At 52.8% G+C, this 70,321-nt stretch overlaps 2 protein-coding genes across 4 annotated transcripts in view; both read left to right on the forward strand.

Moving 5' to 3' along the window:
- Positions 1 to 34,739: 34,739 nt before the first annotated feature.
- Positions 34,740 to 46,624, forward strand: SERPINA12 (serpin family A member 12). Of its 2 annotated transcripts, none has more exons than XM_066341938.1 (5): positions 34,740 to 34,872; positions 40,890 to 41,540; positions 43,180 to 43,450; positions 44,318 to 44,465; positions 46,138 to 46,624. In XM_066341938.1, exons 2-5 carry the CDS (start codon positions 40,907 to 40,909, stop codon positions 46,327 to 46,329), a joined length of 1,245 nt encoding a protein of 414 aa, XP_066198035.1. In that variant the 5' UTR covers positions 34,740 to 34,872; positions 40,890 to 40,906; the 3' UTR covers positions 46,330 to 46,624. The 2 variants fall into 2 exon arrangements, with proteins under 2 accessions (XP_066198035.1, XP_066198034.1); XM_066341937.1 differs by lacking the exon at positions 34,740 to 34,872 and adding an exon at positions 36,039 to 36,196.
- Positions 46,625 to 64,354: 17,730 nt separating this feature from the next.
- SERPINA9 (serpin family A member 9) overlaps positions 64,355 to 70,321 on the forward strand; it is a 9,630-nt gene continuing 3,663 nt past the window's right edge. The window contains exons 1-3 of one of the 2 annotated variants that reach the window (XM_066342779.1): positions 64,355 to 64,596; positions 64,891 to 65,000; positions 70,031 to 70,301. In XM_066342779.1, the coding sequence (XP_066198876.1) occupies positions 64,370 to 64,596; positions 64,891 to 65,000; positions 70,031 to 70,301 (608 nt within the window). In that variant the 5' untranslated portion in view covers positions 64,355 to 64,369. Of the gene's footprint in view, positions 65,001 to 70,030; positions 70,302 to 70,321 lie in introns of both variants that reach the window. The other variant, XM_066342778.1, reaches the window with a different exon arrangement.

Genomic DNA, 70,321 nt, shown 5'->3' on the forward strand with positions numbered 1-70,321 from the left:
GAGTAAGGATTGGTTACAGTAAGGGTGATATAAGAGTCAGTTAGTCTATTGTAGTATTCCAGATGGTTCGCACACTATTCATGGATCCCAAAATATGTAAATATAACTAAACCAGTGTTTTCGGACTTCTTTGAATTGTGGTCCCTATAGAGTCTCAAGAAGCTTTGGACTTTCCTCGCAATGTGCACACAGTGTCCAACTTAGGGAGCTCTGAACCCCACCAAGCCCATGGGACCCGGTGCCATTTTTCTCTCCAACAGAGAGGTCCATATAATAGAAAGATGGCAGTGACCTCCAGCTCTCTAAAGGGAGTCACTGCGTGAGAGTGTGGTGGAATGGGGCTGGTGGCCGCCAGCGCGGGAGGCAGGCTGGGCTCAGCCACTGCTCGGAGCTCCCTCTGCTCCAGCACCTGGCTGCTCCTTATCCCAAGGCCTCTGGGAGGGCGTAAGGATTATGAAAGCCTTGCACATTACAATGGCACGTCTTGACATGCCACGAGTTTTTCATGAATCACCTGTGAAGTCCAAGCGGGCAACAGACCACACGGCAGTCCTGTCTGTCTCTCCGCGCCAGCACAGGCTGGCCTAGAGGAGATGCTGAATAAGAGTCGGCAAACGAGTGAATGAATGAATGGACCCAGAGGCTCTGCTCAGAGCAGAAAACAGCGGTGATCTCGACCAGCACCGAGTGAATGAATGAATGGACCCAGAGGCTCTGCTCAAAGCAGAAAACAGCGGTGATCTCGACCAGCACCGAGTGAATGAATGAATGGACCCAGAGGCTCTGCTCAGAGCAGAAAACAGCGGTGATCTCGACCAGCACCGAGTGAATGAATGAATGGACCCAGAGGCTCTGCTCAGAGCAGAAAACAGCGGTGATCTCGACCAGCACCGAGTGAATGAATGAATGGACCCAGAGGCTCTGCTCAGAGCAGAAAACAGCGGTGATCTCGACCAGCACCGAGTGAATGAATGAATGGACCCAGAGGCTCTGCTCAAAGCAGAAAACAGCGGTGATCTCAACCAGCACCGAGTGAATGAATGAATGGACCCAGAGGCTCTGCTCAGAGCAGAAAACAGCGGTGATCTCAACCAGCACCGAGTGAATGAATGAATGGACACCAGAGGCTCTGCTCAGAGCAGAAAACAGCGGTGATCTCGACCAGCACCGAGTGAATGAATGAATGGACCCCAGAGGCTCTGCTCAGAGCAGAAAACAGCGGTGATCTCGACCAGCACCGAGTGAATGAATGAATGGACCCAGAGGCTCTGCTCAGAGCAGAAAACAGCGGTGATCTCGACCAGCACCGGTTTTCACGACAGAGGAAAAGATGTCTGAGCTGGAAGTCCGCGCTGAAAGTGGGACTGTGGAACTTGAGTGTCTTTGTGTCGCCCTCCAACCCAAGTGCCCGTGGAAACTGCTGCTCCCAGTGGGGCTAGTGCAGAGGCAGGATTGAGGTCCCCAGGGTGGGGGCTGCTTCCCCGGCATCTGAGGAGAACCTCACTCATCACAGTCAAGAACCTCACTCCCTTGGGACCCTCTCTCTGTCACTTCGCAGCTCGAGGCCCAGTCCTTCCCTGTGACCCTCTGGCCGCCAAAGCCAGCACACCTGCTCTGCTTAGCTCAGCTACCTTCTACCTGGCCACTCCCAACCCCCTTACATTCCCTGGACCCCGGGTGGAGCCAGGACATTGCCCTTCAAAACGCTGCTTTTAATTGTTTTTAATTCCATTGTCAACAGAATGATGGGTGCGATGAAAAATTTGGGAAGACACAGTCTAAAGAAGAAAATAAAATCATTTGCAAACCTGTGGCTCAGAGGTAACTAGATTTATTTCCTTCCAGTCTTTAAACAAAATGGGTCCATACACATACAAAATACCAACAAGGAGGCCTTTCCAGTCTCGAGGTCGGCAATAGAGGTCACAGGCCAGAGACTCCCACGCAAACACGCCAGGGCAGGCGGCCGGACACCGGCTCCTGACTCTGCGCGCTCTACTCCACCGGGAGTCTCTGCTTCCAAGGTCTACGTCCACAGCCTCCACTTTTGACCATTATGATTGGAAAGGGGGTGATTTAACCTCAGTCTGTTGGCTGGCCAGCCAGAGGTCACAACAACCCACACTGACCCCTCAAAAAGGACTGATCTTTAAAAAGACAAAGAAACTGGTTCATGCTGGTAGACCAAGAGCCCCTGGTGGAGGGACAGTGTGTGACTCTGACCTTGCTGTTCCCAAGGCTATACTCAGGTCACAGGACTGAGATGACGTGGCCCAGAAGACCACAGAGGCAGCTGGGAAACGGAAGGATTCTGCTGCCCTTTTGTCCAAGAGACTAACATTCCTCAAAATGTGGTCCTGGGGTCCTTCATGAGCTAGGGGCTTACTAAAAGCGAAGAATCACAGACTTTTCCCCACACTTCAGATGGGTCCGGGAATCTGCGCTTTGATGAGATCTGCAATGAGTCTTGAGAGTCACCGGCAGTATACCGTTTCACCAGCAGAGGGCGAGCCACCACCTTTTATCTGCACAGACACCTCCTACACTGACAGTTGTTCCTAAAACCTTTGCCCTGGGACTTGGGGCGGAAAACAGCGGTTTTGTGTTTGGGAAAGCGCGCCTGTCTCTCTGCTATTCTGAAAGGGTGTTAAAGACAGGGCATCTAGCCAAACACCTCTTACAGAGAGGGACAGAACTTGCCCAAGGCCAGTAATGGCAGAACTGGTCTCAGAAGGATGGTGGCACGGCTCTGTCCGCACTTATAGGCCCTCGTTCCCCTTGAGCTCAGACTCAGCTACGAACTGGAGGGAAACTGACACTCATGGTGGCTCGGGGAGAAGACTTACGCTGGTCCCTGCATTCATTCATCCATCCGTTCATTCACTCAATCATCCCAGCTGTTTGCTGAGCCCTGTGGTGTGAGCAACACTGTCACATTCTCATTGGTGGAGGCAGGGGCAGTAAGCACATACCCACCTGTAACCACGCTCGGTAGTACATAGTTCTGAAGGGCGTAGTTCAGGAGTCAGGACTGACTGACTGGGGACTTGCTCTGACCAGGGGCAGGAATGGGGCATTCGGAAGGATTTACCAAAGGACTCAAGCTGAGCGAGATGAGACAAGTTAAAGGAGAGGAGTTGGACCAGGGAACAGTGTCCCAGATAGGGGAACAGCATCTGTGATGCCTTGCAGAAGAATGAATGATGGAATGGTGATGGGTGCAAAGATGCCAGTCAAGGTGTAAAGCAGTGGTCCCCAACCTTTCTTGGATCACGGACCGGTTTAATGTCAGAAAATATTTTCATGGACCGGCCTTTAGGGTGGGGACAGATAAATGTATCGTGTGAGCGAGACAAGTATCAAGAGTGAGTCTTAGATGGATGTAACAGAGGGAATCTGGTCATTTAAAAAAAATGAAACATCGTTCAGACTTAAATATAAATAAAACGAAAATAATGTAAGTTATTTATTCTTTCTCTGCAGACTGGTACCAAATGGCCCATGGACTGGTACTGGTCCGCGACCCAGGGGTTGAGGACCACTGGTGTAAAGGGCAGGGTGCTGGGAAGGATAAAGAGAGGCTGATTTGGGGACCCACAAGTGCACAGGACAAAACCCTAACCTTAGGGAGCAGGAGACAAGTTTTGACCACAAGGGGGCAACAACACGAGAAAGCCCCAGCAAGGCCATACACCAAAGAACAAGGGTTCGGAAAGGGGAGACAGGGCAGGCTTCATGGAGGAGGTGGCATTTAGGTTGATTCCAGCTTGGTTTGATTCAAGGGTATCAGCTTCCTCTCCCTGACTTTGCAGAATGTCATCTTAGCCGTATGGGTTTTCTATCTGATCCTCAGCAGACTGCTCTAGAAGGTAAAAACCATTCTGACCAGAGAAGGGGTGAGGATGTCTGCTCTTCAAAGCCCAGCTCGGCCCCCCAAACTCTGTCTCTCCCCTGCCATGGCTCCAGCCTACCCCCAGCTCTTCTGTGTGCATGGCTGGCCCCGTGCAGCCCCAACCAAAGCAGGCAGACCCTCAGTCTAGGCTCCGAGCAGGCAGACCCTCAGTCTAGGCTCCGAGGCCCCTTTCCAGGACCCTCTGCACCCCTCAGCCCACAGCCACTGGGATCTCAACCCTGCAGAGACCCTCAGTCTAGGCTCCGAGGCCCCTTTCCAGGACCCCCTGCACCCCTCAGCCCACAGCCACTGGGATCTCAACCCTGCAGAGCTGTTGGGGACTCCGGGACACAGGGAGGGACAGGTTGTATAAGTGTGCAGACACAGGGGATTTAGAGCAGGGCCTGGTAACAGAGTCCGACTCCTTTCTTTGATGTTTCACTGCTGGCAGCTTTATAGCCTTGTCCTCCTCCCCCCTTTCGGCCCCACGTGCGAGGGAATCCTCACTCCTCCTCATCCTCACCCACCAGAAAAACCCCAGACCACCTTCAGCCCTTGCTCTCTGGGCCATCTTGGGAGCCCGCCCTGCTCTCCTTACGCGAGCAGTAACCCCTTCTATGCCCTCTGGACTCCTGTGAGGTGTCATCAGCCTTGACATCCCAGCCGAATTTTAAGTGGGGGTCTGATACGGGCCGAATGGTGTGCCCCCCAAAGTTATATATTAAAGTCTTGCCCCCCACCAGTGCCTGAGAATGTGACCATATTTGGAGATAGGGTCTTGAAAGAGGCAATCAAGTTAGTACGATGTCATTGGGTGGTCCCTAACCCAATAGGGCTGGTGTCCCTTTAGAAACACACGCACACTGGGAGAATCCATGTGGAGACGCAGGGAGAAGATGGCCACCGACACGCCAGAGAGAGAGGACTGGAGCAAACCCACCCCTCACAGCCCGCAGAAGGAACCAACCCACCCACACCTTGGTCTTGGACTTCTGTCTTCCGGAAGCAGGAGACACAGACGCCTGCTGTTTCAGCCGCCTAGTCCATGGTATTTGGCTGTGGCGGTCTGAGCAGACAGGACAGAGTTCGCCCTGACTTTCTTCTCAATAACTGCCCTTCTCAGGGATCTCTGCCCGACACACGGGGCGGTCCCCAAGGCTATGCCAGGCCTGTGCCTCTGTCCCCTTCTGTAACTGGTGCTAAAACTGAACAACGGGCCGATGGGTCCCCATCCTGGAAGTGGAGAAACAGGGACAGAGTCTGTAATGCGGAGGGGCGGCTGTGACTGAGCCTAGGACAGCGGTCACCACCCCGAGGCCTGGGCTTGTCCCTCCCACGGCCCAGTTGTTCCACATTCCCTTGAATTCCATGACGTTCTCCGATGGCCTCACAGCCCTTCCAGTAAATTCTCTCTCTTTGCGTCTGGTTAAGCAATCCAAAGTGTCCTAAGACTCTTTGCAACCAGAAGGAGTGTGACTAGCACAGTGATTGAAGTCTTTCACAAATAACAAGATCATGCTCTCTTACATTGGGCTGATACTCTTCTTCAATTTCGTCCCTAGTACGAGTTTGGTCAGTACACCCACCCTTTCTCGCTTAGCCCATCATTCGGCTTAGTCTCCGTGTGAATAATTACAATCCTCATGTCAGTGGCGCTGGGTGAGACCCTGCCCGTGTGCCTGGAATGTATCTGCATGCCTTTATCCAGGTCCTTTAAGCGGGACCTGCGGGGGAATGGTCACTGTGGTGGCTTACACGTGGCTGCCAAGTCTGGGCTGCTCCTCCCAGTAAGAGGGGACACTAGTCCACCAAGGCCACGCCCCCGGTGTGCTTCCCACCCCTCCCAGCAGCTGCTCTGCCCCTCGCGGGGACATCCTTCCGCTGGCTACCCCGTCCTGGGGAGCACACTTGCCCACACACTTCTGCACACGCTGCTGCCTCCCTGCCCTTCCTGCACCTGCTAGGCCCTCAACCTCCGAAGGTGAGTGACTACTGTGCGCCATTGAGTTTCCTCCCGTGACTTCCGATGACTGGACCGGGCATGGGCACCCCACCCACAGCCTGTCCCCCTCTCCTAAGGCCTAAATGTCCGTGCAGTGCCACCAGAAGCCCCCTCCCCTGGCTAGTGACCGCTGACCAGTCAGATCCCATCTGAAGGAGGCACAGAGGACAGTGAGGCCCAGGAGCCAGGAGCCGGAGAGGAGCTGGGCAGGTGGAGGCAGGAACAGGGGCCACAGCGGAGGGTGTGCGTCTCCTCCTGAGAGCGCTGGGCTGGGCCGAGGTCCCCCACGGCCGTTCCCGTTCTGCACGTGAGATGGTGGTGAGGCTGCAGAGCCCCTCTTCCTTCCTTCGTTGTCCCCATCCGGTAACCCTCCTTGTCTGAGGTGTCCTCTGGTCTTCATTCTTTGCCAATCACACACTATGAGAGTCTCAGAAGGCCGTCTGGAGCCCCTGCCGCAGAGTGGCGTGGTGAGGGCGCGAGGGGCGATGGCGGAGAAGGGGCTTCGCGGAAGGCGACACCGCGCATGGGCTGCAGCGTCGGCCATAGCGACTGAGCGCTTACCTGGCAAACGTGAAACTCTTCTAATAGGCCGAACTGTCCCATAAGCTTATTCTACTGGCTTTCCGGCCATTTCATGGAGGAGGAAGCGAAGGCCTCCAGGGGGCAGCTCACTCTCTCCAGGTCACCCAGTGAGGAAGTGGCAGAACCCGTGTTCAGGTGTCTTTCTAACCCCAGATTCCGGCTCTGCATCCCTGGCTGCCCCAGTGACCAACCTGCCTGTCCACCCAGCACAGGGCTGCCTGGGAAATCCTCATGCACGGTTCTGCCACAGGCTGGTTGCAGGGTGGATGGCTCCCAGAGGATAAGGCTTCAGGTCGCCAGCAGATGGCACAGGAATGCCTCTGAGGTCTCCGAGGACTGACTTCTCTGTGTGTTCTGATTTCCTCTGAGAACTGGATAATGTTGGGGCTGGGTAAAGGGGTGGCTTTAGTGTCCTCATGCTGAACTGGGGGGGGGGTGACTTTGCCTCCCAGGGGACATTTGGCAATGTCTGGAGACATTTTGAGTTTCACAATCTGGGGTGTGAGTGCTCCTGGTATTTACTGAGTCCAGGCCAGCAATGGTGCTTAACAGCCTTCAGTCCCCAGGAAGCCCCCACCAGGAAGAATGACCCAGCCCAGAAGGTCATTTGTGTCAGGGTTGGGAAACCCTGGTTACAGGGGGGTGAGCAGGAGTAGGTCACCTATGTGGTGGCGTCCTGCCATGGTCATGTGTTGTAGTGTGTGATGAAGATTTGCAAGTACCTTTGCTGGAGGGCTAAGGATCTGATTTCTTTGTTTGTTTGTTTGGTTTTCCCCAGATCTAGCAAAAGTACTCAGGGAAAGTTGATGGAACCGGGTTGACTTGGCCCCTAAATTACTGGAGATGCACGGCAGCTCTAGGTGCCCTTGGGCACTGACTCCTGATCTGCGGTTATAAGCTGCCTGGAGTGCTGGGCTCAGTAGGTGAGTTCTAGGATCGACTAGTCATGTCTGCTGTGGGTGCTGGACGAGATAGGAAGTTCAGCCTTCTCACTGAGTTTAGAATAGACAATCAGAACACTGGGAGGAAAAGATTCCACTAGAGACTCTTTTCCTCATACACCATCAGCCCTCTGAAGAGATTCACTATAAAACAGATAAACACCCAAATGAGTGTCGAAGGTCACAGACAACAATGGCAACGGCACAGAGGAGTGTTGTGGTTTCACCTTCTGCTGTGGTTACAGGATGGAGAACGGTGTGCGCGCCAGAATTGCTCCTATAGAAAACTCTGTCTTTGAGGCGTGGCTGGGCAGCTGTCTTGGACACTGGTCCAGGTTGGTGTGTGCAGGTGCGCCGTCTCCGTGGGTGCTGCCTCCTCACTCACCGCTCTGTCTGGTGCACGTTTGAAGCCAGGCTCTCGCTATTCTGACGTCAGTCTCTGCCTCTGCTCAGGGTGGCCAAGTCCCGCCACCACCTCAGCTTCTGGTGGCTTCTTTGCAAAGTGGGCGTCAATCACACTGCCCGTGTAGGACTGACTGCTGGGCGTGTTTGCTGAGATAGAGGATGGGATGTGGTTCCTAACTTGTGAAGAGCTGACCACCCGCCAGGACTCACGAACGACGTGGGCAGCAGATTGGGCGATGCCGGCGCCAGTCCATTCTGCCTGTGAAGAACTACTTACAAGGGCTCTGCGGTTTGTTTGTCCTTGTTTCCTCCTCCCGTGAGGCCCTGAGGCTGATAACCCTTTGGAACTTCGGCCTCAGCCCCCTGCTGTGCTCATTTGAAGCCTCGGTTTGTGTTTGCGTGATGGAGTCGGCCTTGGCCAGGCAACGCTATTGCAAAAACAGTCAACATGGGTTTTCAGGGTTTTCCACCTTTACTCCTCAGCCTGGCCTGCACCCTCACCCCCTCCTGGAGCCTCTCTGGGTCTGGGTCACTGAGCAGGAGGCAGCCCCACGTCAGCTCCCACAGGCCCACCTGGGGCTCCTTTAATTACACCGTGATCTGAAGAAAGGACTCTTGGCCCTCACCACACTCTCCGACGGGCCAGGAACCCAACATGGAGAACAGCTGACCAATTCCAGCTCTTTGGAGAAACCGATGCCTGACAAGGTGTGAATCTCAGCTCTGTTTAGAAATGACTGACAGTTCAAGTCACTCAGCTCTCTGAGCTTCGGAGACCTCATTTATAAGCGAGGACACCCACCCCATAGGCTGTTGTTAAGAGTAAATTAAATAATGCACATGACCAGCTGGCACATAATAGATGCTCAGTTAACGTTACCTTCCCTGGGTCATACCCGTAAGTTGCGTTAAAAGCAGACTAAAACCGCCCTGGTCGGTTGGCTCACTGGTAGAGTGTTGGCCTGGCGTGCAGGAGTCCCAGGTTTGATTCCCGGCCAGAGCACACAGGAGAAGTGCCCATCTGCTTCTCCACCCTTCCCCCTCTCCTTCCTCTCTGTCTCTCTCTTCCCCTCCTGCAGTGAAGGCTCCATTGGAGCAAAGTTGGCCCGGACGCTGAGGATGGCTCTATGGCCTCTGCCTCAGGTGCTAGAATGGCTCTGGTTGCAAGAGAGCAATGCCCCAGATGGGCAGAGCATCTCCCCCTGGTGGGCATGCCGGGTGGATCCCAGTAGGGAGCATGCGGGAGTCTGTCTGACTGCCTCCCCGTTTCCAGCTTCGGAAAATTACAAAAAAAAAGCAGACTAGAACCTGAAAAGGGAAGTCTGTTTCTGACTTTCCCTGGGCTATATGGTCCCATCGACAGTGCCCCATCAATGGTGTCCCCTCCTGTGGGCATATACAGGGATGGTGAGCACTCTTGAGGCTGTGTTTTGAAGCCTGGCAGAAGAGAAGGTGGCATTTATCATATGTCCTCATGTAGAAGACACACCAAAAATTTGGAGTCTAAAAACTGGGTGGGTCTTATACAGTGGTTGCAGGTTTTTTTTTTATTTGCATTTCCCACTTTTCTTTTTTTCGCAGATAAGCAGTTGTATGAATTTTATAATGAATAAAACTTGAGTTTGGTAACTTTATGTAATTTTTTTTTTCAAATTTCGGGCCCCAAAATTAAGGTGCATCTTATACATGGGAAATACGGTACAATGGACCAGAGCTGATAGAGGCACAGCTGAGGAGAATCCTGAGATGCCTGAGGGCCAGTCAGCCCTGCATTCGCCCAGCAGTCACTCAGCGCGTCTGCCAGCAACGGCGTGGGGGTCCTCGGACGCAAGGCCAAGCGCCGTGCTTGCTCGCAGGGAGCTTGCAGACTTCGCAGACTTTCCAATGTTTGGGAAGGAGTAGGGTGTGTCCCACCAATGCCAAGGGATCTCTTCAGAGGGTCTGCAGAGTCCCTACGAGGACCAGTGGGCATCAAACAGCGGCCCTCTACTTACTTTCTTATTTCACCCCCTACACCCTCCCCTCTATTTGTAGCACTCTAGCCTCCCTACCCTTCTTTTTGTGCCTCTAACATGCTACACTTGGTCATACCTCAGGGCCTTTGCACCTCCCCTTGCTGGGAGAACACTGCCCAAGTGGATTCTTCTTCTCATGCAAGTCCCTGCTCAAAGGCGACCTCCTTAGACAAGCCTTCAATGACACCCTATGGAAAGAGCTTTGCCCTCCGTCTGCCCATAGTCACTCCAAATGACATTGTCCCGTTTAGTCCTTGCAAAGCAATACCCGACACCGTTGTGCCCAGTTACCTGTTTGCTGTCTGTCTTGCCCCACGAGGCTGTAACATCATAAGAGCAGACACCTGCCTGGACAGGGGTCTCAGGGTCTCTAAAGAAAAGCAGGCAAGATGATTCACGGGGAAGTCAGAGGAAATGATCAAAATTCGTGTAGCCTTCATTGTTTTAACAACAAAGAGAAAGATTTTAAGCTCTACTCGTATGTAATAAATGGGTTCACACTGGCTCCTGCCTCAGTCACATGCCACCTGGGCACACACCATGGGCACACTCTGAGGTTTGTTGATGGGGGTCACCCCCACAGAACGGGGGCAATGTTGTCCTTAGTTCTTGGTTCAACTTCTGAGTATTGTTTGCATTGCACTTTCTGGGTGCCTGGCTAGGTGCCTTTACAGAATACTTTACCCAGGAGCGCTTAAACTGTTATACAGTGCAGAATTCACTTAAGAGATTCCCACACAGAAGCCATGGATAATAAAGGTAATTATGCAAAGAGAGCCGCACAACAGAACATGCAGAAAGGACACGTCTCGCACTGGCAGGCTGCCACGTGCCGCTGTGCGGGTGGGAATGGCACGGGGGCACCCAGGCAGGGGCGTGGGGCTGACACCCTGTCTCCCGCCCCCCGCCAGTCCCCCTCCGCCATGCCCGCTGTGTCCACCCGCACAGAACGCCTTTCCCCCGTCTGCACAAAGGCTGCCCTGGGCTCCCTGTGGCCGGCTCCTACTCCTGGAACTGGCTCTCCATCAGCCCCAGCCAGGGGCTCCGATGATCAAACCACATCTCACAGGGAATCAAGTACTCAAGAGGCCCCAAAGACAATTTGAAATATGGATTCAGACCCATGATTGTAACTGCTCCAGCGCCCCCTTGGCGACCCTCATCCATGCCTGTGCATGAGCCAACCTCTCCTTTCACGTTGGCAGAGCCTTGGTTTTGCAGGAGTAGCCATGTGCCTAGCAAATGCTGTATTTCCTACTTTCTCTTGCTACTAAAGGTGATTATTGCGCAGAAAGCTGGCTAGTGAAAAATTATGGAAACTTACTAAGGATTTTTGGAAAAATTTCTTTTTTGGACATAGCCAGTACCTCTGCTCCTTATGGCTTCTTCCTTCTTCCTTTCTGGAATGCAGGTGAGACGACGAGGGCTGTGGCAGCTGGATTGCGATCTTGAGAGAAAGGGCAAGGCAGTGGCTGGGACTTGTGCTGACCTTTCTGAGCTGGGGGAGCAATGCCAGGAACTATCATCCTTCCGCCACATGAGAAAAAAACGATCTTCTAAGCTGCTGTTTGGTGAGGTTTTGAGTTCCTTGTCATGAACACAATTCTAGTGATTCACTCCTGAGTAGAGAAGGTCATTCCATGAAATACCATCTCCGATACTGTGGAATTACCACAATTCACCAGCTGTTTAAGAACTAAGACCAGCTTCTGCAAATTTCTTCAACCATGTTGAAAATCACGTACTATTCAATCTGTCACATCATGAAATGGTGTTCATTTAAATAACACGTGTTAGAGATCTTTTAAAGTATTTTTACTGCAGTGCAACGCAGAGCAGAAACAAGCACATATCACACCTGTACAGCTCATTAGTTATTCACAAGCTGACCACCTCCAAATAGCCCCCATCAGGAAATGTGACCACCTTCCCCGGAGACAACTTGTTTTGGAGGGGAGAGAAGTAAGCCTTTATTTCCTTGTTTCACAAATAAATCTGGCTGAGCGGGCTGCTTTTTGAGAAGCCTCTTTTGAGATTTCTTTCTTCACAGTGAAAACAAAAAGCTACATAGTGCCGGTCACAGTAAAAGTGACTGCAATAACGCATGGGAAATAATAATACGGCCGCAAACGAAAATGTACTCATCTGTCAGCAGATACTGCGGAAGGCACCAGAGACGACATTGCCGAAGGTCCAAAGCAGGGATCTGAGCAGAACACGTCCTTCACGTGGGTGCCCTGCCCTGTGGCTGGTGGACGGCACTGAGGTGACGCGTCCCCAGTGGGCATGCTTGCTAGACTCTCAGATTCTGTTCCGGCCGTGACCTACACCGTTCCTGGTGAAATGCTACAGAAAAGACATACTGAAGGATATATATTTTTTCAACACTAGGTTCTTTCTTAAGTCAAAACAGCATTTTATGTGAAGACAGTGTAGGCATAGATGGAGGGTTTGTTGAGACCAGAGGCGACAGGCACCCTGGCGGGCGATGTTGGCAGAAGCAGCAGCAGGTCTGAAACACCTCCTCGTCTCACCTGGGAGGGAGCCTAGCAGTATTATCAATGTGCTGGATTCTGTTTTTAAACCTTGACAGTTTTTTTATGACATGGAAAATCCTTTAGAATATCTTCATTTGAGAAGTATTGTAATGAGTTTTCTAAAAAAATATTCTCTTTGAATATCTCTAAGAGAATCTTTACAAGCTGAGGAATTATGTTGTAAGTTTTGATGTCGCAGATGTCCTCTGCTTATCTTGTGAAAAGTACTTGATTCTCAGAGATAAGTGGCATAGATTTTCTTTCACATAGAACAGGTGTTTCCAATTTGTTGACTTTTTATTTTTGCAGTAGAAAGTGGATCTCATTTTCAAGTATTTATTTATAACCCCCCTAATCGTCCCTTCAGTATAAAACAAGTTTGAATTATGAGTCAGACAGCAAGGATTTTCAAAAGACAAACAAAATCCAGCCTCAAGCTCTGGAAATCTTTTGAAAACGGATGTATGGAAACACTGTTGTTAGGTAACACTGTTGTTGGAAGCCGTGTCAGTGCGTCTCCTATCAGCCTGACCAGGCGGTGGCGCAGTGGATACAGCATGGGACTGGAATGCGGAGGACCCAGGTTCAAGACCCCGAGGTCGCCAGCTTGAGTGCGGGCTCATCTGGTTTGAGCAAAAGCTCACCAGCTTGGACCCAAGGTCGCTGGCTCAAGCAAGGGGTTACTTGGTCTGCTGAAGGCCCATGGTCAAGGCACATATGAGAAAGCAATCAATGAACAACTAAGGTGTCTCAACAAAATACTGATGATTGATGCTTCTCATCTCTCTCTGTTTTTGTCTGTCTGTCCCTCTCTCTGACTCTCTCTCTGTTAAAAAAAAAAATTCTCCTATCGGTAAACTTGAAAACACGTGATGATAGATTTTTTTAGTCTATTTAAAATGTTTTCCAAACAAAGACTTCTGAGGATGTTGCCCCTGGGTAGACTGGCATGTCTGCTGTCCCTCTCTGGGGAAGGACGCTCTGCTGACCCCGGACAACCGCAGATGTGCAGCAGCGATACTGGTCCTTTCTGAGAACACACGTTAGGAGGCAGACACACTCCCATCCCCTCGCCCACGGCGAACGCAGTGCCTGGGAAGGAGCCGGGTCCCGGAGTGAAGAGGACGTGGGCTGAACAGCAGCCAGCATGACTGACATGCCACAGGCAGCCCTGTAAACAAGCACCCAGTGGGCAGTGATGGTTTTGACTGAACCAGACGGTAGAAACGGGAGAAAAGTGAGAGATGTGGTAGGAAAGCAGATTGGGGCCGTATTGAAAAGGGCTGGGAATCCGACTTGGGGGTAGATTGGGATGGGAGGCCCCAGGGAGTCAGCGTCAGGCTGTGAGGCAGGGAGACCGGCCAGCTCAGAGGGGTGACTGGCACATTGCCCCCTTCCCTGCAGTGCGCCTCTGAAGGGGGCATGCAGCGGGGGGTGGTGAGGAGGGCTCGGAACTGCGAGTTCCTGCAGCTGTCTATCTGGAGCTGTAAAAACAATAGTTGTGACCCCCTTTACCGAGTCCTGGACTCTGAATGCTACTTCTCATGCATTTACTGAGTGCCCTTAAAAGTCTCATTTTTGGCCCTGGCCGGATGGCTCAGCGGTAGAGCGTCGGCCTAGCGTGCGGAGGACCCGGGTTCAATTCCCGGCCAGGGCACACAGGAGAAGCGCCCATTTACTTCTCCACCCCTCCGCCGCGCTTTCCTCTCTGTCTCTCTCTTCCCCTCCCGCAGCCAAGGCTCCATTGGAGCAAAGATGGCCCAGGCGCTGGGGATGGCTCTGTGGCCTCTGCCTCAGGCGCTAGAGTGGCTCTGGTCGCAACAGAGCGACGCCCAGGATGGGCAGAGCATCGCCCCCTGGTGGGCGTGCCGGTTGGATCCCGGTCGGGCGCATGCGGGAGTCTGTCTGACTGTCTCTCCCTGTTTCCAGCTTCAGAAAAATGAAAAAATAAATAAATAAATAAAAGCCTCATTTTTGTCCATGTTCGTGATCTCAGTTATGCACCCATGCTGCAGACTGCAAACATAGCCCAATTCCCTGCATGCATGCCCTTTGCACATGAATCTGCAGGACCCTTTCGCTCTGATTCCGAGCCTGGCCATGAGACTCACTCTGGCCAACAAACCGAGCTGGAAGTTACGGTGCAATAGCTCTCAGTCTGGGCCTGTGTGAGTCCATCTGAGTTCTGTCGCCCTGTCATCACCCGGAGAAGATGCTCGGGCTAGCTTACTGGACAATGAGAGCCACGTGGCTGGAGCTGAGTCACTTGGGCATCCTGGGGGAAGCCAGCTGAGATCAGGTGGCAGTCAGACAACTTCCAGACATGGGAGTCCAGAAAAGAAGATAGCAGCATCACCCCGTCACTGAGCTGACGCCATGTGCAGGTAGCATCATACATCATACCTACCATACACCACTCAAGCTGTTGTGGTCTGTTGTCAGGTGACATTGCTAGACAACAGATAATGGATACAACCGCCACAGCCATTGCCACATACCGTGAAGGCGGGAGCTGAGAGTGGGAATTGGGTCCCCTGGCTCCATGGGGCTCTGGCTGGACCGTGTGGGGTTCCGCCTCAGGGGGAGAATCCCCAGGAAACCGGCGGCAATGACGTCCTCTGCTGTCAGAGCCCTCTCCCCTCAGCCCACCCCCTTCTCTCTAGAATCTCCACCCCACCCCACCTGCTCTAAAACAGCAAACGGGCTTCAGGTTGGTATCGTTTTATCCCTGAGTTGTTGACATTTCATATGGGCTCTGGGCAAATGAAGTTTTGCTTAAAACATTTCCCCCCAGTTTTGTTTGCATGCCCGCTGCCTGAGGATATAAAATGCGGCGTGGGATTTTCTGATCTCCAGCTTCCCCCTCACTGCACCTCAGCACGGGGCCGGACCACCAGGAGGCAGCACCAGCGCCCACCTAGTCCAGCCACGCTGTTCCTTCCCGTTGCCCACCTACCGGTCTTGTCCTGACCCCAAAGAGCCAAAGAGAACGTTCCAAATCCAATCCCGTTTCTTCTGTCTTAAGCCCCAGGTGCTGCACTTCCATGAAGTCCAAATTCCCTAGCCTGCCTTCCAGGGTCCATCTGGACCACCCCACCCGCCCCGGACTTCTTCACTCTCCGGCCTCATCCACCTTCACTCCGGTCACACGCAACACCTCACAGCTTCTTGAAGTAAACGTGCCCATTTCTCTCCGTCCTCTGCACATCTGCACGTGCTGGCTCCCCAGCCTGGAGCCTCCTTCCTCTCCTCACCCCTCTTCTCTGCAGTGTTCCCCATCTAAGTGCAGGCGACTTCTGGAAAGACCCACCGGAGCCACTTCCTGCGGGACAGATGTTCTCCGTACTGTTCTGTGTCAGCCTGGGTGAGGAACCCCCCCTTGGTCTCCCACCATTTGGACTGCCCACCTACCTGCCTGCTCTGGCGTTGACAGCAGTTTCTCTTCTGTCTCTCCTACGAGCCTGGGAGATCCCAGAGGGCATGGATGTGTCTCAGTTACCTTTTCAGTTCCGGAGTTCAGCCCAAGATGACACAAGTAGTCACCACATTAAACGTTTGGCGAATGAATGACTTTGTGCAAAGACGACCACTTCCTGGATCAGCTGTCCGCATCCTTCATAATTCATTTTATTTTCATTGGCATTTACTGGGCATTTGTACCAGGAAGGAACGCGGGAGGTGGTATGGATGGGAAGGTCAGGAGACAGGGTTAGTGGCTGGTGTTAATATTTATTGATTGTGGCTGTGCGATCTTGGAGGCGTGGCCTCACCTATCCCGTTCTCCCCATCTGTAAGGTGGGGGCCTATCCATTCTACAGAGTTGTTGAGGTGACAGAATTAGATGACATGGTCTAAGGACTTTGTGACTCGCCACATGAATGTTCTCATTATACCACCTCCTAATCGCTGTTGAGAGCATCCTGGATGTCTCTTGCTGACGTTGGTCTGCGTTGTCGCTTCTGGAAAGAAGAGCAAGAGCTGGTATAGGAGCTTGTAACTTAAACAAAATAAATGAGAAAAAACGACTGTTTCCCCCCAGCTTCTGTTTAGCTAAATGATATCACTGAACTTAGTAATGCACCTCTTCCTTCTGATTGCCACCCCCAATCAGCCCCGATCTCTGCTCTGTCCTGGGGGTGGAACTGTTCCCTGCAGCTCTCCACCCCCCACCAACCCACCCCCACCCCGCTGCTGCTAAGACAGACTGTTCTCACAGGGCGTCTTAATTCAAAGGCTTTGCTAGTTCAAGTTCCCTCCAAGGGCTGGGTCACAGGGTGAGGAGGAGACAGACCCCTGTGGTTCAAAACTCTGTGCCTGAGCTATTTTTTCACTGTAGCGGAGGAGACAATTTAATCTCCAAATGCATCAAGGAAATGAACTCTTTTAAAAGCCGGATGTGCAAAGCAGACAGCTCTGTCGATGCGGGGGACCGGGCCCAGGAGAAACCCGAGGCAGGGGTCTGAGTTTGGGTCCTGCTTTCGTGTTTTATCAGCCTCACGACCTTGGGCAAGTCACTTCATCTCTGAGCCTCAGTGCCCGTCTCTATAAAATGGGTCAAACTACCCACCTCCTGGTGGAAAGGAGAATTAGTTAAGGTAATGTGCCCATCAGCGTCCGGCACCCAGACCTGGCAGGTACTCAGCAGATACGGGTCCTCTCTTCCTTACACCCAGAGGAGGTCACAGCTGCTTGTATCTGTATCCTTATAAATTCCCGTAGTTTGGGGTTTTTTATTTTTCTCAAATAGAAACATTTTTTTTTTTTTGTATTTTTCTGAAGCTGGAAACGGGGAGAGACAGTCAGACAGACTCCCACATGCGCCCGACCGGGATCCACCCAGCACACCCACCAGGGGGCGACGCTCTGCCCACCAGGGGGTGATGCTCTGCCCCTCTGGGGCGTCGCTCTGTTGCGACCAGAGCCACTCTAGCGCCTGAGGCAGAGGCCAAGGAGCCATCCCCAGCGCCCGGGTCATCCTTGCTCCAATGGAGCCTCGCTGAGGGAGGAGAAGAGAGAGACAGAGAGGAAGGAGAGGGGGAGGGGTGGAGAAGCAGATGGGCGCTTCTCCTGTGTGCCCTGGCAGGAAATCAAACCCAGGACTTCTGCACGCCAGGCCGACGCTCTACCACTGAGCCAACCGGCCAGGGCCTTAGAAACATATTTTGAACTGCCGAGTTCTGTATGAGGACAATACATTAGCCTGCAAACCATTTCATCCTGCTGGCTCGGGGTCACATGAGAGAATGCTGGTAGAGGTCACATGACGGGATTTCCCAGAGGCCTTAGGAAGTTCCAGTTGGCCAAGGCCAAGGTTTAGCCCAGGGCCTTACCGTCCAGCCAGTGTCTCTTCACTGTGGCCCACAGCCCCCCAGACTTCCCCAGAGGCCAGCCAGTGGAGGTGCCATGGCGGGGGACATCACCTCCAACCCCCGCCACCCTCCCATTTGATCAGAAAGCCCCTCCACTTCATTCTTGTTATGTCAAGGTAGCATCTAAAATTATTTTTAAAAAATTAATGTTCTTCAAAATCAAAGAAGGTTGCAAACCATTGACCTGGAAAGCAGATGGGAAAGAGAGTAGTCCCATCGCCAGGACGTAAGGTTTGAGGCGTGACAGGTGTCATGGGTTGAAAAAGACATGTTGAAGTCTTAACCTCCTGGGGCATCGGAATGTAATCTTTGGAGACAGGGTCTTCACAGAGGTAGTCAAGTTAAAATGACATCATCAGAGTGGGTCCTAATCCAGAGTGACTGGTGTCCTTCCAAAAGGGGAGATCTGAGCACAGAGACAGGCAGACACAGGAGAGCATCGTGTGATGACCGGCGGAGATTAGACTGACGCAGCTGTCAGCCAAGGGACCCCAAGGTTCCCTGCCATCAGTTGCGGGAAGAGGCAGGAAGGACTCTCTACAGAGTCTCAGGGGGAGTGGAGCTCTGCTGACATGAATCTCAGACTTCCGGCCTCCAGAACTGGGAGAGAGAGACTGCTGATGTCTAAGCCGCCCCATCTGTGGTTCTCGGAGGGCCCCATCCTGAAACACCGGGTGATGTGTGATCCCCGGGGTTGGGAGTGCTTGGCTCTGTGGGGCAGTGAGGGTGGGGTCGGCGGAGGTTTGTGTAGGAGGGTCCATGCACCTGGCTCTCCCTCCGTCGGTGAGGAGGGTGCTGAGAGACGGAGAAGGCCGACCAGTCGGGTGGGTATTGCAACAGCTGATGGCAGGTGCCCGTGGTCTGCAGTCGGCTTGGGGGGGGGGTGGCCACCCCAGAAGACTGGCGGCCTCGAGAGCTGGTGATGGTGGGTGGAGAGGTGACTGGAAGGACCTGGGTTGAGGGCTGGTGGACCGGGGTGACGTTCCCTGGATCATGAGCACAGGCAGAGGGGCTTGGTAAGGACTGGGGATGGGAGCGCCACTTGGAGCCACTGAGAGCCTGGGAGCCTTTGGTGAAATGTCCAGGAGGCAGCTGGACCAACGTTCCCAGACAGGACAGCGTTTCCCGTGGCCGGCTCCTTCCCTGCCGTCAGCACGCAGATCAGACGTCTCCATCCAGGGCAGTTACCTCCAAGTCACTCTCTGACCCATTATTACCCTGTGCGCTTTCTCAGCATCTACAACATCCTCCATTTGTTTGCTTGTTCCTGGCGTGTCAGCCCCACCCACCTGCTACGTCCCGTCCCGTGCTGAGTGCCGGAGGATTTCAGTTGCCCAGAATGGAGTCTGCCCCTGGTCGGGGCTCGCCCGAGACTGCTGAATGAAGGAAAGAACAGAGCGGCCGGGAGGCAGCCCAGAGCTGCTGGCTGGGTTCTCCGGGGGTGGAGGTTGTGCCAGAGTTCAGGGTACGGGGTGCTCGGTGGGATCAGCACCCGGGAACAGAAGCAAGAGAAAAGCGGGTGGGGTAGATGGGACCGAGAAGCGGCATGGCGCCTACAAACTCTGGCCAAACCCTGAGCTCCAGAGGGAACACCGCCCCCTAGAGTTGTTCCGTCTTGGGTTGAAATGTTGGGGCCTTTAAATCCCCCTCTTGAGCCCTGGCTGGTTGGCTCAGTGATAGAGCATCGGCCTGATGTGCGGGAGTCGTGGGTTCGATTCCCGGCCAGGGCACACAGGAGAAGCGCCCATCTGTTTCTCCACCCCTCCCCCTCCTTCCTCTCTGTCTCTCTCTTCCCCTCCCGCAGCCAAGGCTCCATTGGAGCAAAGTTGGCCCGGGCGCTGAGGATGGCTCTGTGGCCTCTGCCTCAGGTGCTAGAATGGCTCTGGTTGCAACAGAGCAACACCCCAGATGGACAGAGCATCGTCCCCTGGTGGGCATGCCGGGTGGATCCCGGTCGGGCGCAAGCGGGAGTCTGTCTGACTGCCTCCCCATTTCTAGCTTCGGAAAAAAAAAATCCCCCTCTTGCTTAGTTACTGGATGTCACCTGCTCGTAAACACAGACCACGAAGGGCCTGTCTGCCGACCACACTCCCCGGGGCTGAAGGCAGCCCGTCTCCTCCTCCGCCAGACACACGCTGGACAGACGGGTTCACGGAATCACAGCAGCGGGTGGGGGTGGGGTGGGAGTGTTGAAACCAGGGCAGCGAGCCGATGGCGAGCACCCAACAGCTTGGGTTCCAGGCCACAGGCGACGTGTGGGTCGGGCACACAGAGAAGAGGAAGCTGTGGCCCCTTCTAGCTGGGAGGAATCGGTTGCTTGGAGGGAGGTGGTAGAATTTGACTTGAGCATCTATCTGTGTGCAGCTGCTGGGAGCTGGGGTGGAGGGTTTCCAAGGGAACAGACAACCCCAGAGTGGGCGCCCCTGGATGTTTATGAGAAGGGACGTGCCCAGTGTAGCTGTGGGGAGACTTGTGAAGAGTTAGCAAGAATGTTTCTAGAAGGGTGGGTGGAGGCACACGTAGCAGGGGGTGTGAGGAAGAAAAGCACTTACCCAGCAAGAAAAGACGCCTTTGCTTTCTCTGAAGACCCAGCAGCTCGGCCGGGAGCCAGGCTCCTGGGGGCTGCATGGGGCGGGGCAGGCTGGTCAGCCAGGTGGGCATCCAGGTGGAGACGGCTGCGCTTCTACGGAAAGTCGGGTTATGCAACTGCTCCAGCGTCGAAGGTCCATCGGAAGAAAAGAGAAGTTCAAGGGAATGCTGGCATAGGACGTCTCTTTACAAACTGCTGGGAAGGACAGAAAAAGAACAGGATCACAAGGAACCCCAGAGGTGACAGAAAAAAAAATGTATTTTGTACCATAATCTCCCAGAGGCAGATTAAAGCTTTCATCTTGCAAAGAAATCCCTACGGCTGTCCTGGTCAAACTCCGGGGAGGGGACGAGAGCTGCTGACACACTTTATCCCTTCGACTGGAGACAGAGTGGCAGGAAAGGCTCTCAGGGTGGCACTCGCCAGCCTGGAGACCAAAGGGTCGTGCTAATGCCTCCTGTCCCTTGTGCTGGCCGTGGGCTCATGCCAGGTGGCATTTCAGGCCCCAAAGGAGCTTTGGCCCACCAGGTCCCCAGGGCTACACCTGCCTGCTTTTCCTCTCTCGTCTCCTCCCAGGCCCAAGTCTGAAGAGGCAATGATTTCCAAGACATTGACACCCTGGGATTATCACCTCAATTCCTTTGCCAACTCAAACAAAAGGAGTTTAGCTGAGGAATTATGTGCTTGCCCCCCCCCCCCCCGCCCGCCCCCTTTATGACATTTCTGAGCTTAGGGACTTAATTATCTAGATCAGCAGACTGTTTGGTATAACAGAACTAGAGATGAATTATAAATATAGGCATTTCGCTGGATTCTTAATGTGAGGAGGTGGGGCTGTTGGGCTTTCTCTTTAAGAACCAAGAATTTGTGAGAGCCCAAGGGAATTCTGAGTACCCGGACTTTGCCCAGGCCTACCACAGTGCCAGGCATAGAGACAGACAGTCAGGAATGAATGAATGAATGAATGAGTGAATAAATAAATGGGAGTGGAGGGCAGGCTAAGGGAAGGAATTCCGTTTTCTATTCCTAGTCCCAATCTAAGAATCCTCTGCCGTTTCTCCCACCTGTCTACCGGGCCGTCCTCAGAACTGTCATTCCCACTCAGGGACAGGTGCCAAGAACAGCTCAAAGCTCAGGGCCCTGAAGATTGGCATATATTTTAATGCTAAGAGGACAAAAGGGAATATAGCAGCGCTTTTTCTGTCGGCCTCATCACAATTATAAGTAAATATTTATTAAAACTTGGAAATTCAATGACTTCTCTACCCTGAGATAATTAGTGGCTGTCATAAGATCAAGTCTTAGGGCCATGGGCCCAGTTATAGGGGGGGCAGCCTTGGGAGTGATCAGCTCTATTGGAGGAAAGGGGTTCAGAAAAGGCCTCCCGGAGGAAATGGCATCTAAAACCGAAGTTTAAAAATGGATAAGAACAGGGTGGACAAGAACAGAGATTGCACACCTGAGTCCTGACGTGTGGCAAGTCAGGAAGGGCTTTGAGAGAGTAGGAAGGTTAAGGATGTGGCCCTTCCAGAATATAAAGGCAGGAGAAGAGGCGGAACTGTAGGTCAAGGGCATGGGGACCTGTACGTGTTGATATCACAGCAACAACATATCTTAGCTGTTGCTGTTGCTGTTTTTAAATTTTGGATTTTCTCTCATAAGCAAGGCAGTTCTGATGAGGAAATTAACAGTTATTCATTCATTCGTGTGTTTATTATATTTAACATTTATTTATTGAGTGCCTTTCATGTGCAAGGTTCAAGGGACAACACAACGAATAAAACCACCAAATCTGTTTAAATGATCTCATTGGTCCTCACGAGAAATGTAGGAGGCGGTGACTGGATATCTATTTTGTTATTATTGGTCAAGATAGCTTCCAAACCCTGAGCTCAATGCAGTATTTCCATACTTATTCTTCGTGATAACCCTGTGTGGGGAGCATAATGGCCACTCTCAGGAGAGACGGAAGCGTGGCGAGGTTGGTTCTCCTGTCCAGACACAACAGGTAACAAGGACTGTTGCCGGAATCTGAAGCCAGGCTGGTCCGACATCAGAACATCCTCTTCCCTTTTCGAAATGCGCCTGCGTGGTGGCCGAAGCCGGTGCTGGAACTACAGACCTCGGCCATCAGGTGGGCTACAGACATCGTGATAATTTTGACACTGAATTTGAGGTACTCGCTGTGGACAATGCTTGCAGCCTCCCTCCCCTCTTCACTCCTGTGCTTAAATAGAATGACGTGTTATCTCTTGCCGGTATCTTAGAAGACCCTGGGCTCCCTCGGGCCTTTGCTGAACGTACCTGTCCATCAGCTTGTCCCAGCCAGGGCCACTGCGGCTCAGACCCCACTGCGGGGTTTGCAGTCCCACCCATTCCCACGCTGCATTCCAGCCTGAACTGTCCCTGTGGGACTTGGGGTGTCACAAGCTGGGAGGACTCCGGCGTCTGGGCAGACGGTACTTACCTGTCTCCTGGCTGATGTCTCTCTGGCGTCTGAAAGGACGGAAGGTCTCATCACAGCATCAAAACCTGTTCTCCTTCATCCGAAACTGAGAAGACGCCACGCCAGACTCAGCCCACACGCCCGGTCTGCTGGGCGTTCTTCTTAAGTCCGGAAACCCACTCAGCCCCAGGAGGAAAAAGCAAAACTTCCAAGACTGAGGTGCTGAGATGGGGGCGGGGGCACAAAATCAATCCGGTAAATAGAAAAAAGAATCAACTGACTGACCACAAGGTAAATGGACGTGTAAACATGGAGCTGCACGGGGACAGCGATGGTCAACATCTCTCCCTGACTCTGGGGTCAGTTGCACAAGGATGCAGCTCGTGTTTGCCATGCCCACGGGTTTGTCCTAACGCTCCGTATGCCGTGGATGCCAAATACATGTTTGCGAATGAGTGAAGTGAGTGGAGGCTGGAGAAGGATTTGATCAGGAAGCTGGCGATGTCCCCCTGCTGGAGAGACACCAGGGACAGCTGTGCTGAGGGCTGTGCGGGGACGGCCAGTGAGCAGTGGTGAGACAGGGGCGGGCTACACCCGGACTTCTCTGCCGTGCTTCCTGCCCCGACAGGTACCACCTGCGGTGCCGAGGGCATCAGACATTGTCCCGTGCTCTGATGCCATGGCAGAGTGACACACACACAAGCACACACGCACACACACAGCACACACGCACACACACACACACACACGCACACAAGCACACACACAGCACACACGCACACCCTGGGAACTGTGGAACCACTGTGGTCAATTTTCCTTCCTCATCACGTCCTTGGCCTGTCTCCAGCCATCAACTGCCACCACCTCAGAAGCCCCTTGGCCTTGCACTCCCCACAGGCCCACTCAAGACCTGCACTGGCCCAGATTAGTTCCCTGGGATCAGGCCCGCTAGCCCACGAGGACATCTGGGCCCACCTCCCTGGACACCCACACAGATACAGATCACATTTCACCCCAGCCCCAGCCCCAGGTTCCCAGCCATGCCCGAACCAGCCTGTGGAGCCACCTCCCGGGACCCACCCAGCCCCTCCCCCACCCGGCACTGAGCTCTGAACCTTGTTCTCCCACTGTCACCAGCCATCACCGAGAGGTGAGTCACAGGCACCGGCGGCTGGCTGGCTGAGAGCGCCTACCTGGTAGCTCTGGCCTCCAGCTCTGCCCACATGCCTATGACACATGACGCCTGCCCAGCCTGGCATGTCCAGGGCCGCCGGCATCTGCCAGGTGGGAACAGCTGTGCTGGGAGGTGGGGCGGGTGTGGCGGGGTGATGTGGACATATCTGCCTCCCGTGGCTCTATCTCCATCACCAGTGCCACCATAAAATAATAATTAAAGTGATGCACAGTAATGATAATGACAATAAAACAACAGGAGCAGCCCCCATGAGGTGTTCCGCGCCAGGGGCGGTGAAGCACTTTCCCCGCGTCGCCTCTCTTAGCCTTTCAACAGCGGGGAGGCGGGTGGGGCCGCGCCCATTTTACAGGTAAACAAGTTGAGGTGCAGGAACACGATGAGATTTGAGGTGGCACCTCAGATCCACACCCCTTGTCAGGCTGTCAGTCTCCCAAGGAGCCACCAGGACAATGTGGCTGGTCATTTGCGGAGAGGAATTATTTCTGGTCGTGAGACCGCACAGAGACTGACGAAGTCCCCACTGGTCACGTTACTCTGGCATTCTGGTAGCTGATCGGAGGACGCTGGCGGTTGTGTGGTGCTGAGGTTTTAATCCAGGGGTCCCCAAACTTTTTACACAGGGGGCCAGTTCACTGTCCCTCAGACCATTGGAGGGCCGGACTATAAAAAAAAAAACTATGAACAAATCCCTATGCACACTGCACATATCTTTTTTTTTTTTTTTGTATTTTTCTGAAGCTGGAAACGGGGAGAGACAGTCAGACAGACTCCCGCATGCGCCCGACCGGGATCCACCCGGCATGCCCACCAGGGGCGACACTCTGCCCACCAGAGGGCGATGTTCTGCCCCTCCGGGGCATAATTCTGCCGTGACCAGAGCCACTCTAGCGCCTGGGGCAGAGGCCAAGGAGCCATCCCCAGCGCCCGGGCCATCTTTGCTCCAATGGAGCCTTGGCTGCGGGAGGGGAAGAGAGAGACAGAGAGGAAGGAGGGGGGGTGGAGAAGCAAATGGGCGCTTCTCCTATGTGCCCTGGCCGGGAATCGAACCCGGGTCCCCCGCACGCCAGGCCGACGCTACCGCTGAGCCAACCAGCCAGGGCGCACATATCTTTTTTTAAAGTAAAAAAACAAAATGGGAACAAATACAATATTTAAAATAAAGAACAAGTAAATTTAAATCAACAAACTGACCAGTATTTCAATGGGAACTATGGGCCTGCTTTTGGCTAATAAGATAGTCAATGTCCAGTTCCATATTTGTCACTGCTAGCCGTAACAAGTGATATGATGCGCTTCCAGAACCGTGACGCTTGCACCCTGCATCACTGGAAGTAGTACTGTATGTGAGCGACACAGCGCTTTGCAGCGCTGCCACATACAGAGCTCCTGTCACTGACCACCAATGAAAGAGGTGCCCCTTCGGGAAGTGCGGCGGGGGCAGATAAATGGCCTCAGGGGGCTGCATGCGGCCCGCGGGCCATAGTTTGGGGACCCCTGTTTTAATCTTTACACCACACAGATTTTTTTTTTACTTCATCCCTTAAAGGAGGACTATGAAAGCTACTGGTGCGGCCCTAAGGGGCCCCTGCAAATCCCAACGTTACGGAGCAGGCTGTGCGTGGGCGGTCATGGTTCCCACGGCCTCTTCCAGTCACCCGTGTAGCGGATGTTCCCGGTGGACTTGTCAGGCATCTCCGCAGTCCGATGGGTGAGGAAATCCAGACGCTGAGCGATGAAGGGGGTTGAGGAGGGTCGAGCAGCTGGGAAGTACAGATGAGGCGCCCGCACCCAGGTTTGCTGACTCCAGGTCGAATCCTCGGTCCTCACCCTCCGATGCCCTGCTTTGTAATCTGCCCCCACTCTGCCATCTTCCCGTTGGCTTCAGATCCCAGGGTCTCTACTGTTTCTTTCCTTGTCCTCATGGAAGACATCTGATACCAGTCATTGACATCTTAGTGTGAATAAGTTTCGATCAATCTGTTCGTTCTCCCCTTCCTAAAGTAATTGTCTTTCATTTTGCCTTGAATTGTAGAGATGTCCTCTGTAAAAAGTCTGTCCGGCATCAGATAGCAGAAGTCCTGGCTCAGACTAGACCCTCGCAGACAGAGGATCTGCTCACCAGCCCTGACGCGGTTTGCAGCAACCAGCGTGCTTCTTCACATCCTGCGATGAGTGCTAGGTTCGTGGATAAATGAAGGGACGCTTCCCTTCCACATTCCTGCTGTGCCCTGTAGGGGGAGCCCGTGTCACCCCCTGTTCCTGCTCCCTGAGGCTTGCAACTGGGGTGGGACCCCTGTGGGATTGCATGGACCGTCCCTGAAGAATGGCCACTCTTTTTTTTTTTTTTTTTACAGAGACACAGAGAAAGAGAGTCGGAGAGAGGGATAGATAGGGACAGACAGACAGGAACGGAGAGAGATGAGAAGCATCAATTATCAGTTTTTTGTTGCGACACCTTAGTTGTCTATTGATTGCTTTCTCATATGTGCCTTGACTGTGGGCCCTCAGCAGACCGAGTAACCCCTTGCTCGAGCCAGCGACCTTGGGTCCAAGCTGGTGAGCTTTGCTCAAACCAGCTGAGCCCGCTTGGGGTCTTGAACCCAAGTCCTCCGCATCCCAGTCCGATGTTCTATCCACTGCGCCACCGCCCGGTCAGGCCACTCTGTCTTCTTGAGGATATTTCTCACCTCTTCTTCGCCCATGTGGCTCCGCTTCCCCAGCCCTGTGACTTGACCCTTCCCTTGGTCTTGGGTGGACAGTCTTTCTGTTTTCCTGAATTTCTGAAAACCCATCCATCTGTAACTGCACTACAGCACAGAAAACATCCAGTCACTACCCACGTAGGGGCATCTTTCCTTGTGCTGACTACATTGTTTACAGACTGACTCAGCCTCACTTAAATTTCACTTCTTGCTGTCTGGTCCATTACTTATACACAACCTCCATTCAATGGGAAAGAACCCCCCTCCCCGCCCCAGCCTCTGGCAGTGTTAGGCACCCAGCACTCTCTCTAGATGCGGTTGATGAAAGCAGGTACTCTGGTATTCCCATTGAACAGATGGAAACACTGATGCACAGAGAGGCACAGTGAACTGTGTGAGCTGGCCCAGCTGACTCATGACTGGCACAGGACTAGAGCCAGCTTTCTGTGACTTTAGGACCTGTGCTCCCCCTCAACATCACCGTGCCCCTCAGAGAATGGGGACTGGGACTGGATGGGAGGAGCCAGGCACTGCCTTCCTCTGGAGGCGTTGCCTTAACTTCCTGTGCACCTCTGATGGCCACAGGTCACCTTGAGCCCATCCCGCCCCACGGCCTCGGCCTGGCTTGCCCGCCCTCCTTCCCTTCTCCTAGTCTGCTAACCCGACTCTGTCCCCAAACCCGACTCCTGTCCCCAAGGCCGGCGTGATGGGACAGTCTGATAGAATGCAGGGGAGGGGGTCTAGTCAGGTCAGCGGGAATCACTCCTCTTCTCCATCCTTCTCACCTCCCTGGTTGGTGTCTGACAGGTGGAAGGGCCCTTCTTGCTCCAGGGCCCGGTCTCCAGGCGGCTGGGAGATGTATTACACACTGTGCAGAGGAGCCCGCTGAGGCTCAGTGGGGAGGAGATGGGAGTGAGGCTCTCCCTGGCCTGCCCCGGGCACCTTGGAGAAGGAGGACTTCTCAAGGGCAACCTTCGCCCATGCACGGCCCACCACTTCCGGTGGCTTTGTTATGGCCACACTTTTTTTCAGCTGCAAAATGAAACAGAAAAGCCTCAGAGATCACTTTAGCAAGCCAGACACCACCTATTCCAAGAAGCCTTCCTTGCTCTCTTAGGTGGCTAAGGAACATCTCGCCCCTGGGAATTCTCTAGGGTTTGCTCAGGCCTCTGTCACGGAACTGGCTCCGGTGTCTGTCCCACTCCTGACCTGTGAGCTCAGGAGGGAAGACTGGGGTTACTTCTCCCTGCTCGGCGCCCGGCTTGCCGCCTGCCATGTTAGACACTCAGTCTGTGCTTCTGCCCAAACTCTGCCGGTCAGCGGTCAGCGGTCAGCGACGGACAGGGGACGGCTCTGGGAGAGAGCAGGAAGGAGGACAAGGAGAAGGAAGGTGAGCCACACCTGAATGGCTCAGAGCTTGAAGGTGGCGCCAGCCTCCTGCTCCCCGCCGGGCTAGGCCGAACCTGGCGAACCAGAGGATCCAGAGGAACCACTGGGAGAAGACTGCGGGCTTTCTGTGGCGCAGCAGAGACAACCCCACCGTTTCTCAGTTCCTCCCATTTACTCCACTGACAAGATCCACATTCGGTTTTGTTCTTTTGTATTAAGATATTCTTTTGAGGATGCACATCTACTTAATAACCAGATAATATTCAACATATTATCTGCTATCTTGAACCTCAGTTTCCTAATTACAATAGTTCTTCCCCTCACAGGTTTATAAGAATTAAATTTCAATGAGTGTGTGTGTGTGTGTTTGTGTGTGTGTGTGTGTGTGTGTGTACACGTGTATACGTGTGTGTGTGCACAAACTGCTGAAATCAAATTGCTGGGCTTGTCCCAAAGTGTAGTAAAACACTAAATTAGAAACTTTTTTTTTCAGTTTGCAATTGCTGTCCGGTAAAGAGCTTTCTGAACTGCCCTCTGTTACTCTGCTGCGAACCAGCCTCTCATCCTGGCTAGACGGGCACGAAGCACGGGCGTGGGTCTGTATTGTTTTAAGTGGAATTGATTCACAGCGTAACTTCTAAGAGACTGGCCCTCTCAGGCAACCACAGGTGCAGCACATCCCTCTGTCCCCACTGAAACACCGGGTACACTGAGAACCACGGCAAGGGATGGCTTCCCTAGGCACCTGGTGCATTAGGGGTCACCTCTGTCTGGACCCCAGAACACAGGTGCAGGCCACTGTGCTCCAGACCGCCCAGAGCTGGGGTGTGGGGCAGGAGCCTGTGGCCATCTGTGCCGCATGCCTGGTATTCTACGGCGGAGCCCGGACACCCACACCCACCCCTCTCCTGTCCCAGGGAGGGAATCTGGGGTGGATGATTCTATTCACAGATGTTACCGAGGTCAGGGCTGCGGAACCAGGGACTAGAAGGGAGTGTGTCACCCTGTTTCTGAGCAGCGTGTCCTCACCGTTCTCTGAGTTTTGCTTGAAGCCGAACATTGAGGTCCTAGCAAGCCAAGTAGATTGATCTACGGCTCTCGTGGTGTGCCTAGCACAGTGCTAGGTGCTATTGGGAGTCAGGGAGGAGAAGTAGGCCTGAGTTTTCCAGGGGTGAAGCGGGAACTCCCGGACATGTTGCTATGTGGGTGTGGACCCCAGCGGGGCTACTGGCCAGGTTGACCTTAGGGGAAAGGAGGAGATGGAGGACATCGGTTTGGAAGGTTCTGGGTGGCAGCCCACAGAGTTTGTAGATGAGGCTGGAGGGGCTAGGGAGTCTAGGGGGCCATACTTGAAAACTGGAGGCTGCAGGAGGACCAGGACAGGAAGAGGACTGGGAGGCCAGAAACAGCAAGACCTGGAGAAAGCCAAAGAAGACTGACCAAGGGCAAGGAGGGGACAGACAGGCCAATCCAGGAGAGAGAGAGAGAGAGAGAGAGAGAGAGAGAACGTGCATGTGTGTGTTCATGTGTCTTAGCGGTGAAAACCAAAGGCCCAAGTAACCACTCAAGTAAACATTCTGTCTCCTTCCCCATGCCTGGTTGTAGAGGCTAGAGTCCTAGTCTGGGCAGGGGCTCCAGAGGTCACTGCTGGCTGTCCAAACACTGTGGCCACCGATTTCATTTACGGTCTTTCAGAGCTGTGGATAGAATAGGGATTAGGAACCAGAAGGCCTGATTTTTTATTCCTGGGTCTACTAGTTATCCGGCTACAGGAACCTCAATTTTCTCATACATAAAATGGGTCGAAGAGCACTAATTTACAAAGTTGATTAGTTGTACTAATTTACAAAATATTTATCAAAAAATGTACCTAGAAAAAAATGTGTATAAAAGTGTTGTGTTCTGCAGAGGTGAGGATGAAGAAGAAAATAAGATAAAGAGAATAAGATAAGAGGAAACTCTCATTTCATCATCTGTCTATTTAGGAACATCTGTGGTTATCACTGATGTACACGAGTTCTTGTTGTAAAGAACATTAGCCCCTCACAATGCACACACATTTCAGGTTGTGATTGGTCCTCTCTGTGTGCGCCGTTGGGTCTTAACACATTATATTACAATATATCCATATTTTAATTTATTATTATATATTTTATTCTGGCTCTTATATGTGTTATGTTTATAAAGTTGTTCTTACTCTAATATTGTAAAAGGATACTCCTCTAAAATTTTTTATTTTAATTTTCTAAAATTTAAACGTTTAAAATTTTATTTTCAAAGTGGCTTTTTTGTTTCCCAATAACGTTCATAGAATTGTTTACCTCTTCTCCGTGGTTTTGAAATGTTACCTTGGATGCAATAATTTTTTTTGTTGTTATTTACAGAATGCTTTCTAAAGTTTTTATGACTCACATTTCTTTTCTTTCTTGTTTCCTTAGATTTTTATATAGAAAGGCTTTCAAAATTTTGTATTGAAACCTCTTTGGGGTAACCTAGGATCTTGCTGGAGATTGCTTGAAAAATGTTGGTGTTCTTTGAAAGACATTGATAATGCTCTAACTGGAGCTAATTTAGTGGATGAAGTTCCATTTTCATTCAGTCAACCTTTACCTTATCGCTTGGAGGTGTGGTTTAATTTGTTCTGGTGTGATCTGGGCTCCACAGTGTTTCACACTGTCAGCCGTTGGCTCCCACGGCTGCCTGTTTTGAGCGCTAATGAGATCCTGTGAAAGAGAGAATTGTGGGGTTGTCCATGGAAATGGAAATTGGGACCTGGAATGTTGGTTTTGTTTTTGTTTGTATTTTCATTCTACTATTAATGAACATTCGAGTTGTCACATAAAGCTGCCATGGACATCCCAGTACCTGTCTTTTGTGAACCCCAAAACACTCATTTCTGGGTCTATTCTCAGGGATACAACTTATACTTCAAAGGGTCAGCATAAGTTTAGCTTTGCCTGCCAAGAATTTGCCACAGTGTGTGTGCCAGGTTACACACCCACCAGCCGTGTAAGAGAGTTCCATGTATTCTATACCTTGGAATTATCAATCAGCCCTTTTTAATTATAGCTCATCTATCATCAGGAAAATACGAGTCAAAACCACAACAATCTACCATCTCACACCTGTCAGAATGGCTATTATCAACGAGACAACAAAGAACAGACGTTGGCGAGAGGGTGGAGAAAGAAGAACCCTTGTGCACTATCGGTGGGAATGTGAGTTGGTGCAGCCACTGTGGAAAACAGTGTGAGAGTGCCTCGAAAAATTAAAAATAGATCTACCGTTCAACCCAGCAATTCCACTCCTAGATATGTACCCAAAGGAAACAAAAACAACAAGTCAGAAATATGACACGCGTCCCTGTGTTCATTGCAACATTGTTGACAGTAGTCAGAGTAGGAAGGACCTCGGTCCCCATCCGCAGATGAATAAAGAAGACCTGGTACTTTCATACAATGGAGTGTCACTCAGTCATAAACAGAACGAAATCTTGCCCTTTGTGACAACATAGATGGACCCAGAGAGTATTATACTAAACAAAATTAGTCACACACAAAAAGACAGATATCAAATGATTTTACTTATATCTGGACTAAGAGAAAGGCAACAAAAATCAAAATAAACGAACAAACAGAATGAAACAGGAAAAAACCTCAAATACAGAGAACAAACTGATGATTGTCAGAGGGGGAGGGGAGGGGAGGTGGACAAAAAAGAGAAAGGAAATTAAGAAGAATAAACTTCCAGTTATAAAAGAACTCATGGGAACGTATGAACAGCGTAGGGAATAGAGCCAATCACACCATGCTAACAATGGACAATGGCAGAGGATTGCCAGACTTGTCATGGTGAGCATTTCGTAAGGTATACACGTGTTGAATCAGTCTATTGTACACCAGAAACTAATATAGTGTTGTATATCAACTATAATTAAAAATAGACTTTAAAAATAAATTAATGAGCTTAGCTCTTCCGGTGGGTGTGGAGTGGGATGTTGTGGTTTTATTTTGAATATTTCTGCCTCCTGCTGATGTCGAACAACTTTTCAGATGCTTATTGGCCATTTGGACATCTTCTCATTGACGTATTTGTTCAAGTCCTTGTCTATTTTTAAGTTATTTTCTTTTCCTTTATTGCTTTGTAGGAATTTTAAAAATCAGATGCCAGCCCTTTATCAAATATAAGTCTTAGTACCAGCTCTCGGTCTGTGACTTGCCTTTGTAATTCTCTCAGGTGACTTCTGATGAACAGAAGTTTTCAATGAAGTTCAATTTCTCATTTTTTTATGGTTAGTTACATTTTGCATGCTGTTGAAGAAGCCTTTGCCTACCTCAAGGCCATGAAGATAGTCTACTATATTTTCTTCTAAAAACTTCATGGTTTTGACCAGGGGTCCCCAAACTATGGCCCACGGACTGCATGCGGCCCCCTGAGGCCATTTATCCGGCCCCCGCCGCACTTCCGGAAGGGGCACCTCTTTCATTGGAGGTCAGTGAGAGGAGCACAGGATGCGGATGCAAAGCGCGGCGTCGCTCACGTACAGTACTGCTTCCGTTTTGTTTTTTTACTTTAAAATAAGATATGTGCAGTGTGCATAGGGATTTGTTCATAGTTTTTTTTTTTATAGTCCGGCCCTCCAACTGTCTGAGGGACAGTGAACTGGCCCCCTGTGTAAAAAGTTTGGGGACCCCTGGTTTTGACAGTTGGGTGTGGTGAGGCAAAAAAAAAAATCATTGAATAGTAGCAATTTCATTTGGTTCCTCTTAATACCTTTCACATTTGGGTGCATGATTTCTTAAATTAACTCTTGTATATGGAGTAAGCTGGGTTAAGAGTCTCTCCCCCACCCCCAGCCCCGCATGGATATCCGATGTTCCCAGCACCCTTCGTCGAGAGGACCACCTTTCCCCCCGTGAGTTGCAGTGATGCTTTGCCATATATCAGGGGGCTGTTCTTGGGTGGGCTTGTCCTGGATTCTCTAGTCTGTTTCATTAATCAGTTTATCTGTTTCTGTGCCAATACCTCACTCTCTTAACTGCTATAGCTTTATAGAAATCTAGCTGTCTGGTGGGGCAGGAGGCTCAGTGTCTTCAGAGATGTCTGATCCTTCCCACAGTCACCAGCTGGGAGTTGCCTGCCTGAGCACAGAGAGTCTCAGGCCTGGGTACTCATCGGAATTCTCAGGAGAGGCTCCTAAAAGCACCCTGACCCAGGCTTTGTCCTAGACCAACTAGGTCAGACTCTCTGGAGGGATATTCAGGAAATAGATCTTTTATAAGCTCCCAGATGATTCTAATGGGCTTCCAGGGCAAAGATGACTGCTTTATAGGTAGAGTATTTCCATTTTTTAGAATAGAAACCTGAAGTTCAACAGCATGTTTTCTGGAGGCATCCGTTGGTTCACTCACTTTGTCCAGGCTGCAGAGGGTTTGTTGTATTACTCTTGCTCTCAGTTTTTACTCAGAGAACTCCTACTCATCCTTCAGAACCCAGGTCAAGAGTGCCCCACCCATGAGGCTGTCCTAAACACTTAAGGAGGGATAACGTACCTCTTGTGTGCCCTTACCTCCCAGAGACACCCCACCTCAGCCTTTAGCAGGCTTGGCTGTATCTCTGTGCTCTCCTGTGCCCCCAGAGACCCTGGCTTTGGAGTCAGGGCATGGCGTGGTCGTTAGTATCATTCTTGATCTCTCACAAGCCAAGCATCGGGGAGAACCAAAGAGCAAGGGTGACAATGGAAGGTCCTCGTTCCCCTTTCACTCCTACATGTGGCCATGCTGCAAAACACATCCAGGCCATGCCCGGACCAGGCCACTGCCTCTGGTCCCTCAGCTTACTGGAGTGTCCCAGACTGGAAAATGTCCTAGCCCAGGACTAGGCCACTGCCTCTGGTCCCTCAGCTTACTGGAGTGTCCCAGACTGGAAAATGTCCTAGCCCTCAATGGACACCAGGCCCAAACCCATGGGTCTCAGATCTCCCCATCTGCAGGTGGCAGGGGCAGCTTCAAGTCCAGGCTGTGACCCTGGATGCCGCTGGGAGGGAACTGGTTCTCACAGCCTTCTCCTGGTTCTCCCCACTACAAGGCCCCCATGGCTGAGGCTGGACCCCAAGGGCCCCTCTCCCCAACAGGGGTGGGCAGCTCCACACTGAGAGTCAGTGCCTGGCCGGGCCTGGCTTCCAGCTCACCTGTGGCTTCCTTCTGCGGTGGCCTCCCGGCCTCTGGGGCTGTCTGAGCTCAGGCACCCCAGGGCAGCCCCGTGTCCCTCAGCGGCATCCCCTCCCGGCCTCTGGGGCTGTCTGAGCTCAGGCACCCCAGGGCAGCCCCGTGTCCCTCAGCAGCATCCCCTCCCGGCCTCTGGGGCTGTCTGAGCTCAGGCACCCCAGGGCAGCCCCGTGTCCCTCAGCGGCACCCCCTCCCGGCCTCTGGGGCTGTCTGAGCTCAGGCACCCCAGGGCAGCCCCATGTCCCTCAGCGGCATCCCCTCCCGGCCCGAGGCTGACCCTCCTGCCTGTCTCCCATGGGCGTCTGCCCTCCAGCTGAGTGTGTCTGGGACAGGCTGGCGGGCGTGGCCCTCAGACTCACACAGGCCTCACCCTGTCATTAGCAGGCAGGGATTTTCCCTTTTAAATCAGGGCGCAGGCCTGGATTCTGGGTCAGTGTCTGCTGGCTGGCTCTCAGCTCCCATCACGGTCGGATGACACCTCCAGGTCTCCTGGCGTCAGGAGCGCGCGGCCGTACGCACCCGCAGTGACCAGAGCCCGACAGTGAGCCTTCTCGCCTCACCCGGTCTCCGTGCATCCTGGGTAAGGGCAGGCGGGGGCCCCGGCCTCCTCCAGCGACTCTGCCTGACCTGGGAGCTCCGGGGACCCACGGCCCGGTTGGTCTGGTCTGTGAGAGCATCAGAAAGTGGCCGAGCCAGGCCAGTGTCCTTTTTTTCTAGACGCTTTCACTGGGTCACCTGCTCCACATAGCTTTGGGGATGAGAGTCACGACCCCGCTGAAAGCAGCCTCCCAAAGTCAGGAGAGCCACCCTCCACAGCGCCTGGGGCCGTGGTCGCTCCACACGGACGGACGGCGAGCATCGCTAACTAGGAAGGGACAGTTTGTGGTGTTCCTGCTCGTTAGAGTTCTGCAGAGAAGGCAGAGCTGAGAGTGGGCACCTTGGATTCACTGCTGCCCCACCCCAGAGTCAGCAGGTTTTAAAGGTCCTCAACCTCCTCGCCACTCCTCTGACAAACTTGGAGTTAAGTTTGTTTTATTTTTTAATCTTTCAAAAATGAGTTCTAAAATAATACCTGTTCCTTTAAGACAGCCCAGAAAATACAGGAAAGTGAAGGGGGTGTGTTGATGTTGTATTACAGAATTGCACACCTGAAACCTATATAATTTTTTAACCAATATCACCCCAATAAATCCAATTTTAAAAATTTTAAAAGAAGGGATGGGGTGGGGGTGGGGGGCCCGGTGGCTTCATTATTCCAGAACAAAAAGTATGCAATCAGAAAACAAGTTGCAAACATTGAGGTGAATGTTTGACTCTCATCACCCCTAAAAGAAACTATGTATTTAATTGTCCATTCATCTCTTTTGGGTTCTCTTTCCCAAAAACACTCCAGGTGAGTTAAGGTGACAGAACTGACAACTGTAGAGTGTTTGAAAAGTAGTAAGGAGAGAGAGAGAGAGAGAGAGAGAGAGAGAGAGAGAGAGAGAGAAATGGGGATAAAGGGAACGACCCCAAGAAACCCAGCTCTGAACCTGTCCCCGTGAATGACAACTGGTGATGTCTGGGTTGAATATTTAACATCGGGACTACCAGATCGTCTACCTGAAAAATTTCCAGGTGCCAGAACTGCAATGATTGGGAAATAGAGTTGCTGCAGAAAGTATGAATAGACTTGATTAGTAAAGGCACTGCCCACGGGTGTGGTCTAAATACCACTCTGCCGCCTGGGCAGTGAGGAGCAGTCCCCGAGGAGGCGGTGTGGCCGTCGCTCCCAGGCCTCCGTCCCCTGCCCACCCAGACCAGCTAACTCTATTGGCCTCGGTCTGCTTTCCTGACTGGTCATGAAGTGCAGATAGGAAAGCAAGAGGGACAGATCCCTTCTGTGGGGCTCTTCCGAATGGGCGGTGAGTATGACGTCTCCCTTTGCAAAGGTCGTGGGTTTCCTGTCTCTGTCAGGTGGAGGTGGCTTCAGATTGCAAGGAGGTCTAGACGGGTCCTGGGAGGGGGGTCCCTGAAGAGAATTCTGGAGGAGTTCCAAATCTGGGAACTCCGGAAGAGAGAGTCCTGATTCATTCTCATGGGTGCCTAATTCTCATGGATGTCTAATTCTCATGGATGTTTACCTCTAGGGCGTTCCTGGAGGAGACGCCTTTGTGGGTGTGGGGGGAGAGGTCATCTTGGGAAACAAGGGGGTCCCTCCGACTCTGTTGGCCCCTGTGCTACCGCACTGCACACAGTCAGCCTCGCTGGTGAGCTTTTCCCACGCCTGGTTCTCCCCCTGAGGGCAGAGGCTGTGGCCATCACTTTGCTTCGTGAGCCCAGACAGAATTGCCTTCATGCACTGGATTCCAATCTGATCTATCAGAATGTTCATCATGACCTCAGGTAGCTCCTTTGTCCTCTCTGGGACTCAGTTTCCCCTCTGTAGCACTAGTGGCCCTGAAGTTGATGGTTGCTGAACCTTTCCAACCCACAGATTCCCTCATCTCAGAACAAAGTCCTGAAGGCAGAAGGGACAGGCCAGGCAGAGAGCTGGAATGTGCCTGAGGATTTGGAGATCTGGGGCTGGGTGTGGGCACTACAGCTCAGGAGGGGGCTCCGTGTCCCGGCTCCCGAGGCTCGGGTCTGTCGGCAGCATTGGCACGGACCATCCCTCAGGCATGGCTCACAGCCCCAGTACCTGGCATGCACTGAGGGCTCAAAATATTTCTCAAAAAAAATGAAAGCGGAAGTCTTCATGGCCAGTTCAGTGGTGACATGATGCGTTTCCCAGGAAGGAGGATAGGAGGATAAAAACGATACCCCAGTGGTCCTTGGGTTTATTTCACAGTTCCTCTCTCACTTCCAACAGAGAAAGAAACCATCGCTTAGTTGTAACATGCTTTAAAAAATCGTAAGTTAGTTTCTAATACGTCTAGAGTGATCTCCTCTTAAAACAATGTCAATTTCTTAAAATAGGTGGACCACGTGGCATGCCTAGCCTGTCTCCTCAATCCCAGGGCTTCCGCTTTGGTCTTTTGGGAAGCTGGAGCACATTCCGTGGAAGAACCCCTCACATCACTCGGGCCAAGGGAGGCACTGGGTTTATCCACATACTGTACGCCCCGTGGGGAACTCCGGGGAGGACTGGAGGAGACCTCAGGTCTCAGAGCGCCTGGGGTTCCTCGGGGCAGGAGGCCTGTGTCCCGCCGGTAGGAAGAGGTCCATCAGTGAGTGGGGCACCCCAGCTGGCTGATGTTGGCTTATTGGGGCTCACTGGGGAGGGGAACTTGTCCATAACATCCTAAACTTTTTCATCTCATTGGCTTGCGTGGATGGAAGCTACATAAGTTTTTCCTTCCAGTGAGTTTCATCATAGGGAAGAGATAGCAGAGCAAACTGTCCCAAGAAAGGTGACCTGCGGTGCGTAGGGGAAGGCTCTGTCCCCTGGAGTAAATGATTCCAAACTGCTCTGCCTTGAGCATTTCTTCTGTGTCCTGTGTACATTCTGTCTGTTAGAGTATGGCCTTCCCAAACTGTTGCTGGTAACAAGTGTGAAAGTGTTTCGTAACATTATAGATATTGCTATTGTTAGAAGTGTTCGCACACCTCACTGTCCCCTCCCCTTTGTTGTTTTGATTGGCTGACCTCAACTGCTAATCTTAGCATGGTGTGGGAAGCGAAAGTGGGATTGGCTGCCTGCAGGACAGCCCTCCCCTGGGCAAGCCCCTTCCTGCGCAGACCTAAGGCCCCCCAGGGCTTGTCCATGGGGCTCCCGGTTTGTTCCTGTTATACACCTGGTCTGGGTCTGTCTTCAGGATGAACGACTCCTGAGTCGGCCCTATTTTATCTTTTCATAAGAGAAGGAAATCATTTTCCCAAACTAATGGGCAATGTGGGACCAGGAGAGCCCCAGAAGAACTGAAATACCGATGATAGCTTTATCTGCTCAGGTGTACCCACAGGGCTGTTTCTGTCTTGTTCTTTTTCTTCTTTATTTGCTTTACTTATTTCATCCAGAGTGCCAATCCCCACCTCCCCACCCCACCACGCTCACACACGCGTGCACTCCAAAATAAAAACCAAGCGAGTTGCTCAACTTGGGCAATGCTGATTTATTGGGAAATAACCAGCTGCTCAGCTATTTTAATTAATGGAATAAATCTAAATGAGCCACTCAGGCACCTGGGGCTGGTGCCCATCTGACAAGTCTGGGTCAGTGTGAGACCCGTGATGAGGGACAGAAAGACCCAGAAACGTCTCTGTAGTGGGCTGTGTGGGGGGAGAAAGGCCAGACGGTGGGCACTCGTGAGACTAGGCAGGAGGCCCGTAGGGACCACTGGGACCCAGGCTCAGTGAGGTGGGGGGAAGCTGAGACCTGGCAGGGTGTAGACTGTGTCCCAGGGGGTGAGAGCTGCGAGCTGATTAGCAGCAGCTAGTGGGGAGGAGGCCAAAGTATGATCCCGCCCCCACTTAAAAGATGAAGATATTGAAGGATAAAAAGGCTTGTTGCATGCCACCTAAGAAACACATAAGCAAGAGAAGACCAATATCTAGACTGCTACTTCCACAATCTGTCTTGTTCCCGAAACTTGGGCGGTAGGCAAGACTTTCGGGTACTGACGGCGTCATCCCCGTCTGTGCCAGGGGATGTTTCTGGGGCAGGGAGCTTCTCGCAGTCCCCGCCCCTGCTCCGGGTTCTGGCCCGGTGCTGCCCTGGCAGGCTGCTCAGCGGCTTTGGAGCTCACCCGGCTGGTAAACCTACTGTTAAAGCATGTTCACTGAGCGCCTTAACCGGTTGTGTCTGAGTGTCTCGGCTCCCAGGCCTTGGGAAACGCGCACACGGAGGCAGCGTCTACGCCTGATACCAGGAGCGTCTGTTACCCATCCAGACAGGCTTTGCGCGCTGTCCAGCCCACGCGCTTGAGAAACAGCCCGTCCTGTTTCCTATTTTCTTCCCTTCCCTGAAACATCCTTGCGGACTTTGCTAATCTTCTCTTCTATAGCTATTTTCAGGCAGGCTCTAGAGCCCTTGTTCAACACCAGCTATTTTTAATTTTTACTTAAAAAAAAAAATGTTTTTAGGAGTGGAAGGTGCTTTAGTAATCACCTAGGCTCAGAGAGGGGAAGTCCTTTCCACAGGGTCACATAGCAATAAGGAGAAAGGGCAGAGCCAGGGTGCCTGACTTCTTGGTAGCCCCAGCTTTTTAAAATATATATATATATATATATATGGACTTGTATTTGTTAGGGTGCTTTTGGCTTCAAGTAACTGACCACGTCACTCACACTAGCATCACTGGAAGTCTAGAGGTAGGGTGGTCTCCGGGTGGGCTTAATCTGGGGCCCCAGCCTCAGTTTCTCTGCAAAGCCCTTGTTCACACCTGCTTTACATTCTGGCTTTGTCCCTAGAGTCACTTTCCTCCTGGGGCAAATGGCTGCGGAAGTCCCTGGTGTTTATGCTTCCTGCCCAGGACATTCAGAGGATGAGAAAGGGCAGCACCCCCCAGATCCCAGCAAAGAGCCCGAAAGCCATCTCCCTGGATTGCTTATGCCTCCTGCTCCTTCCTGAAGCCCTATCAGGGCGGAGCACACCGTACACTGACTGCGTTCGGCCTGGCCCCGAACCGGCCACTAGCCGGGGAGCTGAGGCTCCCTGCCCCAGTCAGAGCCCCCACCGGTGCTGGGAATGGGTCCTCTGTCCTTGGGGCACACAGGCCACAGACGGGAGGAGAGGCTACCTGGGAAAAAGCATGAAGCTTTGATAAAAAGATGGAGGGGAGCGTGGGAGATAATGAGTAGCAGGCGCTAAAAATTTTATGCTCTGGACCACAAGCTCCTCAAAGACTCACTTTGCTCTGATGATGGCTGTGCCCACAGTGCCCGGCACAGAAGGTCTGGGGCAGCATGAACTTGGGGACTTGGGGTGTTCTTGGGCGCAATCCCTGTGCTGGTGTTCATTCATCCCCCCACTCAGTCAACCAGAAAGAGCCTCGTCCAGTCGGCCTCAGTGGGCCTGTGGGTGCTGGGTTCAGTTTTCCCAGGCCGGTGGTGCTGGGCCCAGTTCCCCCGGGCCGGTGGTGCTGGGCCCAGTTCCCCCGGGCCGGTGGTGCTGGGGCGGTTTGCTGCTGACTGCTCACAGACGCCCTCCCCACTCCAGAAACTGCCCTTGTCTGACAGGTGCTAACTGACCGGGAAGCTACAGCCCGGACTTTGCATCCTGGAGGCAGACCATGGCCACTGATTGATGCCCTCTGGAAAGCGGGAACCCTTTCCTCACGGCTCAATGGCTCCATGTGCTCCCTGCTCCGGGGCCTGGCCCCTGCTGATCAGGTCGAGGCTGGAGCGCACCTGGAGCCAGCCACACCCTTTCCGGGTCCTTCCCTTTCCCGAGCTCACTTCCCAAGGGCTCCTCCTAAGAGACAGTCGTTTCTTGTCCCCAGGGTGATTGTATAGGTTAGGTGCTATAATGGATATCCAAGCACTTAGACACCTCTGCATAGAACACATGCCGGTCACTGGGTTACTCCCTTTCTCTCGGTTTCCTTGTGAGTAAGATAGGGACCAAGGGGCCCTTTTGTTCTTGTATCTGCTAACCTGAGGTCTACCATTCAACAGGACAATCTCCAAGAAAAATGAAGCCCACGCTGGGCCTGGGCCTGCTCCTGGCTGGCCTCCTCACCGTGGAAGGTCTCCTGAAGCCCAACTTCTCTTCAAAGAGTCATGAAGCTGTGGGCCGGGCTCCAGAGCAGAGGGGAAGGAGGGAGGCCCAGGAGCTTGCAAGACGGACCATGCAATTCGGCTTCCAGCTGTACAAGAAGCTGGCCTCCGCCGGCCCCAGCCAGAACATCTTCTTCTCCCCCGTGAGCATCTCCACAGCCTTCTCCATGCTGTGTCTGGGCTCCCAGAACGCCACGCTGGCCGAGATCAAGCAGGGCCTGAACTTCAGGAACATTCAGGAGAAAGACATTCACGGCGGTTTCCGTTACCTTATCCATAGGCTGAACCAGGAGACCCAGGACCTCCAGATGAGCCTTCAGAACACCTTGTTCATTGACCAAAGGCTGCGGCCAGAGAAGAAGTTTATGACAGATGCCAAGAACCTGTACAATGCAGACAGCGTCCCCACCAACTTCCAGAACTTGGACCACGCTCGGAAGCAGATCAATGACTATCTGAGTCAGAAAACCCACGGTAAAATCAACGACCTGATCAAGAGTATGGATTCTAACATTGCGCTGCTTCTTGTCAACACTCTTTTCTTCCGAGGTAAGGCTTGGGACAGCTTGGCTTGGGAAAGATAGCATGACCAGTAGACTCGGATTGAAAACCAGGGTTGGCCACTTGCTCGCTCTGTGACATTGAATTCATAAGTGATTCATCTCTCAAAGACTCACTTTTCTTATCCTTGGAAATGAGCACCTTGCTACACAGCTCATAGGGCTGTCGCTGCTATTCAAAGTGAAAGTGTATGCGAAATTAACTTTGTGAAGTCTAAATTCTTCTCTCTGTGTGCATCTTCATGATTACTGATTATCCAAACACAACATTGGTCCTAGAAGTTGCAGTGACATTCTTTTTCTCATTTCTTAGAAAAGGAAAGTGAAATTCAGAGAGGTATTAATTGACTTACCCAGTTACAAAGCCAGGCAATAAAAGTAAGGACTAAAACCCACTTTTCTCAGCCCAACCGCTGTGCATTCTTTATTATTCCAAGTGGACACTCAGGATAGTGATGATGTTGTTGATGACGATGATGATGATTGCTTTGATGAATGCCTAGGTCTCCCACCAAAACTTATAGATTCCCAAGTCTGAGGGTGAGAGACTGAAAAAGAAGGTGGAAGAATATTCCCAAGTCCAAGCATCAGCCTTCCCCCACCCCCACCATACACTCCTGCATGCACGCACAAAGGTTGGTCAACATAGGTAAGAATCAGAGGCCAACTGCCCTCAGGCCAGCCAAGATTATTCCTGGTTTGTCAGCAACATGTTTCTGAATATAGAACTTCAGTTCTCCTCAAATTGACAGGATGTCAATAGAAGAAAAAATAAATGGGTGATCACAATAGACTACAATCTCAGTCTTCCCAAAGCAGAGGGAGGAAGGAGAATCTGGAAACTTGACAAGAACAGTGGTGGCGGTGATGCTGATGATGACTAGCACACGTGCAACACTCACTAGACACAGTCGCTAAGTTGTGGTTGCCTTTGCCCAGTCTCACGGCAATCCTATGAGGTGCCTGTCAATACCCCATTCTGAAGATCAGGACCCGGAAGCCCAGGGAGATTAAGACACCCGTCCAAGGTTCTTCAGCTAGAATTTGAACTCTGGGGGCTCTGAGGCCAGTGAGTATAAACAGACCCTGGTCTGACTTTATGCACAACAGCATCAAAGAGTCCTCAGGATAGAAGAGGGAGGATCCAGACACCCCGCTTTGGGAGTTCACCGCTCTTCAGCCAGCTCCCAGGGGAGACGGTTCCATCATTTTCTTAGTCCCACGTGAGGGCAGCTCCTCTAGGACTGGCTTAGAATAAAGCTAAACATTTCTACTCACATTAGACCCAAATAGCCTCCACCAAGTAGAATTGAGCCTCTTTGCTGAAACACAGCCTCCAGACTTGGTCACCCTCAGGAATACCTGGGCTTAGGGCCGTCAGAAACTCTCCTCTTGGCCCCGTGGCCCCGGGCCCAGCTTCTTTGGAAACTGGTAATCAAGTCCCAGCCCACCTCACCAGAAGTCTTTAGGGTATGTGATGAGAACAGGGACCCCGGAGATCTGTCCTGATATCCCAGAGTCTCTAACGCCGTTCCCTGAATGCACATGGACAGAGACCAGCACTTAGATGGATCCAGTCCCTTCTTTTGGGGGACACTCATGTCACTTTGTCCTTCTCCCATCTTAAGCCAGGTGGCAACAAGAGTTCGATCCAAAAACAACCAAAGAGGAGGACTTCTTTCTGGATGGAAACAAGCCGGTGAAGGTGCCCATGATGTTCCACGGGGGCATGTATGGCGTTGGCCACGACGAGCAGCTCTCCTGCACCGTCCTGGAAATGCCCTACTTCAACAACATCACGGCCACCTTCGTTCTCCCCGACGAGGGCGACATGAAGCACGTGGAGGAGGCCTTGACGCTGGCCACTTTTGACAGATGGAAGAAGTTAATCACGCGCAGGTACAGAGCGCGTCTGGTGTACCCAACTTCTTCCTTCTTCCTCGCTTCCCCCTTTCCCTCTCTTTACTTCTTCTATCCCAGCGTGACCGGGCGCCTTCCCCCGCCCCAGCTCCAAGGTATTTCTGACACTCTCCCACGGGACTGCAGCTCCGGTGCCCACAATGGTGTTTCATGTCCCCATGGCCCAGCCCCTCTGCAGCCCCTGGAGCTGAGGTCACCACAAGGGCACCACTAACCACACGCAGATGTTTCTGGGGACTGTCATCATCTCTCCGGCCTCAGGAGGGGGTCCACACTCCTCCCTCTGCCCCTCCACTCGAGTATGGGGTGGGCCCTGAGAGCTGGCCTGCAGGTCAGCACGGGCCTCACCAGAGGCTCGGGGGCAGCAGGACCTATGGTCCCTCAGGGCCGGGGATGCTCTCAGTGCACAGGACGAGCGTCCCGTGGAGCCCAGGTGCAGGCTGCTCCTGAGGTCTGTCCAGAATGCCCTCCCAGCTACGCCCAGCCCGTCTCCCGACCGCAGTAGGACTTCTCCCAGCGTCCCCATGCTCGAAGCCAGGCCTCCCTGCCGGGAGGGCATGGAGAGCAATGTTCCTGTCACCGAGGCTGGGCCCTGCCACCCCAGTCACCCCTGGTCCCCAGACATTTCTGTGGATGAAGGCTCGGGAGCAGGTCTGACAGGAAGTTCTGAGAGCATGGGTGTTGGGAAGGGCTCAGGAACCCGCCGCATTCTGTAGACGGGGCAGTCTGAGACCTCAGGGGTGGGAGGACAGCCGTCTCATTCGCCACCTCTCTCTCCTGTCCGGGGGCCGGCCCTGGAAGAGGGTGGACCCTCACGGCTCGCCTTTGTCACATCCCGCTCCCCAGGGTGGTGGACGTGTCCCTGCCCAGGTTCGCCATCACGGGCACCTACAACCTCAAGAAGACTCTCTCCTACTTGGGCATCATGAAGGTCTTCGAGCCAAATGGTGATCTCAACAAGATAGTCCCTAATCAGAACCTGAAAGTGGGCGAGGTAAGCCTGCCCAGCGGGCACTGCCCCCTTCCCTCCTCCAGCACAGGAAGCCTTCACACAGCCCCTGTCCCCACCCCACCCCCCAGAGCCACTGTCTCCGCAGCTGAACAGCTGGGGTTCCACCCACCGGTCAGGCCAATGCAAACCCAGCGCTGCCCCTACCAGCCTGTGATACTGGGGAACTCGTGCGCCTCCCCCAAGCCTCATGCTTTCAGTCTTCAAAATTAGAATGAAACTCCTGGTGCTGTTTTGGAAGTTGATTCAGTGCAACAAACAATTGATCGGGGTCCAGAGCACTTATCAGGGCCCAGAACGGGTCTCGGTCCAACCTGGACCTTCACTCAATGGCATCAGAGGCTCGTTAGGAGTAAGTTGTAAACATTTAAGAGATATACACAATTAGGAGGTGAACAAGCAAAGGACCTGTGGTCCCCAGCAAGGTTGAGCATCTGTCTTGTTAGGGGCAAGCAGAGAGGAACACTTGGGGTAGGGTCCCCAGATTTAGCAGCTAGAAGACAGAGCACCTCATTAAATTCAAATAAATGACCCATTTTTTAAGTGTAAGTATGTCCCAAATATTGCATGGGATAGACTTACAATAAAAATTAATTCATCATTTATCTGAACATAAAATTTAACTGGACATCCTGTGTTTTATCTAGCAGCCTTTTAGGTGAAAAGGGAATTGAGGGCGGAGAGATTTCCACGAGCAGACTTGGGGGTGGGGAGGGTCCTCCAGTAGGGGAGCCGCACGGTGGAGGCTGGTGGGTGGTGGGCACCATCTGGAGCCAGGTGTGACGGCCAGGCCAGTCTGGGAGGGACCCACGGTGCCAGGCTGGGCTGACGGTTGGCACTGATTCGGACCTATTTTTCAGTTTGCAAGAGGAAGAAAAAGAGTTACATAATATTCTCGCTTTTAAGAGGAAACCTAAGTTTTCCTGCCACAGACGTCTTATGCAGGTGCAAGGCCAGCTCCCCCCCTTCCTGCGGACCCTCCTGGGTGTGATGGCTTGTCTCCTTCCTCAGCGAGGTGTGCCGGGGGCTGTGATTCTCTCTGTGAACAACAGCTATCGGTCTGCTAGAAAAGCGTTAGGACTTTGTAGACTGGAGTGACATGTGTCAGCATTTCATGGAAGCCCACCAGTCAGTCCCCCAGTGCCGACCGCCTGGTCCCAGAGGTTGATGGTATCGGGGTGGATCTGGGGTCCCAGTCATCCCCAACAGTTGCCTGGAACCTGCCTCCCCCTCACCCACCCACCCACCTCTTCCAGGCGGGTAGAGGAGCGGGCAGGGGGCTGGAGGCCCCCAGGGCAGGACCACCGCCTCCCTCCCATCTAGCTAAAGCTCGACACTGCCATGGTAACCATTGGCGCCTCCCTGTAATTCCCAGGAAGGACGGCGAACTCCGCTCCTTCCGCCAGGCCCCCACCCCACCCCCGTAGCTGCTGTTCCCCCTGCATCCTACTTTCCTTCAGGCTGCGCCTGCTCGTTGAGTGTCCTCTCGTGATGACAGTTGACTTGAGAAGCCCCGGGGAAGCTGGGACCAGCTCCCAGTGCCGTGCTGGGCATCTTTGGTTGTGGCCTCTCCCTCTCTGAGCCCCTCACTATCCTTGGCTCGCCCGTGGCCTCTGAGCGGCTCGGCGAGTTCTGACCTCGCTCCTGGTTCCCCCAGGCTGTGCACAAGGCGAAGCTGAAGATTGACGAGAAGGGCACGGAGGGGGCCGCGGGCTCTGGAATCCAGACGCTGCCCATGGAGAGGCCGTTAGTCTTCAAGCTGAACAGACCCTTTCTTCTGATGATCACAGAGAACATCATACCCACCGTGCTCTTCATGGGGAAAATTACTAATCCTGCCGGCGCATAAGGAGGAATCCCGGTTTGCTGCAGACCCCAGCCCTGGCCTGGGGCTGACCCGTCTGTCTCCCTGGGATGGAGGCCACAGGGACATTCTAATTCACTCCTGCACCACCCTGAGTTCCCGAGGCCTCCAAGCTGGAGCTCGGGGCTCCTGGGCTTAGCCCCCTCCCTGCCTGTTCAGCTGTGGGGGCTGAGGCCCCACCCCCCATCACTTGGCTGGCAGTGGTTCCGCCCTCCCACCCCGTCCCCTGTGTCCCCTGTGCCCCGCAGGCAGGCAGAGTTTTGTGATTTAATAAACAACCTCACAGGGATGCTAACTGTTGGTGGATAATTTGAGGAAGCTGTGAGCCAAGGCGAGTATCCCGCCTTCAGAGTGAGAAAGACCTGGGTTCAAGTCTTAGTAACCAACCGCGTCTGAGCCTCTAATTCTGTGTTTCCGGGGTAAGGAAACGACACTCCCCTCGGGGCTCTGTAAGGCCACTCGCGCACTGCTTTAGAAAGTCAGTTCACCTTCGTGGCCCCTGGGCCTCGGGCCTGTGAACTGCTAAGTCCTTTTCCCCCCGAGGATTCACATAGGACCTCCGGGCTCAGCCAGGCATCCAGGCGGGACCCCACTGGTCTCGCATTAGAAGGATGCAACCTGGAGTGGCAGCAATTAGGATTCAATGCCAGTTTTGTCTGATTCCAGAGCACAAAAAGCAGAGCTTGGCGTTTGACCCTGTTGCCAAGCTCCACAAAAGAGGGCAACGGATCCACGCACCTGCCCCAGAAAGCATGGCCCTGCAGTGCTGGCCTTTGGCCACTAGTGGGCATCAATGCGCATGGGGCTACTTACATCCTGAGCTTGGGGAGCTCTCAATACCAGCACAGATGTGGCAACTGAGGCTCAGAGAGGTGAAGTGACTTTCTGGTGGCCTCGTGGTTAGCCACCGGCTGCGAATGCCTGTGTCTTCAGGTTTGGGGCAGGAGTGGACCGGGGTGCCTAGCTTGTCATTTCTCCTCCGCTCCTTGCCAAGGCTGACTGCTGCCCAGCTCACATTGGCACATGTGTATTCAGCCAGCGCCTCCTCCTCCCTCCTGGGCACCCACAGGGCCCTTGAGACCCAGCCCCGCACAGGCTGGTGGGGCAGGCAGCCGCAGGAGGGGCTGAGCTGGTGCCGGTGGCTAGTGCTAAGACCAGGCAGCCCCACGGGAAGCCCTCCTCTTTGAGGAGGTGGGAAGAGGAAGAAGGTTGAGACTCCACACTGGGGACACAGGGGTGGGACGGAAGCCTGGGAGTCCCCGCAGTGCTCTGCTGACCACTCCCACTGCGCCAGCCTGAGAGGGTAGGGTGGGAAGACACCAGAAGAACACACTCCCTCAGTAGCTGTCTCAGGCCTGCAACATATGCAACTGGGGACCTGGGACAGTCAGGTAAGCCACCTACTTGGTAGCTGGGTGACTTGAGCATGTCATTTAACCCTCTGAGCCTCAGCTTCTCCTTCGTTTACTGGAAGGGGGTAATAATATCTATCTACTAAGGCCGAGGGGCTCTGAGGGTTACACAAGATGGCATCAAGGCCATGCCTGGCACACAGTAGTCATTCATCAGAGCTACTGCCATGATCTGCGACCACCCTGAGACCACCAGCTGTTTGCTAAAGGCTGCGCTCCAGGCATTTGCTTTTGCTGTTACCAGGAACAAATGCTTGCCTCCTGCCTAACGAACTCCTACTCATCCTTTAACACCCAGTCCATTGTGACCTCTTAATGAGCTTTTCTCTGCCTTTTTGGCCTCTCCCAAGCAGCGCTTCAGTAAAGCACTCATCTCAGGTACTGTGATGGCTCCTGGGTCTGCTCTCTGCCTCTGCGCCCACGGGGGCTGCAATTACTCCTGTATCACATAGTCACTGGGGGGGCAACAATCCCTGGACTAGCTGCTGATACATACAGACCTGGCCCCTGTTTTCATGGTTAATGTCCAGAGGGAGAAACAGCCTTGAACAGAGTAACCACACCTGTAACCTGTGACCGGGAGCTCCTGTGAGCGTGATGAAAGAGGATGGCGTGTGCTTTGAGAGCTGTAACCAACGAGTCTGACCCAGCCTGGGCGTTCAGGCGAGGCTTCAGGATGTGATCACTGGGGGGAGCTCTCCGTGCTGGGAGCTTCCCCATCTTCGAACTATAGATATTAATTAAAACTGCACATACATGTGTTTTTCCCAGTGTGGATCATAATATCTAAAATACTGGTTGATCTTTCAAATAGAAATTGAGTCTGAGCTCTAGTCATTTTTTTTTAATCTTCCTTAGTCATTTATTTATCTTCATTTTAAGTAACTTTATGCTAAAAATAACTGCTGCATGTCTCACATATTTTTCTTTTGATTTCCCACCTCACAGCAGTATTTTCATTCTTTGCTACAGAAATAAATGCTTGGGGGGGGGGTGGAAGAAGGAAAAAGTTGAAGTGGAGAGCAGAGGGAGACTGCTAAGTAGAATAAACAGCACATGCAAAGGCCCTGGGGTGGGAAGGTGACATGGACAGTGAACTGAAATGATATTAGTATTGCCAGAGCAACAAAATAAGGCAGGAGGAGGGGGGTGGGGAGGCTGGAGAGGTAGGTCGGGGCCTCACAGGCTGCATGGAGACTGCTGGTCTTTAACTGAAGGGCCGTTGCAGGTGTTGAGTTAGAGAGTGATCCCAGCAAACTTATTTGTTGTAAGTGTCCCTCTGGCTGCAGACGGGGTTTCCCTGTGTCCCCACTGCCGAGGCGAGTGCATGTCATGGAGAACGTGCTCAGTGTGTGTTTGCTGAAAGGAAGACTGCCACAGCAGTCGTCCGTGTTCCCGACACGGCCAGCCCCTCCGAAGGCTCTCGTCCTTAGGGAGGAAAGGCTGCGTGCCTGCTTCTTCATGAGAGTCTGCAGAACACACCCTCTGCATCGCCACCACCCTGCACCTGCTCACGCCATCACTGCCACCCACCCTGCCCGACGCTCTGACTGTTCCCCCTTCTCTCCCACGCCCACCGGTTCCTCTCAGGTGTTACTCACCCTTCCCCTTCTAAAGCCTTCCCGGGCCACATGTTTGTGGACTGACTGACCGAGTGAACAAAGGAACGGGTTTTGATGTAACTAGCTTACTGAACGCCTTGCAGAGCCGAGCACTGTGGAGGCTCCTTCTCCAACCCTGGGGCCCGCCAATCCTTTAAGTTTGCGTGGCCATTCCACTTGACCGATGAGAACACTGAGAATCAAGAAGACCACATGATGTTCCTGCAGTCTCGCTGCCAGGAAGCCACAGAGCTGGCCCTCTTTGGGACAATTGTCCATTCATGCTGCAAATATGTGCTGAGAATCCACTCTGTGCCAGGGACTATTCTCAGGGGTTGAGACACAGCCGTGAACAAAATATACAACAAAGCTCCTTGTTCTTGGGGACAATAAACAATAGGGATGATAAATAAATAAGCCCGTTGCGTAGAGCAGGTCCGGATGGTCGGAAGTACTGGTGGTACTGGGCGGTCAGGCCATCCACACTGGGAGGTGGTACTCCTCGCCGGGACAATGACACTCGCTGAGACAAGAGATTTTGTGACTCTGTTCTTCATGGTCTCTGTTGCATAATTGGCCTCCAGAGCCTTCTGGCCCAGGAGATGCCCAGGCAGGGATGTTTTTGGTGATGGGAGAGGGGTTAGCCCCAACCAAGAATGAAACCCAGGGTTCGAAGGCCCATTGGACGGGATTGGGCTTGACTGTCCATGAAATGGGGAAAGCCTCCAGGCAGCGTCCGAGCGGGTGGCTCTCTGAGCACACGCGGGGTTCCGGGAGGCTGATTTCCTGTTTGTCCGGGCGAGGCGTTCATGTGGGCACACACCAGAAGTGACAGGCCGCTGTGCTGGCAAGGGTAGTCCCAGGCTGGGCTGTCCTAGTTCCCGGCCTGCTTTTCCCAGGCACTGACTATGTATGCGGGCGGGTTGGGCGAATGCCATCTCCTTCCTGGGCTTCCGTTTCCCGTGTGTCCAGTGAGGGGGCTGACCTTCTCTCCTGGACAATACTTCGATGCTACTGTCAGAAATGACAGAACTGTCTCTGAAGTTTCACCCACGTATTCATTTCCCATGCATTCCTTTAGTGGACAGGTGTTTCTTAAGCATCTGCTATGGGCCGGGTGGTGTGTGCCAGGCATGGAACACTCAGGGAGAGCTCAGGGTCACAGGGCTGGCTTCCTCCCGTTCAGGCCCAGCCAGGAGAGCGTTTCCCGCCCTGCTGAGTCCCCGTGCCAGTGCTCAGCTGTGGCACCAGGAGTGTGAGGACAAGGCACCCACTCTCTTTAGGAAACACGCTCTCTCCACTGTTGCTCGATTTCCCAAACTTCACTCGTTCCTGAACTGCTTCCAGGATCGTGGCGGAATCCTCACCAGGTTTGCACTATTATTTGCTCAAGGCTGATCTTTAAATCAACTTCAGGGAAACAAAAAAAGATTGGCTTAAGCAGAAAAATTAATATCAGAACCCAGAAAGCTTGCTACACATAGTAAGTTAACGGTAAAAATACACACAACAGCACCAGCCCGGGGAGGAAGTCCCACCGGGACTGTGGCCTGCTCTACTCTGTTAACGTGAATGTCAACTGTAATTGAAAAATAAATAAAAATTTAAAAAATAAATAAAACTACAACGAGATCACGTGTGTTAGCGACTATTAAATTGGCAGAGATCTAAAAGCCGAGCCGCGCTGTGACGGAGCTGTTGGAGCTGCGTGTACCATCGTATAAAAGCCAAGGAGACTGGGTGGCGCCCAGACCTGGTCACACGCACGCAGAAGAGGTCCAGGAAGATAAATAAGGAACTGGCTGCAGTGGGAGCCCCCGGGGCCTGCAAGCTAAGCCTCTGGGAGCCAGGGTCGAGGGGGAAGACTTTTCTCTCTCTCCCCTTCATTCTGTGACTTGAATTTTGTATCCTCAGTCACCAAGGAAGATACTACGTATTTTTAAACATGAAATTTGTTGGAGAAGGAAATCACCTTCATTCTGAGGACGGGCGAGTTTTTGACGTCTCCGTCCCCCCTTTCGTCGAGAGGTGTTAAAAAGCCGTCTGAGAGGCCCATCCATCGTCTCTCTTGTTCTTGTTGTTTCCAGGAGTTTGGCTAAATATGTGTGAAGATGAGGTGGAGGTGGTGTGTTGGGGTTCAAAAATACAATCAAATTTGATCCAAATACCGCTCCCTCTCCCCCTAAAAGGAGACTTAGCAGGTAGACAACAACGGCTGTCATGACTGCTGGCCCCAAGCTGAGACATTCTTGAGCTCAGGGAAGAACGGGAGAGGCTGGGCTTGTCACGCAGGGCATGGCCCCCGATCGTGGGCAGAGGCTGCTTAGCCCGTGAGCTCACCGGAGTCCCCACCCCACCCCGGGGTCTCAGGTCACGGTGGGAATGTGCACGTGCTTGGTGGGCCCGGCCGCGAGCCTCTCTTTCTCCTCCTCTTCCTCCTCCTCCGTTTGCTTTTAAATGAATTCTAAAACATTGGAGTACTCTTCCACCTGCAGCCCGGGGTTTCTGCAGCCTCCCAGCCAGGGTCTCCAGTGTGAACAGGTCACATGACCATGAGACATTCGTCACCACCGAGGAACTAATAATGGACCTTCGTACGTGGCTATTAGCTGATTTCAACAGTTTTTCTCACTAACACGCTTCTGCTGTTCCAGGCTCAAGCGCACGATCCCATGTTGCGTCTAGTGGCCTGTCACCGTGAGGACTTTGGCCCGGGCTTCAGGAGGCTGGAGGTCGGAGGGCGGCCCTGGAGTCAGACCGGCTGAAGGTCACCTCCCAGCTCTGCCGTGCGTCTGGGTTGTGACGTGAGGCAAAGCCCTTCATCACCCCCAATTCTTAGCTGTTCCTCTCTGTGAACTGGGGGTCATCAATCTCTCGCGGTATTGGGGGGGATTAAGTGATGTCATGCGTGCGGACCTACTTTGCAAGGGGTGGGCATCCATCCGTATTCGTGGTGCCTGTGAAAGTCCCCCAGGGTGGGGGAGGGATGTCTACCAGCCGAGCTCCTGTGAGAACTGCTTGTTCTTCCAGCACGGGTAACCTCGGGCGGGCGCTTCTCTCCGTGGGATATGCACAAAGGAACCGCAGATTCCTGGACCAGGGTGGGCAAAGAGACCCTCCGGGAGGAAGAGCCCGTCTGAAGCAGGAAACGCAACCGTCCTAAGTGCTGAAATAGTGACCCCTTGCCAAAACCAACCGAAAACAAATGGTCAGACTGGAGCCTTCAGGGCCCCTGCCCCCCATCTGCCCCTCCCAGCAGGCTGAGAACTGAGCCCTGACTCCACAGAGGAGATAGCAGGGAGCTCGGGGAGCACCTTCCCCAGGGGACAGGCGTGTGTGCGTGTCCCAGCAGGGATTGCTGGGTTCCTGTTGGAGCTTCTGGTTAAAGTGACATCACAAGTCCAGCCTCGAGGACCCACATCTGCTCCACAGTTAACACAAATACAGGTGAAATTTTTAAATAATTAAAAAGAAATGTGTAAAGATGTAGCCAGATTTAAACAGTGCTATGAAGATCTCCGTAGACCCTCAACGGGACAAAGGCGTAAAGATATGTGAGGTGGACAAGAGATTCTACGGTCAGGAGGGGAAGAGCCAGGAAGGTGGCCATGGCAGGAGGGGTGCCATGACGGGGGGGGGCGCCATGACAGGGGGGATGCCATGACGGGGGGGGGGTGCCATGATGGCGGGGTGCCATGATGGGGGGGGTGCCACGACGGGGGGGGCACCATGACGGGGGGTTGCCATGACGGGGGGGTGCCATGACGGGGGGGGGCGCCATGATGGGGGGGGCGCCATGACGGGGGGGGGCGCCATGACGGGGGGGGGCGCCATGACGGGGGGGGGTGCCATGATGGGGGGGGTGCCATGGAGAAACATGCCCTCAGACAAGGCCCCCACCTGGCTCCTGCTTTGTTGCTGTCCCGGCAGGATTGGGCTCACACATTTGGAGGGAAACAGGCCTTTGTTTTCCAGGAGGCACTGAGGTCCCCGGCGCTCAGAGCTGGAGGTAAGGTTGAAGAGCTTCTCTCTGGGGCCGGGGCAGAGGAAGATCCAGGTCCCCTCACTCCCAAGTCTTCTGGTCTTTCTTTGAAAAGTCTGACTCAGTAGTTCTTGGCGGGGCCTGGGAATCCGCATTTTAATGAAACCCCAGTTTCACCCAATAATTAACCAAGCTTGGGAAACCCCATACTCATTCAGACTGCCAACCTGCTTCAAAGTCCCCGGGGGTGGGTGAGTCAACCGAGACTGGCCCTCGGGGTGCCAATCATCCCTCACACTCCCTCCCACCTCTTTATATTCCCCTCGGTGCTTCTCGCTCTGTCCCGTCACTCACGGACCGTAGTACCTGCCCGGGAGGAAGCCACACAAGGTCCAGACTATCTAATCAGGGAGACAGACACGTAAGAAGGTAAACTGCAGTGATATGCTCCAGGCGTGGCCCGCTCCCGGGAGGGGCAGACTTTCTGTGGGATTGAGGAAGTCTCTGGAAGGGGCGGTTTGGAAGTGGAGCGGGAAGGGTGAAGTTTATCAGGTGAGGTGGTGCGGAGCGCCGTCTGGGCAGAAAGAATCATGCGCGGTCAAACAGCAGGGGCAAAGAGAAGGCAGGCTGCATTCCTTTCATGCGCTGTATTTAGTCTTGTTCACTTAGATATAGTTTGCATAGAGTGAGTTAACAGATATTTCTGGCCCTTCTTTCTTCAAAAGTTCGCCTGTTCCTCCTGACTCCCTTTTGCCTAGAATTCCACAGCTGCACCTGTGTTAGATTTCTTGGTTATTGTCCCACAGGTCGCTGGGGATCTGCTGGGGTTTTTTTTTTTTTTCCAGTTTGCTGTCTTAGTTTAGATACTTCCCGCTTTTTTTTAAGCTGACTGAGCTATTCTTCTAGAAACTTTCTCTTAAGCCCACCCGGTGAGTGTTTCATTTTGGATACTGAGTTTTTCACCCCTGAAAGTTTGATTGGATCCTTTTTATCTTTTTAACAGTTTTGATTTTTCTCACATTACATTAAAATTTTCTTTCTTTAAGCAGATTTTAAGTAGCTGTTTTAAAATTCTTGTTTGTTAACTTTATAATTCTGGTTATGTCTGGATCTGTTTCTGTTGAGGGATTCTTCCGTCTGGTCATGGGTCCCATTTTTCTATTTCTGAGAGTGTCTAGCATATTTTGATTGGATGCTGGTCATTGTGACGTCACAATTTCTTTTTGTCTGGATTTTGTTATCTTCTTTTACAGAGTGTTGACATCTGTTTTGACAGGCTGCTAAGTGAGTTTCAGAACTGCTTAGCCTGTCAAGGCATGTTTTCAAACCTTGTGAGAGAATCTAGAGTAACATTCAGTCAAAGTCAGTTTAGTCCAGGGGTCCCCAAATTTTTTACACAGGGGGCCAGTTCACTGTCCCTCAGACCGTTGGAGGGCCGGACTATAAAAAAAAAAACTATGAACAAATCCCTATGCACACTGCACGTATCTTAAAGTAAAAAAACAAAATGGGAACAAATACAATATTTAAAATAAAGAACAAGTAAATTAAAATCAACAAACTGACCAGTATTTCAATGGGAACTATGGGCCTGCTTTTGGCTAATGAGATGGTCAATGTGCTCCTCTCACTGACCACCAATGAAAGAGGTGCCCCTTCCGGAAGTGCAGCGGGGGGGGGGGCCGGATAAATGGCCTCAGGGGGCTGCATGCGGCCCACGGGCCATAGTTTGGGGATCCCTGCTTTAGTCCTAATGTCGAGATGCAACAAGTAGGGTCTCTCCTGAATGGCCTAGCTGTTCGGTGAGGTCTCTTCACTCTGATCATAACCTAAATATCTTCCCATGCTATGAAAGTTCTGGGAATTTGTCTTGGAGTTATTGGGGTTGTTGTTGGTTTGTTGGTTGGTTTGGGTTTTTTTGGACCAGCCTTGTAGAATTTCACTCTATGCAGACAGAGCTTAGAATGCTTTTGCTGCACAACTGCAGCTTCCTCAGCTCTCTCAAACAATGATCTCAGTCTGCTGAGCTCAGCAAGCTTGCCATGCTCTCGTGGGTTTCCTTCCCGGAGGGTGACATTAGGCAGAAGATTGGGATAATCCTAGGGTTTTACCTCACTGTTTCCCTCTCTGCCTGTTGTCCAATATCTGAATTGTTTCATCTATTTTTTCAGTGTCTCGATTTTTTTATAAATTTTTCTAACCGTTTAGAAGTCCAACATCCATTATTTTGTCTTGGCCAGAAGTATTAGTCAACCCACATTTATATATATATATATATATATATATATATATATATATATATATATATATATATACACACACACACACACACACACACACACACACACACACACATACATACACACACACACACACACACACCAGTGTAACTGTCACCTTAATGAAGCCTAAAAGACCTTGTTCATTTCCAGTCAGTATCAACCCTTAGAGGTAAATTGCTGGTTCACCTGTCCATGTATTAATAAACACATTCATTCACTTACTGAACCCTTAGGATTGGCCATACAGTGGTGTACAGGTAGAACAAAAAAGGCAACTCCCTTGATTCCTTAAATTTTCAGATATACAAATAAATGTGAGATTATGACAGTGATTAAGTGTTTCACTAAGAGATTAATGATGCTAAAAAACATTTAATAGAAGGAATTTTTCTTATGTGGGTGGTCAAAGAGAGATTCCTTGAGGAAGTGACATGAGGTAGGCTCTAAACGATAAGTAAAAATCAGCGAGGGGGAAAGTTTGATGAGGGGAGTGGGAGGAACACTCTATAAGCGAAGGGAACAGAAAATATCACGTGTGAGGGTCATGCAAATGTCGCACGTGAGGGCGGAATGGCTGGACATCATAGTCCAGAGCAAAGGCCTTTGAGTTGTGTGATCAAGTCAGAGGGGCCAACAGAGACCAGACAATGTAAGTTCGGATAGAGATTTCACTGCCCACTCTAGGGAATGACAGGCTATGAGGACCCTGGGTAATAGGTGCATGCTGACACAGGTTGGGAAAGAAGGAAGGAAGAAGGAGGTGTAAGGGTGAGTCCTGGGTTTGAACAGCTAGGTGAGCGGTGTTGCTATTCAGCTGTAACTTTTGTTGGAAGATGATGTTTGGGTAAAAGTCTGAGTTCAGCTGGGGTGATTCTGAGCTTAAGATGTATTTGCAACATGGTGAGGCACTATCAAGTAGATGGGTAGATAAGCGGAGTTCAGAGGAAAGGCCTGGGCTGGAGATTCCTAAGTGATTAGCATTTCTTAGCAGTAGAGCAGTGGGTGGTGAGTGGTGAGATCAGCTGTTGAAAGAGGAAAGGTTGAAGTGAGGACAGCTCTCCTGAGAACTGGGTGCCAAGGCCCACCGGGACAAGGACTGGGTGCTGAGGCTCATGGGGACAAGGACCGGGTGCCGAGGCTCACGGGGACAAGGCCAGGTGCCAAGGCCCACCAGGACAAGGACCGGGTGCCGAGGCCCACGGGGATGAGAACTGGGTGCCAAGGCCCACAGGGACGAGAGCCGGGTGCTGAGGCCCATGGGGATGAGAACCGGGTGCTGAGGCCCACGGGGATGAGAACTGGGTGCTGAGGCCCACGGGGATGAGAACTGGGTGCTGAGGCCCACGGGGATGAGAACTGGGTGCTGAGGCTCATGGGGACAAGGGCCAGGTGCCAAGGCTCACCAGGACAAGGACTGGGTGCCGAGGCTCACAGGGACGAGAGCCAGGTGCCGAGGCCCACGGGGATGAGAGCTGGGTGCTGAGGTCCACAGGGATGAGAAATGGGTGCTGAGGTCCATGGGAACAGGCTGGAGAAGAGAAACCAGAAAAAGGTGACGAAGGAGGAGGAACAGAGAGATAGGAGAAGTCCCGGAGAGCATGGTGTCACAGATCCTGGGGGTGGGGGGCTCGATAAGAAGCTGAGTGGGGCCCCTAGTACCATGTCAGATAAAATGAGAGCCTAGTCATGTTCACGGGCTGGTCCCATTTCTGTGGACCCAGAACCCGGACCAGAGTGGGCCGGGGAGTGTGTGGGAGACCACGAAGTCATGAATATGCAGCTTGTAAAGATTTGGACTGTGATGGGAGGTGGAGGTGGGGCAGCAGCTGGAGGAGACTGAGACTTCTGTTGTGTCATTGGCGGTTTGTCTGTCTTGATGGGCAAGACTTGAATGTCTTTAGAAAAGCCAAGGATCCAGATGGGAAGGAGCATTTAAACACAGAAGAGAGAGCTGAAGGGTCCTGAGATGGAACTAAAGGAAGCTTTCTAAAGCCCCGGAGGAGGATGACCTTAGAAGGAGGGTAGAGTGGAGGAGTGGAGGGGGGCGGGCTGCTGGGGAAAGTAGGGCTATGTCTTTGGTGGAGGAGGTTGAGGAAGTTCCTTTTCTGAGGGACTCTCTTTAATAGGAGTTAAGTAGCAAGGTCATCTGGTGTGTGCATGTGTGCATATGTGTGTGCATTGTGTCATGTGTGTGCACGTATGTGCATGTACACAGGTGTGTGCGTGGGAGTGTGCACATGGGTGCATGTGCGTGTGTGCACATGGGTGCATGTGTGTGGGAGTGTATTGTGTGCGTGTGCGCATTGCGTGCACGTGTGCACGCACGTAAGGCAGGGTGAGGAGCCCATCGTAAGGAAATGGAAAACGCTGAGATATTCCCGACAGCCCACGGGCAGTGAGCTGGCCGATGCTGTGGTGGAAGGCAAACCGAGATTGCCGACTGGGAATCTGCAGTGGCCCAAGCTCCCTGCCTAAGGGGCGTGGCTGAAAATGTTGTCCCGAGGCCAAGGCCCAGGGAGTGTAGGGGTTTGGGATGAAACAGAGCCCTCGACACTCAGGCTGGGTAAGAAGACAAATGAAGACAGGGGAGGGAGGGTGGCCGAGGGAAAGCAAGGCTCCCAGGAGGCTGGGACGGCGGGTGTCTGAGGAAGAAGCCGGGACACGAGCTGGGGCCCAACAGAGGCATGCAGGGTGCTCGGGTGTTCCTCCCGGGGTCAGTGCGGAGCCTCTGGGGCATCTGGCAGGGGATCTGCACCTGGAAAGCTCCCCCTGTGTGCAGGGGGGAGGGGTGGTCCTCCCGGGGTCAGTGCGGAGCCTCTGGGGCGTCTGGGCAGGGGATCTGCACCTGGAAAGCTCCCCCTGTGTGCAGGGTGCTCGGGTGGTCCTCCCGGGGTCAGTGCGGAGCCTCTGGGGCGTCTGGGCAGGGGAGCGGCACCTGGAAAGCTCCCCCTGTGTGCAGGGTGCTCGGGTGGTCCTCCCGGGGTCAGTGCGGAGCCTCTGGGGCGTCTGGGCAGGGGCGCGGCACCCGAGACCTGTACCTGGAAAGCTCCCCTGTGTGCAGGGTGCTAGGGTGGTCCTCCCGGGGTCAGTGCGGAGCCTCTGGGGTATCTGGCAGGGGATCTGCACCTGGAAAGCTCCCCCTGTGTGCAGGGGGGACAGGTGGTCCTCCCGGGGTCAGTGCGGAGCCTCTGGGGCGTCTGGGCAGGGGAGCGGCACCTGGAAAGCTCCCCCTGTGTGCAGGGTGCTCGGGTGGTCCTCCCGGGGTCAGTGCGGAGCCTCTGGGGCGTCTGGGCAGGGGAGCGGCACCCGAGACCTGTACCTGGAAAGCTCCCTGTGTGCAGGGTGCTAGGGTGGTCCTCCCGGGGTCAGTGCGGAGCCTCTGGGGTATCTGGCAGGGGATCTGCACCTGGAAAGCTCCCCCTGTGTGCAGGGGGGAGGGGTGGTCCTCCCGGGGTCAGTGCGGAGCCTCTGGGGTATCTGGCAGGGGATCTGCACCTGGAAAGCTCCCCCTGTGTGCAGGGTGCTCGGGTGGTCCTCCCGGGGTCAGTGCGGAGCCTCTGGGGTATCTGGCAGGGGAGCGGCACCTGGAAAGCTCCCCTGTGTGCAGGGGGGACGGGTGTTCCTCCCGGGGTCAGTGCGGAGCCTCTGGGGCGTCTGGGCAGGGGATCTGCACCTGGAAAGCTCCCCTGTGTGCAGGGTGCTCGGGTGTTCCTCCCGGGGTCAGTGCGGAGCCTCTGGGGCGTCTGGGCAGGGGATCTGCACCTGGAAAGCTCCCCCTGTGTGCAGGGTGCTCGGGTGTTCCTCCCGGGGTCAGTGCGGAGCCTCTGGGGCGTCTGGGCAGGGGATCTGCACCTGGAAAGCTCCCCTGTGTGCAGGGGGGACGGGTGGTCCTCCCAGGGTCAGTGCGGAGCCTCTGGGGTGTCTGGCAGGGGAGCGGCACCCGAGACCTGCACCTGGAAAGCTCCCCCTGTGTGCAGGGGGGACAGGTGGCTGGACGAGTGGTGGACTGAGGGGAGACAAGAGAAGGTCGGTGAAGGCAGAGGCCGCTGGGAGAGGGGCCCAGACAGGGGCAGGCACAGGGAAGACAAAATGTCCCTGTCCCTCTGATGGGCAGAGCCCAGTGGCAGGACTCTTGCACACCCTCAGACCACAGTCACACCATAGCAGACAGGGCCTTTGTAGGACTGAGGGAGAATGGTGGAGAAAGAAGAGGCAGCCATGGAGCCCAGGCGTTGGGATGGGAGAGGCCAGCTTACGGGAAGGAGGCTCAGTCTGAGAACCGACTGAGTTTTTTAGAGCTTTTCCTTAAGAGTGTAACGGCCTGCCCCCTGAGGCCCATGTCATAGACTGTGAAGGAGGGAAGCCATCTAAGGACACCTCCCTGAGGCCCAGAGAGAATCAGCAACTTGCCTAAGGTCACATGGAGACCAGGCCATGACAGGACCAGGACATTTTCTGGATGACACTCTAAGCGGCGACTGGTTCAGGCAGGTCTCCCTTGCCCGGCCCAGACCCCCCACTTAGCAGGATTTGGAGTATAGACTCACGTTCTCTGGCACGGTCCGGTCACATCTGCTGTCAGGTGGGTGGAACCCGGGGAGGCAGAGCTTGTGTTAGCAGGTGCCCCTGGGAGCCCCCGCTCATGCCCATACCTCCCTGGACAGGGGACGACCCTGGCACTCCGTGATGTGCCCCCTCCCTGCACCTGCAGTGGCTCCTCTTCCCCAGGGCATGGCTGACCTTCCCCTCCTTCAGCTTCATCCCTTCTCACAGGTGTGAACACCCAGGGACACGCCCGTCCCTTCCTGCTCTTCCCATGCCTGATGGGAGCCAGACACCAGGCTGGGCATTAGACAGCCCATCAAACCTTTTCCTCAGACACGCCGTCCTCCACAGACAGGGAAAGTGAGACTCAAGGGGCGACACAATGCAGAAGTGGTTGCACAAGACTGCGTTCTTTAAACGTGATTTAGTACTCTGAGACGTGAGGAAACAAACCGTCTCACTTACATTCCGACTTCCGGTGGTTGTCAAGATCAAGTGCTGTGATCAGTCATTACGACCCATGTTAGCACAGCAGACCCCAGCCCATCACAGCGTCCTGCAGACCCCAGCCCAGCACAGCATCCTGCAGACCCCAGCCCATCACAGTGTGTCCTGCAGACCCCAGCCCATCACAGTGTGTCCTGCAGACCCCAGCCCATCACAGCGTCCTGCAGACCCCACTCCATCACAGTGTGTCCTGCAGACCCCAGCCCATCACAGGGCATCCTGCAGACCTCAGCCCATCACAGTGTGTCCTGCAGACCCCAGCCCATCACAGTGTGTCCTGCAGACCCCAACCCATCACAGCGTCCTGCAGACCCCAGCCCATCACAGCGTCCTGCTGACCCCACATTTTCAGATGGCTTCCTGCAGACCCCAGCCCATCACAGTGTGTCCTGCAGACCCCAGCCCATCACAGGGCGTCCTGCAGACCCCAGCCCATCACAGTGTGTCCTGCAGACCCCAGCCCATCACAGTGTGTCCTGCAGACCCCAGCCCATCACAGTGTGTCCTGCAGACCCCAGCCCATCACAGTGTCCTGCAGACCCCAGCCCATCACAGTGTGTCCTGCAGACCCCAGCCCATCACAGCGTCCTGCAGACCCCACTCCATCACAGGGCGTCCTGCAGACCCCAGCCCATCACAGTGTGTCCTGCAGACCCCAGCCCATCACAGCGTCCTGCAGACCCCACTCCATCACAGGGCATCCTGCAGACCCCAGCCCATCACAGTGTGTCCTGCAGACCCCAGCCCATCACAGTGTGTCCTGCAGACCCCACTCCATCACAGTGTGTCCTGCAGACCCCAGCCCATCACAGCGTCCTGCAGACCCCAGCCCATCACAGTGAGTCCTGCAGACCCCAGCCTATCACAGCGTCCTGCAGACCCCAGCCCATCACAGGGCGTCCTGCAGACCCCAGCCCATCACAGCGTCCTGCAGACCCCAGCCCATCACAGCGTCCTGCAGACCCCAGCCCATCACAGCGTCCTGCTGACCCCACATTTTCAGATGGCTTCCTGCAGACCCCAGCCCATCACAGTGTGTCCTGCAGACCCCACTCCATCACAGTGTGTCCTGCAGACCCCAGCCCATCACAGCGTCCTGCAGACCCCAGCCCATCACAGTGTGTCCTGCAGACCCCAGCCCATCACAGTGTGTCCTGCAGACCCCAGCCCATCACAGTGTGTCCTGCAGACCCCAGCCCATCACAGCGTCCTGCAGACCCCAGCCCATCACAGTGTATCCTGCAGACCCCAGCCCATCACAGTGTGTCCTGCAGACCCCAGCCCATCACAGTGTGTCCTGCAGACCCCAGCCCATCACAGTGTGTCCTGCAGACCCCAGCCCATCACAGTGTGTCCTGCAGACCCCACTCCATCACAGTGTGTCCTGCAGACCCCACTCCATCACAGTGTGTCCTGCAGACCCCAGCCCATCACAGCGTCCTGCAGACCCCAGCCCATCACAGCGTCCTGCTGACCCCACATTTTCAGATGGCTTCCTGCAGACCCCACTCCATCACAGTGTGTCCTGCAGACCCCAGCCCATCACAGCGTCCTGCAGACCCCAGCCCATCACAGTGTGTCCTGCAGACCCCAGCCCATCACAGTGTGTCCTGCAGACCCCAGCCCATCACAGTGTGTCCTGCAGACCCCAGCCCATCACAGTGTGTCCTGCAGACCCCAGCCCATCACAGTGTGTCCTGCAGACCCCAGCCCATCACAGCGTCCTGCAGACCCCAGCCCATCACAGTGTATCCTGCAGACCCCAGCCCATCACAGTGTGTCCTGCAGACCCCAGCCCATCACAGTGTGTCCTGCAGACCCCAGCCCATCACAGTGTGTCCTGCAGACCCCAGCCCATCACAGTGTGTCCTGCAGACCCCAGCCCATCACAGTGTGTCCTGCAGACCCCAACCCATCACAGTGTGTCCTGCAGACCCCAGCCTATCACAGCGTCCTGCAGACCCCAGCCCATCACAGTGTGTCCTGCAGACCCCAGCCCATCACAGTGTGTCCTGCAGACCCCAGCCCATCACAGTGTGTCCTGCGGACCCCAGCCCATCACAGTGTCCTGCAGACCCCAGCCCATCACAGTGTGTCCTGCAGACCCCAGCCCATCACAGTGTCCTGCAGACCCCAGCCCATCACAGTGTGTCCTGCAGACCCCAGCCCAGCACAGTGTGTCCTGCAGACCCCAGCCCATCACAGTGTGTCCTGCAGACCCCAGCCCATCACAGTGTCCTGCAGACCCCAGCCCATCACAGTGTGTCCTGCGGACCCCAGCCCAGCACAGTGTGTCCTGCAGACCCCAGCCCATCACAGTGTGTCCTGCAGACCCCAGCCCATCACAGTGTGTCCTGCAGACCCCAACCCATCACAGTGTGTCCTGCAGACCCCAGCCTATCACAGCGTCCTGCAGACCCCAGCCCATCACAGTGTGTCCTGCAGACCCCAGCCCATCACAGTGTGTCCTGCAGACCCCAGCCCATCACAGTGTGTCCTGCGGACCCCAGCCCATCACAGTGTCCTGCAGACCCCAGCCCATCACAGTGTGTCCTGCAGACCCCAGCCCATCACAGTGTCCTGCAGACCCCAGCCCATCACAGTGTGTCCTGCAGACCCCAGCCCAGCACAGTGTGTCCTGCAGACCCCAGCCCATCACAGTGTGTCCTGCAGACCCCAGCCCATCACAGCGTCCTGCTGACCCCACATTTTCAGATGGCTTCCTGCAGACCCCAGCCCATCACAGTGTGTCCTGCTGACCCCAGCCCATCACAGCGTCCTGCAGACCCCACATTTTCAGATGACTTCCTGCAGACCCCAGCCCATCACAGTGTGTCCTGCAGACCCCAGCCCATCACAGCGTCCTGCTGACCCCACATTTTCAGATGGCTTCCTGCAGACCCCAGCCCATCACAGTGTGTCCTGCAGACCCCAGCCCATCACAGCGTCCTGCTGACCCCACATTTTCAGATGGCTTCCTGCAGACCCCAGCCCATCACAGTGTGTCCTGCAGACCCCAGCCCATCACAGCGTCCTGCTGACCCCACATTTTCAGATGGCTTCCTGCAGACCCTAGCCCATCACAGTGTGTCCTGCAGACCCCAGCCCATCACAGCGTCCTGCAGACCCCAGCCCATCACAGCGTCCTGCAGACCCCACATTTTCACATGGCTTCCTGCAGACCCCAGCCTGTCACAGAGCTCAGCAACTAGGAGAAACCCAGGATATTAGTGCCACGTTTCTCCCTCCTTCACCCCTCCACCCGGCTCAGACACTGGTGTAAATGCTCTCCAAGTCTGCTCAGTGTGCCAGCGCTGTGAGCTCCTCTGCTGTGCACGGCATGGGCCGGAGGTGACTAGAGCAATGAAGGATGCAGGCAGCTCCCAGGACAGTCCCTGAAAATTCCACTCAGACTGAGGTACATCTCTGCGTCAGTCCTCCAGCGGGTCCGCGGTCCGGAATCCAGTTTGTCCATGTCTGCCCGAGGCCCCTGATTCTGCAGCCTGTCTCTCACCTCTCCCTGTCCCCTTTTCCTCCAGCCTCTCTGGGGCTCAGGTCCCCTTTCACTGTCCTGCTTGTCCCCATCCAATTGCTAATGGTGTGGAGGGTTGCAAGGTGTCTGACTGAGGGGCTGCACCCTCAGCTTACCGCCTCTCAATGGCTCTCTCCTCTCTTGCAGATTTACTTTGTTCTGAAATGGCATCTTCCTTTTATCAAGTGGTCTTCGTCGTTAGCCTCTGTGCTCCAATCGTCTGTGGGTCCCCACCCAGTGCCCCCAGCAAAGGATCTCCTCACCCATCCTCCACAGAGAGCACCCCTGCTTCCCAGGTGTCTTCCAGCAACACCAACTTTGCCTTCCGCCTGTACCGGAGGCTGGTTCTGAAGGCCCCGGGTCAGAACATCTTCTTCTCTCCCATGAGCGTGTCTACGTCCCTGGCCGTGCTTTCCCTCGGGGCCCGCTCGGCCACCAAGAGCCAGATCCTCCGGAGCATGGGCTTCAACCTCACAGGCACGCCAGAGTCCGCCGTTCAGCAGGGCTTCAGGCATCTGGTCCACGCCCTCAGCGTCCCCGGCAGAGACCTGCGCTTGAGGATGGGGAGCGTCCTCTTCATCAGAAAGGAGCTGCCGCTGCAGACGGCGTTCTTGAGCGACGTCAAGAGGCTGTATGAGTCGGAAGTCTTCCCTACGGATTTCTCCAACTCCTCCGCGGCCCGGAGGAGGATCAACAGCTACGTGGAGAAGGAGACCCAAGGGAAGGTTGCAGACTTAATTCAAGAGCTTGAACCTCAGACAGCCATGGTCCTAGTGAACTACGTTTTCTTTAAAGGTAAGGCTCTGAGAGGTTGACATTGATGGTAACATTCTGTTCCGCTCGGCGCCTGGTCACATGAGCAAACTAGACAGGCCCTGGGCAGCAGGGTGGGGCGGTGGGGAGGCCCAGTCCTCACTAGCTTTGCCACCAGCCGGGAGCATGCCCTTGGCTCTCTTGAGTGTCCCGTCTTAGCTTCAGCTTGTCAGTAACCACGGGGCTCATCCAGGTATGTCTTGGTAGAGCCTGATTATGTGTTCTGAGGGGTTAATACTGGGCTTGGTGGGCAGCCCACGAAAAAATAAATTTTCCTAGAAATTAGCGTAAGAGAGAGGACCCAGCAGTAGGTGCCCCACTGCCCCCTGAAGGTTTTGAGAAGGGCAAAGAGCTTTCTGCCAGCCCAGGTTAAGAAACAGACTGACGACTCCCAGAAGGGAAGGGTGGTGGGGGGCTGGGGGGCTGGGGGGCTGGGGGGCTGGGGGCAGGTGTCGAGAGTACTCATTGGTGGTCACAGAGACGCAAAGTACAGCAGGGGAATACGGTCAATAACGTTGTAATAACTGTGATGCCGCCAGGTGGGCACTGGAAATACCGGGGACCACTCTGTAAAATACACGATTGTCTAAGCACTATGCTGTGCCCCCTAAACTAATACAGGATAATAATGAATGTAAAGTGACTTAATTTTTTTTAAAGAGGCAAATGCAAAGGTGAGAACACTTTCGTAGGTGTGGAAGTGCAGACAGCCCAGAATAACTGTCATTCTCATCTCCTGTACATCTGTCCGGAGCTTCACAGTTTACAAGGACACTGCGTTGCGCTGAACGTGCTTGAGCTTCAGAGCTGGGCAGCCCTGGCTTTGAATTCCACCTCTGCCCTTACGCCCTTACTTGCTCCGTGACCGCAGGCTGCATGGAGCGACATGCTCCGCGTTGCTGTAGAAGATGGGCCAAGTATTGAGTGCCGATGGGAGCCAGTCTTCAGGCTAACTGGATGGATGATGTAGCACAGGGATGGTCAACCTTCTTATACCTACCGCCCACTTCTGTATCTGTTAGTGGTAACATTTTCTAACTGCCCACCGGTTCCACAGTCATGGTGATTTATAAAGTAGGGAAGTAACTTTACTTTATAAAATTTATAAAGCAGAGTGACAGCAAGTTAAAGCATATAATAATAATTACTTACCAAGTACTTTATGTTGGATTTTCGCTAACTTTGGCAGAATAAATCTTTATAAAACAACTTACTATAGTTAAATCTATCTTTTTATTTATACTTTGGTTGCCCCGCTACCGCCCACCATGAAAGCTGGAACGCCCCCTAGTGGGCAGTAGGGACCGGGTTGACCACCACTGAATGGTAGCAGCTTCATAGGGCCGTGCTTGTGGTCGGAGTGCCTGGACTCTCCAGACAGGGTTATCATGGACTCTACTGCAACATCCCCCCTTCTCCCCTCTCTCTCTTTCCCTTCCTTTTTCCCTTCTTTCATGCACTCATCCACTCATTCTGCAAAGTGAGAGGAGAGGGGAAAATAATTAATATGTTTTAAGTTCCTACTAAGTTTCCTGCACTTAGTATATGTTGTTCCATTCAACTTGATTTCATCAAAATATAATGCAAAAATCATAAAATTCATCATTTTAAGGTATACAGTTCAGTGGGTTTGGATTTTTGGTTTTGGTTACTTGATTTTACATCCACAAGACTGTGTGAACACCTCTACTATGTAATTTCAAATCATTTTTATCATCTCAAAAAAACCCTGCGATCCATTAGCAGTCACGCCTTGCTCCGGCTCTTTCCCCAGCAACATGTCATCGACTTCCTGTCTCTACAGATTTGTCTATTCTGGACAATTCATATCAACAGACCGTATAATATGTGTAGGTCTTTCTGTAAACCGTTTTTAATGCCTTATACCAAGGTGCATGATTGTGAGATTGTGTGTCAAGGATACGTTTGGTTCTGAAAGAAAGCCCCAAACTGTCTTCCCAAGTGCCTGTACCCAAGTGCCTGTACCATCTTGTTTTTCCGGGAACAATGTGTGAGAGTTCCTGTTGCTCCACATCCTTGTCATCGTTTGGTGTTGTCAGTATGCCAGGTTTTCACCATCCGAATAGGCGTGTGCTGGTATCTCATTGTTGTTTCAGTTTACATTTCCCTGATGACATATGAGGCAGAAGATCTTTTCATATGTTTATCTGCCATCTGTGTATCTCCTTTGATGAGGTGTCTGTCAAGACCTTTCCATTTTTTTTTTTTAATCCAGTTGCTTGTTTTCTATTGCTAAGTTGTAAGAACTGTTTGTATGCGTTGGCTAGCAGTTCCTGATTAGATGTATCTTTTACCAATATTTTTTTGTTGTCTCTCAGCATTGTCTTTCTAGAGCAGAAGTTTTGAATTTTAATGAAGTTCAGCTTATCAGTTATTTCTTTTATGAGTTGTGCCTTTGGTGCTATATCTAAATAGTTATTGCCCTGGCTCAGGTCATCTAGGTTTCTCCTATGTTGTCCCGTAAGTATTTTATAGCTTTGTGTTTTACATTGAGGTCCATGAACCATTTTGAGTTAGTTTTTGTGAAGAGCATAAGGTTTGTGTCTCTAGACTCATTATTTTGTCTGCAGATGTCGGTTATTCCAGCGCCGCTTGTGGAAAAGGCTGTCTTTGCTTCTTTGTATTGCCCTTGCTCCTTTGTCAGAGATCAGTTGACTATATTTATCTAGGTCTATTTCTGGGCTCTCTATTCTGTTTCATTGGTCTACTTTTCTATTCTTTTCACCCACACCACACTGCCTCGATTACTTCAGCTTTATAGTAAATCTTGGGTCAGTCTTCCAACTTTGTTCTTCAATATTGTGTTGCCCATTTTGGGTCTTTTACATCATGATACGAACTTTAGAATCAATTTGTTGATATGTATGCTATAACTTGCTAGGATTTTGATTGGGATTTCATTAAATCTATAAATCAGGTTGGGAAGAATTAACATCTTAACAATATTGAGTTTTTCTATCCATAACATAAAATATTTTTTCCATTTATTTAGTTATTTGGTTTTATTAACTAGAGCTTTATAGTTTTCTCCTTATAGATCTTATACATATTTTGTTAGATTTATACCTAAATATTTCATTTTAGGGGATGCTAAATGGTATTGTGTTTTTAATTTCAAATTCCACTTGTCCATTGCTGGTCTATATGAAAGTGATTGACTTATGCACATTAACGTTATATCCTGAAACCTTGCTGTGATCACTTATTAGTGCCCACTGAAGTCTCTTCTTTATTATTTAAATATTCAACTATGATTGGGCAGAGATTTCTGAAATGCCTGGAACAAATAAACCTCCCAGTCTTTGCAGAGGGTCTTAGTGTGGGGCATGCCATCAACACTCATCAAGACAGTTTATAACTCTGATTCAACATTTAGTTTCTTTTTTGTACAGACTTTCAAGGTCAGCCAGAGGTAAGAACTTACAGCCTTCTCATATTATTTTTTTTCAAATATGCATATAGCATTACACATGCACGCAGCATCTAAATGCCCAGGGTATACTGAAACTTTCCCAAGTCTCTATGGACATCTTTTTTCCTCAGCTTTTCCTTTTAAATTTCTTTGATTAGTCTATTGTTCGTCCCATCTGTTATCCTCATCCTGGCAACCATGAAGCTAAAGCACTTGCCTATAATTGTTCCTAACAAATACCACCTGATCCTGGGGAGAAATACTTTTAGCGCTAAGTGAGCTCCAATCAACATTGTAAGGTCTTCCAGGAAATGACCAGACAGGTCCAATAATTATAATTCTTTGGTAAGGAGGCTTGGAAATTCATTCAGATCTGTTTTTCTATCCCTGATGTCTGCTATTTTTCAAGGCTACTGCTGAGCTAGAGAGAGGAGAACAAGGCTAACACAAGTTAAAATGCTACCAAGTTGACGGTTCTCATTGAGATTCATTCATTTTTCTTGACTAGACTCTCCCCAGGTTGCTGCCAGCCTTTGGTTGATTTCCAGAGTTTTGTTTGTTTGTTTTTAGCAAGAGATAGGGACAGAGAGATACAGAGAGAGAAACAGATAGGGACAGAAAGGAAGAGAGATGAGAAGCATCAATTCTTCATTGCGGCATCTTAGTTGTTCATTGATTGCTTTCTCATATGTGCCTTGACAGGGAGGGGATGCTATAGCAGAGCGAATGACCCCTTGCTCAAGCCAGCAACCCTGGGCTCAAGCCAGTGACCTTGGGCTTCAAGCCAGCGACCTTTGGGCTCAAGCCAGCAACCATGGGTCATATCTATGATCTCAGGCTCAAGCTGGTAAGCCTGTGCTCAAGCTGGCGACCTCTGAAAACTCTGTTTCTATTCCTGCCAGTTTTTCTTGTCTTTATGACAGGGTTAATATGCAGAGGCCCTACTCTGTCATTTTTGCAGATGCCACCCCACCCTCACCCCCAGGCTGTTCTGTTAAACTTTTTCATTAGTCGATTATTTGCCCCCAACTGTTATCCAGTGCCCCAGGCAGCTGCAAAATTTATCACTGCTTGTAACTACTCTTGACTAATTTTCCCTAAGGATATGGCTTTTTGCATTGGTTGAGCTCCCAATCAGATGAAATAGATCACTTTGTAAGTGATGCCGTCCAAGGAAACACACGTCTTTGGGAATGAGGCTTTGAAAAGGTTCCAGCCCCATTTTTCTCCCTTCAGTGGCCGTGGGGTGGCTGGGTTTCACTGCAAACTCATGCTGTTATTTTTCAAAGCTACTGCAGAGCTGGGGCATGAGGAGTGGAACTAGGGCACCTTAAAATACCACAGATCCGATGCTCTGACCAGAATTGAGCTATTTTTCTTTAACAAATTGTTTCCCAGTTTGCTGAAAGCATCTTTTCATTTCCAGAGTTCTAAAAGGGTTCATTTTAACCATTGTTGGAAGTCTTCTCATTGTTTTTACGGTGGAGAGAGTTTTCAGGGGTCCTGACTTGATTGTGTTTTCTGTCTTCTTCGCTAACCGCACTGTGACATACAGACCTCTCTTCTCTCTTCGTGCTAGCCAAGTGGGAGAAGCCCTTTAACCCCCAGTACACGAGCAGAAGATACCCATTCTCGGTGGGCAAGACCACCGTGAAGGTCCCAATGATGCACCAGGAGGAGCAGTTTGCTTTTGGGGTGGATCCGGACCTGAACTGCTCCGTGCTGCAGATGGACTACCGTGGAGACACCACGGCCTTCTTTGTCCTCCCCAGCAAGGGCAGGCTGAGGCAGCTGGAGCAGGCCTTGTCATCCCGGACCCTGAAGAAGTGGAGCCACTCACTGCAGAAGAGGTGGGCAGCTGGGTCGGTTT

The sequence above is a fragment of the Saccopteryx leptura genome, chromosome 6, assembly GCF_036850995.1.
Source record: "Saccopteryx leptura isolate mSacLep1 chromosome 6, mSacLep1_pri_phased_curated, whole genome shotgun sequence".
NCBI classification, from domain to species: Eukaryota; Metazoa; Chordata; class Mammalia; order Chiroptera; family Emballonuridae; genus Saccopteryx; species Saccopteryx leptura.

Excerpts from the sequence above, each read along its gene's own strand:
- SERPINA12 (XM_066341937.1), top strand. Across the intron at positions 41,541-43,179 it reads CAACACTCTTTTCTTCCGAG|CCAGGTGGCAACAAGAGTTC; the intron begins GTAAGGCTTGGG and ends TCCCATCTTAAG. Across the intron at positions 44,466-46,137 it reads AGAACCTGAAAGTGGGCGAG|GCTGTGCACAAGGCGAAGCT; the intron begins GTAAGCCTGCCC and ends TGGTTCCCCCAG.